This window comes from Fulmarus glacialis, unplaced genomic scaffold (genome assembly GCF_000690835.1).
Source record: "Fulmarus glacialis isolate BGI_N327 unplaced genomic scaffold, ASM69083v1 scaffold2434, whole genome shotgun sequence".
Lineage (NCBI taxonomy): Eukaryota > Metazoa > Chordata > Aves > Procellariiformes > Procellariidae > Fulmarus > Fulmarus glacialis.
In genome coordinates, this window is record NW_009208460.1 from 3,141 (window position 1) to 75,229 (window position 72,089).

General features: G+C 37.1%; 1 protein-coding gene across 1 annotated transcript; it reads right to left on the reverse strand.

Moving 5' to 3' along the window:
• Positions 1–1,458: 1,458 nt before the first annotated feature.
• On the reverse strand, positions 1,459–48,485 carry RAPH1 (Ras association (RalGDS/AF-6) and pleckstrin homology domains 1; the record flags this gene model as incomplete). The annotated part of the gene is made up of 14 exons (XM_009576468.1): positions 48,366–48,485; positions 45,563–45,668; positions 43,927–44,458; positions 35,889–35,964; positions 28,461–28,535; positions 17,802–17,879; positions 16,289–16,448; positions 12,356–12,477; positions 10,586–10,651; positions 8,996–9,139; positions 7,814–7,924; positions 4,002–4,100; positions 3,222–3,342; positions 1,459–1,601 (listed from the first exon to the last, which is right to left on the reverse strand). Coding segments are annotated over exons 1-14 (1,953 nt in total), but the record flags the coding sequence as incomplete, so codon positions are not given.
• Between the last annotated feature and the right edge of the window lie 23,604 nt (positions 48,486–72,089).

Consider the following 72,089-nt stretch of genomic DNA (forward strand, 5'->3'; position numbering starts at 1 on the left):
TAATTAGGTAACATAAAAATTCTTGGGGTTTATTTAAATGAGCAATTGCCAGCAGCACTATGGACCCCATAAGAACAACAGTGACCTCATTGTGGTAAACTTCAAACTTTTCTCTAAAATAGAGTGTAGCAGCAAGATTTTCACATTAAAACCAAAACTTTAGGAAACAATAACATTACAGTTCTCATAGCAGTACTCTTTTCACCTCTGTCGGATACATGCTAGACAGACTCAAGTGCCCTATCTTTTGCATCTACCCTGCTCCTGCAGAAATGATGCACATCTGCTGATGAACATGCACCAGGTGTTGCACTCATGCAGCAGGGAAATTTGGATAACAATTAGCAAGCTACATTCCTGGGCTAAGTACTACATTACTATTAGAATCAGGCAATTTCCAAGCCAGCAGGCACTGCAGAAAAGTTATGAATCCCAAACAATGCAGCCATGTCAGTTTTCACATTGTGCCACACGTGCTTTCTTATTTGAAAATGTGATGTTGTGTCTTATTTTTAGTTATTTATCTAATGCACCAATGTCAGGTGTAGTGACCTGTGGTTTTAGTTTTAAAAATCTTGCTTCTCTAGCTTGAACCTGGGGTCTGGGCAAGTCTAAAAATTGACAGGAGTGAAGATAGCTTCTCACAGCATCCTGACAATGTACTTCCACACGTAACTGCTGCAGTTAATACTGACATCATGGCTGTTCAGGAACCTGGAAATTCCTTTAAGTCTGACAACAAACCAGCTTAAGTGGCAATTCTGCTGTGTTTGGAAGTACTCCCCAGGAACTACACCAGTCAACTACCACAGAAAGGACAGAAAACTAACGAAACCACAACAGACCTGAGCCCTAGGCTTCAATGGGCTAAAATCTTTTGTAACTCTCTACCAGCAACAGAAGATACCAAATCTGCCTCAATCCACAACTGCTGTCAATTTCCGTACTTTTGCTTTGACCATACCTATGGTTACCGTTTCTGTTTCCACTGAATATAATAGAAAACATTTGAGTAAAAACTACTGGACTACTTTTTAAATAGATATACCTGCCTTCAGGTCTCAGTTATTCACATCTTTAAAATGGAAAGATGTAGCTAGTTAACTGGAGAAGGATCTTGGTGAAAGAATTTCATTCAACTTTCATTCAAGGTTAACGGCTGATCTTTTTATTTTGTCTTTATTCAACACTAGTTAATAGGATTCTATGGGAAGGACTGTATCATGCCTTCAAAGAACAGAGGGCTTCTGTGCACACAAATAAAAGCAAGAACAGAAGGTTCCAGGGCTGAATTCCCTGAAAAATTGATTCCTGAAAAAACAATTATATGGCAGTGTATGTTGATAACATAGAGTAAAAAAGAGAAGAAATCCCACTCAAGACAGAGGTAGAAGAGGTATCACTCTGTGTCGTACATTTTGTTGGGCGTTGGTTCTCAAACTAAAGTCTTCTTGTTACCTTGCTGGATTCCTCCAGTTGAGTGCCTCGTTTCCAGGCCTCGGAGAACATGGAACTGACAATACTTTGGGAACGGACATGTCCAGCTGGCTGGGTGTCAGAAACTCCACTGTCAGACTGATTAGAATGATTTGATTGAGATTCTGTTTAGAAGAAAGTTAAGAAACAGTTAGCATATGTTTCTGAATGTAGAAGTAAAGTTGGTGTGCTTATAATGCAACTCTGTGTGACCTTTGTTGGTCACACTTGTTAAACACGTTATCCCACCAAAGGACATTGTTTCCACTAACTACTGCATAAGCTCTAGCTCACATACAGGCTGTTGCTGTCTGGAAGACAAAACAGTGCAACAGATCCCTGGTATTAACCAAATCTTAAGCTCCACAAAGATAACAGCGTGTCAGCGTGACACACTGCAGTTATATAGGTTCTGAAACATCCAACAGCTCCTGCACTTTGGGAAAAGCCTCATTTCATGCAATGCATGCAGCCTGCTCTCTCCAGCACTCCTTCCCAGCACAACCTTAGAAACAGACATCGGACATAGGCTGAGGACAGGCAAACTATGCTAGCCGAGGCAGCAGTATGCTTCTGACTGCTCCATTCCTCAAGGGAAGAGAAGGAATGATGCGCATTCTACAACTAGCAACGCAGATGATGCTCTGGGTCCACAGGGTATCTTGAAAAGACAGCAGCAGCCACTGCCAGACCGATTTATCCAGCCTGGCACCTGCTTTCTGTGTAGTCCCAAGCTGTCTGGGGGAAAAAGAGCATCTAGGCACAGGCTGGACTGCAGCTCTGGCAGAACGTGCATGGCTGGTGGGCTGTGGCTCAGCTCCCCACAACAAGAGAAACTTTATCAGAAAAACACCCAGCTTGGATGGAGAAATTGTCAGTAACCAAGAATTTACCACTACATTTGGCAAGCTGTTCCACACAGTTGAAAAAACATGGTGCCTTCCCAGTTAGGCTGCATTTGCTTAGCTCATTCTCACAGGCTACTTTCTGAACCTTTCAGTAGCATTACTTCCTGACCTGTATCTGCGGTGGACAAAACACTTTCATACAATAAACTGTTTTCAATAATGAAACTTGCCCCTGAGGGTTCAGAATAACCTGGCAGAGTGTCAGTCAGCTCGAACAGTGAAATGAGACTATATAAACCATTCATCAATTTTTAAACTGTTATGTGCTACAAAAAACCAGTCCCAGTCCTTCTGAGAGGTAAACAGGAGCATATTACTGCAGGCACACACAGTTTGACACAGGAACAGAACAGCATTTTCAAAGTTTGTCTCTAAAGAGATTGTTTGGATCTTTGCCTTTGGGCAGGAACTATTTCTCATTTTCCAATCTCAAATATTTCAGTCAACAAAAGCAGTTTAAGAGCTACACACACAAGTCTCTATGCATCATTAAAACATAGATTTGATTTCTTTTTTCAGATAGGTGAAGATAGAGGCATCAGGAATTTGAAAGGAAGTTTCCTCTCCTCAGTATCAGAAAAACACTATTTTGGAGATGAACAAGAAAGTATTATATGTTCCAAATACATACAGCACTGCCAGTAATATAATAAAATAGGTTTTTATATGTTTTTTTATATATATAAATCATAAAGTCTATGTTTTAGACTAAACATAACATAAAAGACTTAAGAGAAACAGTCCATTTCCTGCAATAGTCTCTCCTGAGGTCTTCACAGAGCAGATGATAAAAAAGGTAATTAAATCTTTCTATTATGAGACAAATCATATTATTACCTGGCAAACTAGATGAGCTGGAGCCTGACTTGATACTGGAGCTAGACAAGGAAGTCCAGTCATATGCCGATTCTGTTCTCTTCAATGCTTCCTGATAGTTCAGGTATAGTTGCTTCCCATACTAAGCAAAATGACAAACAAATTTAACAACTGTATAGGCCATGTACCCTTTTCAGACTGTTGAGCTCCATCTCTGGCTTCTCTATTCCACCTTTTTTTCCCGCCTGAGAGAAACAACAGGCTCTTTGTTAAGGAGCTCAGGCAACATTAATTCAGTGCAAATTTAATTTTGTTTTCTTTAACAAAAGTGGCAACTCCCTTCCCCCAACCTTTTGCCTTTTTATTAGTGAACTGCTGAAAGAAAGAAAAAGAGTTTACTTATGCTTGAAGAGACAGTGTCAAGCAAGAAATGGGCCAATGAATAAACTAAGCCAACATGGTGATCTTAGAAAACAATTCTGTTTTCTCAATTCTCTTCTTTTTCCATAAGCCGCCTTTTTAAAATCTGTAAGGGAGCTGGCTAAAATCAGTTAGAACTTCATCATGTGACAAAGAGGTGCAGCAGAAACAAGAAAGGCCCCAATTACTGAATTATCATAACAACAAAGCCTAACAATTTTGCTAGGGAATGAAATATGTAAGAAGATTGTACAGTTCATGTCCAGAATAGTTAAACAGAGGGAAGTTAAATTTAGCATGTATTTTGTTAAGTAACTGTAAATGGATTCAAACAGATGACGACAACAACTCATGACAACCAGACTGCCTAGAGGAAGTTACCTTAGCAATGCGGATGCCATTGATCCATTGGTGTAGAGTTCTTACATCATCACAGCAAAGATACTTTATATACTGGGATTTCTTCTGGATCTGAGGATGCTGCAGAAAAATTGTTAATCCTTATCAATATTTTAATAGCTAGGAATGCAAGGAAAGCCATTTATCTGTTGAGGTCTATACAGACAAACAATGCTGGAAGCTCTTCAATAGCAGTCTGTATTTTGAGCCCACTTAAAAATGTTTGAGAGTATTTCAGGAGGTGGCAGTTGGGATTGCTTAACACACAGATTGGCAGTGTGTCCAGTGTGCACTGATTTCAGGTTTGAAACACTAAAAAAGGGTGAATCTTTCAGTATTTTAGTGCTGTACCTTCTACCTACCAACAGTGTCTTCTGTACCTGTAAAGCTCTTTAGAAATCTTTATACACTCAAGCCAAGTGGTCAGAACAGTCTCAGCTTTTAAAAACCTTCCCGAAACACAAGCAACAGACTGCCAAAGAGTAAAGAGTTGTCTCCTTTCGCTGCTCTATGGACTAACTCACCACCTAAGGGAGACAACTAATATTTCACCTCTCACACCAAAACAAACTGGAGGAAAACAAACACACCGGTCTTCTCTGCTTTTGTATGGCTTGAGTGAGACACTCCACAAATGACACGCTGTTAGGCACAATTCCTTTTTCACCTTGAAGAGCCTTCAAGGTCCCCACTCTACTGATACAGGGCTATCATCTAAAATACTTGCTGCTCCCACATGCATATATAAAAAAGAAGAGGTGCTATATTTATCAATTCAGCAGTCAAGAAAGAAATGTATATTTTTCAAAAATCAGACACTGGAAATCATTCTGGATGGATTATTCAGTTGTTTCCTGTCCACGCTGTAGAAGTTACATGTCTCGCAGCTGTTGGGGCAACTCTGAATACTCAAGTTCCTATTATTTCCTCTACTAGCTTACAGTTCAGTGACACAGAGTTTTGCTAGATGATTGTAGGTATTTAAGTTTTACTGAAGACTATCTGAAACATATATTAAATAACTTTTACTCTCTTTTCAGAATATTTTCTCCTGGTGTCTTCCAAACATAACTATTTCAAAATGAACATGAACATGTTTATCTCCATAAACAGAATATATAACTTCACTTCATTATGATACCAGATAATTCTTTTCATTTTTCATTACCAGCCTCTTTCACATACATGTTGTATAACAAAGAAGAGTCTATAGAAGCACAAAAAAATTACTTCGCTAACAAGCCATCTTTTTCCTGGACTTGTTCAAAAATTTGGCTATATAGAAATAAAAGAACCTCTCAGAAATCTAACATTTAGGACCAAAGAGCTAATATTATATGCTAGCATACAAACGTTATATTTAACAATAGCACAGCACCTGTCTTGCACAGTAAGGTTCAAGATAAACAAAGGAAGCAAACATGTAAAGACAAATCCATTCTGGACTTCAGTGAGAATCGGCCTTTGAATTTGTATTTGCCATTCACCTCTCCAAAAACATGTTCATGTTTTGGAGATATTTCCCAGCTTAGTGAATCTTTGTGGCACAAAACTGAGTTTCTATTAAAAAAAATGTATGGCTTCTATACGTTGGAACTAACATAACACATCGATGTAACATTTTAAGAATTGAGGAAGGCAGAACTCAATCCTGCTTAATATAGTAACTTGGTGATTCATCAGTTCCATACTGAAAACATAGCTTCACTTTGTCTAAGTTACCCAACTAACTCTACCCCATTAATTTACTTAAATAAGCCGTAAGGGACAATTTAGACACATTAAAATTTGCCTTTAACATCTTCATGTCTTCATTTATGCTCAGAATGGCAATACTTTTTTAAAAAATCTACTTAAATAAGACTTAGTCTGGTTTACTCTGTGTGGTCAACAAGTCTGAAAAAATAATGCACTATTAACCTGTCCAAACGATGTGGATAGAAAGTGACATGTAAGGAGAAGAAATCAATTTACTTCAAGGAATTTATAAATACCTACAAACACTGATATTTTTGCTTTTAATTGCATTCAATTAACTGCGCCAATGACCTTTAAGAACATGGAAAATATTTCCAGTTTCAGGTGTATGCTTTCTGCCTTAATATCATGACCCATATTTGATATTCAGTGTTTACCTCTCAGTGGGCCCAAATGCATGTTCCCCTGTCTACTGGAAGATAAAATCCTTTTTTCACACAGCGGACAGGCAGCCACACACTCCAGGCACATAAAACATTCTAATGTACGGACATATGCAACACCACATGAGCTACACATCAGGGAAGGTAAGAGGTCAAAGGAAAACTGTAAGCGCAACTATAACCATCTCTTGTTACTTGCACCATTTTCAAATCCATGAAGACACTTTACTTGCTACGAACATACTGTGAAATCCTGTTTTAAAATAGCTTTGTAGCTAGCTATCTTGCAGGAGCTGACACCATTTTGAACACTGTGTGGGAGTCAAGAGAGACTGTGAGATGAGCTGATGCAATGTAAAATAACTTGAAGTACTCAAGTTGTTAGTCTCACAATTTAAGATCAGGTCACTGCTTTCATAACATTTTTTCCTACTTGTTCTTTCTACCTGTCCTTTATACTCATAAGTTTCTTCCTTCACAGCATCCCCTTTCCCTTAGGCTGGGCAATATGGGTAGACTTGACTATCTAATACCAATTTCTGCACAACTCTGGACCTACACTCTGAGAAGACGGCAACTTCCTGAAGTTAGTATTTCAAGGGGTATTATCTCAGTGAACCTGAATTGTTGTAAGGTATAGAGTTGCCAAAGGGACAAAGAGAGTTTAGTGTTATGTTTTAGAGTATGATGAACAAGACTTGGACTCATTAGTCTAGAAGTAAGACAATTCAGGGCAATATGAAAATGTTCACAAAGTCATGAGGAGCATGGAGAACAGGCAGCAATTGTTCACTAACTGTTCACTTCCTGTACAAGAACTAGAGGAAAATGAAATGGAAAGCAACTGATGGCTCAGAACAAGTAAAAGAGCGTACAAGGTGTACCTAACTGCTGCAGCATTCTAAAAGTTTCTTGGAATGCCAAAAGAGATGGGGCACACTCAAAGAGTAAGAATGCACCTAGGGCTATTGAACAGCCAAGATCCACTCCCTGGCTCCCTAAATTTCTAAAGGCTGAAAAAGTATTCTGGGGAAGTATCTCTGCAAGACTGTCCTGCACTTCTAATTTTTCCCTAAGCAGCTTATAAAGAAAGTCCACTTTTTAGAGAAACCTAGAGTGCTAGATGAATCCAGTAAAGCCATTCTTCTGCTGCTCTCTATGATCTTTTTTTCTCCCCAACCATGCAATCCACACAGATCTTCTGGCAGGAGGAGGAAATTTGTCACCTTGATGGTGAAGAAGGTGATTCATAGCCATTTCTTCCCTCTGCACTAGTCCCTGCATGGCATTTTCTCATTTTTTTACTGTATTTCTGTCAAGGACGGTCATTACAACAACTCCACAGAAAACACAGTTAAACATAGCTTTCTCATTGTCACTGTAACTTACAGCAATTTAGATTTCTCGTGTGCAGAAGGAAAATAATTTAGACATTTGCCCTGAAAACCGACAGGCAGTTTTCCAACTGTTATATTACTATAGGAAGTGTATTCTAAATTATAACCTCTCCCAAAATGAATATTGTGTTAATCAGCTCTTGCTCACAATTAAGAAGTGTAGTTATTATAAGGGACTAAGATTAGTGTGGAAATATTTTAAGCTCTTTAATTGCTCTTTTCAGTATGAGAATTTTTAAAACAATTAACAAGTTACCTTTAGCACTAAACAATAGTCTGTGGGTGCTTTGTATTTGTTCCGATAGTCCTGTCCATAGTAAACATTGACATGATCTAGCTGTAGAAAGCACATGAGATCCCGCGAGACCTATTAAATACAAAAATAATCATTTACAAAATATCTTTATAAGAAAACCACATGCACTGACAAAAATCAGTCTAGTGTTAAGATCCAATACTAATATAAGGTCTAGTTAATGTCTAATATTAGTTTCAATATGATTTGAAAATGGTTACCAATACAAGGAAATACAGCCATGCATAAACTCTTGCATCAGACATTCATTTTTAACCAGGATATCCTTTTCCAAATTCCATCTGTTTTTTTCTGTTTTGTCTGCGTTTTGCCTTTTGACAACATTTTACACCGGACTACTAATGTTTACTCAGAGTTGGTATTGTTGACCAGGAACTTCTTAACAGCTGCTGGTTACATTTAATCTTGGTAATAATCAAGGTGTCCAAATTCCAGTGTGACCATGAGTATAATTGTAATGATGTTTGGCAGTGATTGTAGGGCACAGAATTTCAACAGACTATCTTGCATATAGATTGTTTTAACGAAGCAAAAGGCTGTGGAAAGAACATCTGAGATGTATTCAGCTCTAAAGGGAGCGCATTTGTAGCACCTTTCTATTTACTTTTCATTATTGATACACACAGAACAGCAGTTAAGTGACGCTGGAGAAATGGTACTGTATTTATCAGTTTCAAAAAACGTAGCACAAATTGGTCCGAAAAGAATCCCATTTATATGAACTAACTAAAATCAATAAAATTATGCAGACTGATTGTGGAGTCGGTCTGATATTTTATGATTGGCATTTGCAGTGCAATTTAGTCCTTCATCTGAATTCTGCTTGAGAAAAGACAGCCTCTTAACTCCAATCATTCTTCCTCAAGCGTTTCTGAACACCTAACTCTGAGCTCACTCAAAAAGCAGACTCTTGTCCTCTTGTATTTTTAAATTTGGGGTTACACCCTTCACATCAAGTGCTGCCAGAGTAATTTACATGGTATTTCCATGATAAAGCTGCACTTTTAATTAAGGGATGTGGCACTAGGCAAGGCACAGCTAAGCCAAAATTTAAGGCTGACTCTTATGTGCACGATTTACCAGTAATAAACAATTAAACGAAATTGCTTTAAAATAGCATACCTTTGCCTTCCCTTTAGGGACATAGTAGATTCCAGAAGCTCGAAGAAGAAAGTAACGTTTCTTCCAAGACTTCTTACCATCCTCTTTCAGCCACAAAACTCCTTCAATCTCTGGCACGGTTACAGAACTTCCACAGAAACATTCCTGCCGATAAACGCAGCGGTTTGGGAAGAGCGAAAGAGACAGTACATACAGCATGCAGTGGTTTGTTTTTAATGACTGAAATTCTGAAATTCTTTATCTCAGGAATGCACATGTAACAGGGGCGGCTCTTTTTTTCATGCAGTAATATGAATTAGAGATTAACTGTAGAAGCTATAAGGTAATTCAAACAAACACAATAGGGGATCTTAGCATTTTCTCAGTGCAAGAATGACAACAAAAATATTAGCAGCTATTGTAAAGATTTTCTAACCACTGCTTATCAGTAATAGATCCCCCAATGGCTTTACGGGCTTTAAAGTCACGAGGTCACCTTATAGATGCAGCCTCATAAGTCTAAGCATACACAAAACCTAATTACATATCCATCAGATACAGCTATAATTCATTCCATGAGTACTTTGTTGCTACTAACTGCCAACACTACAACTTCTGTTAAGGTTATATTTATAAAGAGCTAACAGAGGAAAACAAATGTTTTAAATACACTCCAGATTAATACGCAGCACAGAGATTTATGAGTAATCCTAGAAGACAGAACGAATTAGACAGAATTACAACCCTCTCATGGCTTCAAGCATCTTTTTGATCCACAGTATTCACATGACCACTTACTAAAACCCATATTAATAATATACTAAGAGCATGCATATGCTACTTATAAGTTAAATTGTATTAAGTGTAATCCAAAATTAAATACCAAAAATATTTACTTTTGTGTAACTATTGAAATCATAATCATTATTCTAGAAATCAAGTAGAAGCTATGACACTTCAGCATGGGTATGTCTGCAAAAATGTCACAAAACCGTTCAGTTTTCAGCTTATGGAGGCTATGTTAACTGTGTTTTATTTGCTTCACACATTTTTTTTGTTGTCCTTAGTTCTGTAAACTATTTAATATGTTTGATATTAATTGACTTCCTTTTCTGTCACTCATTTTTAAAATTTAGTATTTGATTGTTTATTTTAAAATGTAACTGAAACAATTTTTAACTGCTTTGCTTACTAACAAAATTTGAAATATTAACATAGACCAGTCACTGAACCAATGCTATAGAATTTTGTAGAGAATAACCATTTGGAAAGTACTAGTAAAAAAATCTCTACCACCACAGGTCAAAAAACCAGGTGACAGTTCTGCAAATTTTGACTCTTTTTAGCCACAGTTACAGGCAACCTCATTCTGATTATCACTGTGTATGGAATTTTAGTTATTAAACAAAATAAAGACATGTTTTTACTAACTGATCGTATCTGAAACAGGGTAACATCAAAATAGCCATTTATCTCAAATGTAACACATTCCATTCACATTTGTTCCAGAATTACATTCAGCTCCATCCATCAATTTCAATCACCACCTTTTAGAGTTTAGCTTCAAACTCTGAAATGACCACTACGCCCTTTTTGTTTTGGCAGTCTTACCTCTAGCAGCACCTCTTTATTTCTGTCTGCCATCTCAGAGGTTTCTTTCTTCCCCAGAAGATAGTTCTGTAACAAGATAAAGGTTAATATTTCTATAGGCATTCTGAAATCAAGCCAAATAACATTTCTCATTTACCTTTCTGTAGCAGTAAGAAAAAAACAGCTATTATCTAAGAACAATACCTTAATTGAACAAAACTTTGTAGTTCAATTGAAACTATCTGTCAGACTGCTAAATAATACATGGAACTAAGTTATAACCGCCTTTTCCAGAAATATCAATCAGTCCACTCTTTTATCTTAAGTAACAGCCTCAAACAACCTTGTCCTGGCTTTCCACAAAACAAACAGCTGCCTGGTACAATGCATCCAGAAATAAAAATACCATGAACTTGAAAATCCCACAATAAAAATATTCAAAAAACCAGAGATCTTTAAACTTGTTACATACTGCCATTATTTATGTGTTCAAAGAAGCACACACAGAAGCAATGTACTTCTTTCCACCTTGCTCTGACAGTTTTGCTGAATAAAAATATTTATTTTTCATGAAGAATTACGAAATACTCCTTGTCTTCTTAAAAGGAAACTAACTATGCATAGGTACTGTATCTTATTTAACAAGAAGTTTTGTACTCTTCTTCATCTTAACAAGGACTGGGACAATGAAAATCTTCCTCTTCCTAATCCCTAGCTCTTATACTGGAAAAAAATAATATTCACAAACTTTAGCCAGTTCAGTATTTTAAAGCAAGGAGAAATATTGGTTTTATGCTGGTACCTCATCCTTGTTGACAGTGTCTACCATATGTATAGTAGTAAACATACCAACTACATGCTTTTAAAAAGAATTTAGAGTTTTGCTGCTTCATCGCAAAGCACTTGAATAAGACCTGGTTTTCAATTCTTGCTTAAAAAAAAAATAAAAATCAAGTACACTGATGGTGTCTCAAAGGATGAGCATGCAAAACTGATACTCGGCTTAAATCCAAGAAATTACCACATAGATACCATACAAATATAAAAAGAATTTATGACCCCAAAAGGGAATACATTAGGTAAGAGTTAAGATCAAGTGCTATTATATCCAGTTCTTTTCAATTCAAATTCTTCAAAGAGCCACCTTCTGCTTTTCTGTTTCTTTTCCTCCACTCCCTTAGAATACTGAACTGCTGCTGGATATCAAATCTGTAGCTACCATTTGAGAGGAGAGAGGCCTTTGAGGCCATTTGGGAGAGAAGAGGGGCCTTTGGTTTCCTAGCCAGGGAACAGGAAACACAGGTGAATAGAGGCAGGTCCCAGCTTCCACAGGGAGGGACACGTGCTTTCTTCTCTTCACTTGCCATTTGACCATGGAGTAGCTAGCTATTCTCTTAGATTTTCTCTTCCCCTTATTGCCAGCAACGTAAGAATGCACAGTGGAGAGGCATTGCTATTAGCAATATCTATGAACACCCTTCTCCTTGAACAGCACTAAGTATTGGTGTAAATGCCATGAAACTGCTTGCCTTCATCTCCATTAAAATTACCCACAAACACATCAGCAAATAGATTGCTTCAGCTCATGGTTTTCTGCTAGGGACTTGATTTTGTGCCAACCACAATGTGGATGCACTCAGTGCTGAAATGTAAAGTTGCCTGGCATTTTAATACATACACAAGTACCAAAATAAAAGTATGGAAATGTATGCTACCAAAAAAAGGAAGAAACTGCAATCAGGCATGCATGCGTGCACACACACAGGCATTCAACATGAATCTCAGGCTTACCTGGGGATTCTTGAAAAGTGCATATTTCTCTATACGTTCCACGAACATTAGTTTGTTTTGACTATCTCTTGTCCAGTTCAGAAGATTCTCAACTAAATTTTCATGATCTTCAAAGATCCTTTCTACAGCAATAACAAGAGAGCAAATACATTTGAATCTGTCACATTTTGTGACAGAAACTGCTCTGTAGTCATATTTGGGAGACAAGGCATATACATAGACAAAATAGAGTTCACGGTCTACTAAAATGGGGAAGAAGTTTACACTAAGAAACTAAAAGAACTTAGTCAACTTTCAGATGTGCCTGGTTTAATTTTACACATACACTCACTCAACAGTCTCACTTCCATCTCTTCAGGCTTATAGTTCCATCAATATATGAAGTGGTTTTATTTTTTTTACCTGACAAAGCCTATAATCCCACATGAACACAGCAGACTCAAGTGACGACATTTCAAATATTATGAGCACAAATAAGAAGGCGAATCACATTTATATATACTCCGGTCCACACAATCCCTGGAGGAATTTATTAGGCAGCTTTTTCAGCACAAAATTTGTTTCTAGATCCCCAATCACTATCTCACTCATAAAGTATCAAAAAAAGTAACAGACAATGATCAAAGGGAAAACAAAATGCTTCCAAAACGCAGAATACCCATGGTTAATGGGGGTATTATAGAAGAAGTCTGAAAACTGACACTGTCTATTCCTTACAATCTATCTTGCTGAATAAATGATGTATCAGCAATGGCTTCTGAGAACTCTGAGCTTTGACTCTCTGTTGAAATAGTTATCACTAGTACAAGATACTGAAAATAGGCAAAAGAGGAGAGAGGAAGAAAAAAGACGAAAATTTACTGAAATGGTAGAGAAATATCTGAAAACCCTTATTCTAAAATAAATAAGGAAGAATACATCTTTGGGAAACCACTAGACCAATTTTCTCCTCCTTTCTAAGACACTGAAGTAGAATCTTGCTTTCTGCAATTTGTTCCCTCTTCACACAGGCCACACAACAGTGGCATTTCAGCAAATTATTTATTTCAGAATCCTTTGGGACTTGCTTGACATTTCATTTGCATCTGAAAGCTGAATATGGTTTTTTCCACAAAAATCAATTACACCACATTTTTACAGAGGGTATACGGCACTCATCACCTCCAGACCTAGGAGCTATCACTAATGAAGACTGAGATGACAGATGACATCTCAGCATCTTTGGTAATTAAGAATACTAAGCAGAGTGAATGCAACAAAATGTCATCTGTAGGGAATGAATTAAGGTTTGAGATGACAACACAACATTACTGAGGTCCCAGTGAGATCTTTCTAAAAAGCTTTCGAGTTACAACTCACGACTTCCATCAAGCTCTATCAGCAACACAGCAATACTGTCTTCCAAGAAAGTAAAAAAGGTGTTACCTAACAGAAGAACAAAACAAAAAAAATTCAGAGGGCTGTGATACAAAAGCTTAAATCTCGCTGCAGCCTCATTAGTGAAACTGGATAGCTTTCAAAACATATCAGCTGTTATTACAATAACAATAACTGAATTCAAACACGAAACAACTTAATCACTGAGTGTATACGTACCTATAGTATGTAAAACTGCATATAATGCAATGTTCTTATTATTAAACATACTCTCTAAAATTAAAACATTGTAACTCACAGATACTTCATAGACATACTCTGCTCTAACTAAAAAAATGAAAACAGCCTTTGTTCCAGGAAAAAGAAACCTTCCAGAGTTGTTTGTTACAAACTGGCAGGGTAAAACTGGGCAAAGCATTTCATTCTGCATGCTGGAAATAGTATCACTGAGTTCTTCTGAAAGTACATATAAAGCTCCTGGTTAAATCATTAGATAGTAACAGGTGGCCTTCTACTTCAAGTACATGTACCTAAATCAGACTCCTCAAAAACTAGTTAACCACACACATTTGAAGCAGACCAATAAAATGCAGACAATCAGGAACTCCACAGGCCTCATGTCTTTCTCCTAAGTTTGTTAGCTTCTCTCTAAGTTTGTTAGCTTAAAGCTTTCACTTCATTTTATTGAACCGCGCAATTATTGAGCAATCAACTGACAAGACAACATGGAAAAATACACTGTGAAGGTACATAGGTCTTCTGTCTCTTGCTAAAGGAAAACATTTTAATAAAGGAGTTCCTTCCTCTTACATAGGCATTGACTGAAAAAATGTTTCAAAAGATGAACCACTGGCGAAATAACACAATCCAATACACATTAGTACATAGGGTGAGGGCTTTGTTGTAATCATTTTTTTGTCTGTTTTTCAAGTTCCAGTATAAAATATATGAATCAAATAGGCTGCATTTTGGATTGCCTTTTAAAAAAACACACGTGTGACGTCTATGAAAAACTACCTAACAGTTGCCCCACCAAGGATCAAGGAAAGCCAAACTGAAAAACAAAAGAGGAAACTGAATTCTACCCTCTTGCATCTCTCTTAAGTTTATCATGTTGTAGTCTTAATTTAAAACTCTGTAATTATAATAGATGTTGTTCTTTAGCTTGAAACTCTTTCAATACAGCAGTCAAATTCTGTCATTCCCAGTATGTCACTGAGCCCATACAGTAGGGCATGCATATATTTGTAAAACATCGAACAAGAGAGATTTGTTAACCCAGTTTCATTTCAAAAGAAAATTAATTCAATCACACTGTTAATTTGGATAAATATCAGTTTATCTTTCTGTCTGCAGCCTCGCTCTTTGTTTCTAACAGAAGTTGAGAATATTTTTTCCAGTATTTTTTTCCTTTATTCTTTTCAGGCTGCCCAGTGAATGGAAGTGTCTTATGAGAGCAAATCTAGGATGGGAAAGACCCCTTGTTGAGCCTTGAGTTGAGAATCCTGCTACCTACACATTCAGAGATTTTTCAGTGATAGAAACATAAAACTATTGCAAAACTAATAAAGTTATTTTTTCATACTATTCTCATTGGTAAAATGTTACAGAATTACACCTTTGATTTTTATATACCTAGTTTGGATTTACATAGGACTTGTGCAAATTCTTTTTTAGTTTCAAAATTGGGCAACTTCTAAGATTTCATTTATTAAAATTTTAAGGTTTTGAGCCTAGTAAGATGTTATTTTTCACATGAAAGGTACCAGATTCAATGGATACCCTGTCACCCTACAATGGCCTTTTTTGTCTAACAATAAGCAAAGTTAACATGCTACACTGCCTGAAATAGAAAAGGTTTCACCAAAAGAGAGAGGAAATATTAATTTGCATTTTAATTTGAAATAAAGATATTTGGGTTCAGTTCTGGGCTTTTCTTTAGTGAGTGGGTAAGGTGCTTAACAGCTCTGATGGAATTCTTCTCTGATAATGGGGATTAATAATACTGTTTTTCTATCATTTTTCCCCTTCTCTTCCATTCAGATGCTACATCCTTTGGCTAAAAGAACAACTTACATTGTGGTATGTGTAATGCAGCATAAAGGAGCTTTAACTGCCCTTAGAGCCATATTGCCAATTGCATTAACATATTTAACAGAAAAAAATGTAGACAGCTTTTTGTAGTAAGAGCTATTAGGATCAGTACAAAATACTATTTACAAAGAGGAAGATGCAGAGTAAGATTTTTATCCCTTACTTCTTTCTTCTGTGAGGAACACATCAAAACCAAGAGGCTCAGTAACTAGACATTAGTAAAATTCCTCTATCACACCTTAGAATTTAGACGTGATTTTAATATGAAAGAAGAAAACATTTCCAGATCATTCTGAAACAATGTCATTCATAAGCTTTACTACATGAATGAACATTTACTACATGAATGAACGGGATGATGGACATTATGAAGATAAGAATTTAAATCATTTGGAGGACATAGATACAGACAAGTATTACATCAATAGATAATAATTATAAATGTTTATAATTATTACTTACCCATTTGCAATTCAGAGATGGTTTCCACCAATGACCAGTCTAAACTGTAACCGCAATGCGATTTGTCCATCAGATTGTCTAATACTTGTCTCACTGTCTGCCTCTCATCCACCATCATTGTTTTTGAGCTATCATCAGACATATGGACTCTAATCACCAACTATTATTAAGCAGAAAATTAGGGAAACAAGAAGAAGGATTACTTTCCCACATTTCAAATAAAAACACGTTTTTTTAAGATCTTGCTTCTTTTTCTAAGATTTTGTTAAAATAGCATAAAATACTAAGTTCACTCAAAACACTCCCTCAAAATGTAAAAAGCCATAAATGATGGTTAGATATTTGTATCACAGACATTTAACAAGATACTGTTCTCCTTCAGTATAGGAGAGTAAATATAAAGGTCTTCCCAAAACAATGACAATGCGCTTTAGTTGTGTGTTAAGGAGGAAAAAAATCCCTCCTGCCAGTGTCCTGTTCTGATTAATAAAATGTCTTTGTGATAATTTTTCTCACATATCTAGGTGGAACAAACACAGATATAGAGTTCTGCACAACCTTATATAGAATCAGAATTTTTTAGATTTGTAATTCAAGCTTTCTGCCCGCTTCCTTCATATTTTCTAAAAACGTTGATCATGTAAACAATATACCTATACTAAATCATCTTTTTCTGGGGAGTATGAAGTATTAGTGCAAAAGAAATCTGCTTTTAAAACACAATGGCTTTTCATAGGCACTTTAAAGAGGTCACCATCCAGAAAGAAAAATGCAGCCATTTTTTTAACCAATCAAAAAACTTAAGACAATAGATTCTTCTTGCCAATCATTATGCTTCCTTTTTTACACCTTGTTCAGCTGGAAAAGTTAAAATGTACTAGTTGTAATACACTGGTTGGCTTGTTAATTCCCATCTTCTAGCCAGGACAGTTTTTCAGCTTTTGATATATAAACACTAATTGTAAAAGGCATTTTAAGCTACTGAAAAACTCCAAATGTAAAATAAGAATGCTAAATTTCAAGGGAACACTTTATATTCTTTGATAGTGCATCAAGTAATGTCAGTAGACTTTCTCCACTTGGTAACCCCTGTCTGAAGTCTGGAATGCTTGTATTCCATTTATCACTGGAAAATCCTGCTATGCATAATGGGAAGGGGTCTGTAAAGAAAACAGACGCAATTTTTAAATGTGTGACTACTTAATATACAAAAACAATTTCAGGAGGCTAGACCTTCATTTCAGCTCTGGGTGGAAGCTGGCAAAGTTTTCTCAATGTGCATTAGCTGCAAAATAAGCTATTCCTTAAGAAAAATATAATGTTATTCCATATGCTAGGATTTTCTTGATTAGGTCTAGTCTAGATGAGAAAGTACATTATGACTCAAGATCAGAACATTAGAGTGTTCCTATTTTATTTAAGGCAATATAAGGGTAATAGACACAAATGAGAAGAATTTTGCCTGCATTTTCCTGGTGAATAAGTATCTTATAAACCAGTATAAATAACTTACCTTTTTCACTTGTGCCTCTTTAATCTTCTCTAATGCTACCCTAATCTTCTCAGCTTTGAGTTTAGCAGCCTGTTCCTCCTAAGGGGACACAACACACAGAATACCAGTTAACACAAACTTCAGTCTGGTTTTAGTGGATTTAATTTTGAGGCTACCATGCTTTAAAACATGAACTGAAATGCTGATTTACCCACCTATAAATCCTCAACTATTTCTTAGTGACGATGAAGACTATTAATTTTTACGACAAAAAGTGTTACTATGTATTTATCTAACATTTAGAAATACAACTGCCATTATCTCCAAAAGAATGGAGATATACTGGAGGTATATATTTTGTATAGACACATTTGGCATTTCTCTGTTCTTCCATATTTTAAGTAGCCTTGTGCATTGCTACCAAATATTTTAGCATATCATTTATTTACAGTCATAGATTTGGACAACACATATTCAACAAGAGTGCACAATTGAGTACACTCAACATAAGACATAAATAGCACACTGAAACATCAGAATTTAACAGCACACAGAAAGTACAGAAAACAAATCCTAAAATAGGATTCCACACTATGTGCATTGGTTTGGAAGACTTTAAAGTATTAAATCCATTTGCAATAAGTAAGTAGCTTGAACACTCCCTTTATCTTTACTAAATCCAGGCTATATCTCTCCTTGCTTTAAATATTTTAAGAAACATAAAGCAAACAAGCATTTTTTTCTTTGATGCTCTTCTAAGTAAATTATTTTTGTTACAACTGGAAATGCATTAAAAATTCAGATAATTAAATCTATTCTATCTGCTAAAGAATGCTAAAGATGCTAAAGAAATCTGTATATTGTAAGACTAGCAATACTGGTTTTTAATTTCTGGAGATTATTGATATTTCTGTTGAAAGTGGATTTGGAATACCCAGCTAAATGAGCAACCACTCTTTCTAAGATGCCATATGCAGGTTTCAGATTTTAGAAATCTTAAATTGTGGATGTTCATTGTGGCTAATACCTAAAAGAATCATAATTATTTAAGAATCTCTAGAACAATAAAAAAACATATTAAGTAAATGAACAAACAAATCCCCCCCCAAATATTCAATTTCCTTAGAAAAGAAAAATTAAGATTTTTCTCAGATGAAAAGTAGCACAGCCCATCGCAACAACACTCAGCATGCCATAGGCATTTAGTTCTGCATTGCTTTTTGGTATGAATGTAATTGATGGTTTCTTTACCATGTGTTTAGATGGTTCCTTTTCTTGTAAAAGTCAAGATTCAGCTATCCTGAAATCCATAGAGTTTAAGTTTTCCACTTCTCAGTGAATTACTAATATTCCTATCAGCTGCTAAAGGGTATTCCCTATGCTACTTATTGTACTCAATTACTTAACAGCTTTTGCTCCCTCACACCTGTGACCATACTATGCACCGCAAAAAACATCAGCTAGACAGGACAATAGGCTGCCTTGTGAGAAACATAATTCTTTTCAATAAAACGAACCAGTAAGTTGACACGAGCACAAATAATGTGAGCTTGAAACATTATCTGGGAACTCAATTACCTAGGAACATAGGTTTTTATTAGTCTACAGGGAACTATGGCTTTTTATTCACCGTAATGATGGTTGTCATATAGCTTAGAAAGGTTAAATCAGATTAGCATTCTATTAAAAACAAACAGTGCCATGATACCTAGAATCACTTAAATGTAAAACACACCAAGAATTCTAAAATATTCTTCCTCTTTCTTAGCATTAACCATTTTCATCTGTAGAAATAAATTATTACTAAAACCCAAGGCTTTAAATACTTGTAAGTTTCTAGAAGTGATGCTATGCACCTCTGCATTATGAAATCGGCAAGAGCAAAAGACTTTTTTTATCTTATCATACATTTGGAGAAACTCTTATTTATGGTTTAAAAAAGCTGCTCATTAACACAACCATAAACCTTTATTGCTGTACAAAGGTTGACAGCACATTTCGTTTTGCTCTTCACTAAAGTCAAGCAGCACAATTTTCCACCCCATTTCACTGTACACCTGGGCAACGCAACTATCTATAGCAAACCCCAGCAGAAGCACTTTACAGCCACAGCACACAGGCAGCAACAAGAGAGCAAGCAACAGGGAATCAGCTGAGGGCCTCTCATATACCTGCGCCAACACAGCTAAAACATCTTTGTCGATCTCAAAGTTTGTAATCCATCATTCCCTAAAATGCTTTTAAAAATAAATAAATATGTAGACCAAAAAAGATTTCGAGGATTTACTATTTTAATGCCTAACAATTACTTTTCATTTCCCAGTCAATTTTAATGTGGGTCCAAAGACCACGATTTCTTACACTTTTACTAGAGTTTAAAAAAGTCAGTTTAAATTTAAACAAAAACCCAGAATGATGATTATAAAAATAAGAACCGGTTTCAACCAGCAACAAATTATAAAAAGGTCTGAATCTACTTACTGGAAATGCACAGAGGAAAAGGAAGCAAGAATCAGAAATTTCTGAAAGCACATAGTAGTCAAGGATTTTAAGTTATTCAAGTTTTGCTTTATAGTTAGTGCTCAGGCCACTGTTGCATTATTGCTGATGTGACAAACGATGTTTCACTGGAGCAGAAGCAGAAACTATCTATTTTGTTTACTTAAAGACGTGATTTAATGACTACAGAATTCTTCAAAACTCACAACTATTTATTCTATTTCTCCCCTAACAGCCCAAGAAACCAGCCACCCACATCCTCTCCCAAAAACTGCACTCAGACACAAACACAGGCTCTCTCCTCCCCTGTACATGGAACCAAGACAACTCCTCAATGGGAGGAAGCATGTGCAATCCATCCGCTTGTAGTAAGCTAACAATATTTTTCATTGCACGTGGAGAAAGGTGACAGGTGGCAAAAATCCCTGACTGCAACTGTAAACTATTCAACACCACAAACTAACAAGGCCAGGACATACAGTCCAATCACATTTAACTCAGGTATTTATTTCTCCTTTGCTAGTAAATCCTTCTGGTAACAGTGATGCAAGTTAGGTTGCCAAAGGGTCATAAACATGCACATAAATGGCAGGTCTGCTGCCTAGGTCATGTTTCACAAGTGGCGTATACCAATGTAAATCCCTGAAATGGCTGATACGCCTGCCTCCCTTGCACAGCATTACTTCTCACTTATAGCAGTCATAGTGCTGCCATGGCCACACAGACAATTCAGTCAGAGAGCTGATCTGGTCGAAAATTAACGCAGCAGAAAGATTCAGCAGAATCCACTCCTTGATAAGACTGCCTTTATGGGCACATACATGCTATGGAAAAGCATAAAGGAGAAACATACGTATACCCACTGTGTAAAAACACAAAACACAAAGGAGTGTCATTTCCACCTCTGACAGGAAAAGGAGATTCTCTTTTAGTAGCAGTACACGTCACTGCTTTAAGGGAACGACTTCAGGAGTGTTGTTATACTTGCATTTTAAAGCTTTGAGCTGAGATTACTTTTGGTTATGGGAAACATCACACCTGATTTAAAGAACGCTTGGCAACATACTTATGTTAACTTGTTCATCCAAAATATCCTAACATATTGTGAACTAAAATTGAACGAATACAGCTCTGCAATGCAATGGTCTTAAATTAATGACTTTTTATTTGTGTTTTTTTATCAGAATTCAGTTTTCAGTAATTTTAGCCTATACTAAATACTGGAAAGAATAGCCCCAAAAATCTAAAGTTAAGATTTCCTTAATATAATGACAATCACAGTCTCCTATCCCAGTTTCCAGTTAAATGTGCAGTTAAAGATATCCCAGCTGTGTTTTAACATTAAATATGCAAGATGTGTGCTATGACAGAGCTGACCTTGCTCAAATGACTTTATGCCTCACATTTCTAGGTTGGGGTTTTATTTTTTGTTTCATTGTACATTTTTAAAGTGTCATTAACTGATCCCTTTTAGAGAGATCACAGGCAGAATGGAAAAAAAGGGAGGAAAAAAATCACTTAAGAAAGGTTACAATATTTAGGAAAGCTAGTAATTAAACGATAAGAGGTAAGTAACAAAGTCCACATTTCACGTAAGTTAGCAGGATAGATACACAGATCACAAGATGTATAAAAGAAGAGATTTCTTTTATGTTTAATATTTGAAATTTTTCTCTTAAGTCTTTCTTTGAATGCAGATAAGAAGATAACTAAATACACAAGTAGCGTTGACTTCTGAAGGACTAGAAGCAGGTATCCACTGTTTATTTTCCCAGCTACAGTCTAGCCTCAGGTAGAAAGACAATCACCAGTTTGCAAGGACTCTCCTTCCTGCAGAGTTTTTATTGAAACAGAGGTTCCTGTTGCCTGAGAACACCATATTAACATCTCAATTTGTACCCAATTCCCCAGAACTTCAAGACATCTTTATTAAACACATTTATTGTTTAATGTGTATCAATCAGAACATTAATCACATTAATGAAGTGTTTTCTGTTGGTTGTTTTCATTTATTATATTAAAAAAAAAAAAAAAAGGAACACTAGAACAAGTGTGTATGTGATCAGCACTGGAAGGGGAAAGCCAAATGAGTGAATATTAAGAGCAGTTTTTCTGTATTTCTCGACAAGCTCATTAGGATCGGCAGAACACCCCTACCCTAAAAAACAATGTGTGGCAATGGTGGCACAGCCCATTTATAAACAGTGAACTTGTGTTTACAGTAGTAGTTCGTGACCATTCTCAAAACATATGTTTTATTGCATTTCTTCTCAAAATAACCCAGAATAACCTATATCTGAGTAAAGCAGAAAGGGAAACAAGACATTACGCTCTTTCAAAGCTCACTAAATGTGAGTGTACAGCAGCCATTTTCCTGGTGAGGGGTCCATCCTCCCTAAGGTAGACTCATCCCACATTTCTTCCTTCTTCCTTCCCAACTTAATATAGAGTTTCTATACCTCTGGCACATTCCTGACTTATTGTCACCATATTGTATTATGTTAATAAATATGGAAATGCATGTAAAGCAGTAGTGTTTTAGGGGTTCTGTCTGAGAATTATTCACCTGAAAAGTTTTTAAATATTACAATGACACTTACACTGTAGTAGTGCCAAACTTTTCCTTTGTTCTACTTCTGGGCACCATTCACAAACTTTTTGCTATTAGAAGCCAACAAAGAAGATGAATGGAATTTGGAAAGCAGCAGTTATATTTTAAATGCATCTCAAAGTCACACTGGCTCCACAGTCTATTAGGGCAAAGAAAGAAGGCCAACAGATAGATGGCAGTTGCTCATGAACTTAAATGCATAATGGCATCTATGAATCTCTCCAGAACCTCCCTTGTGCTTGATCAAAATGACCCAGTACTTAAGCTTTTCACACTCTCCCCAATGATCTTGGACCATACTACAACAACATACGCTATTTGGCAAAGTATTAATGTTAGAAGTGTGATGCAAAGAAATTTTCACAGACAAACCTGGCAGTGCTACTTTTTATTAGAGGACCACTGCACAACTTTAACAAGATCAGAATTTTATTTGCTTGTAATACCATTAAACCATCTGGTTGGGAAGAAAACTGCCATGCTAGTGTCTATCTCAAACTGAAGTTGAGGAAGAGAGGATGCAAAACCATTACCTCAGCTACCTCAAAGGATGAGAAAAAGCAAAAGTTTGTCAATATCAAAAAATGTGGATGTCCCTATCTCTAGGAAACCTGTTTTTCCCCAATTTTCACAGAATGACTGAGGTCATCTTGCCCAACTCCCCTGCCCAAGCAGAGCCACCTAGAGCCAGGTGCCCAGGACCGTGTCCAGATGGCTTCAGAGTATCTCCAAGAATGGAGACGCCACAACCTCTCTGGGCAACCTATGGCAGAGCTCAATCACCCTCACTGTAAAAAAATGTTTCTTGATGTTCAGACAGAGCCTCCTGTGTTTCAGTTTGTGCCCATCACTTCTGTCACTGGGCACCACTGAAAAGAGCCTGGCTCCGCCCCATCTTCTTTACACCCTCCCTTCATTGATGAGATCCCCCCGAGCCTTCTCTTTGCCAGGCTGAACAGTCCCTGCTCTCTCAGCCTCTCCTCACAGGAGAGATGCTCCAGTCCCTTCATCATCTTCGTGGCCCTTTGCTGGACTCTTTTCAGTAGCTCTGTATCTCGCTTGTACTGGGGACCCCAGAACTGGACGCACTACTCCAGGTGTGGCCTCACCAGTGCTGAGTAGAGAGGAAGGATCACCTCCACCCACCTGCTGGCAACACTCCTTCCAGTGCAGCCCGAGATATCATTAGCCGCCTCTGCCGCAAGGGCACGTTGCTGGCTCATGGTCAACTTGGTGTCCATCAGGACCTGCAGGTCCTTTTCTGCCGAGCTGCTTTCCAGCTGAGTGGTCCCCAGCATGGACTGGTGCACAGGGTTGTTCCTCCCCAGGTGCAGAACTTCACAATTCCCTCTGTTGAACTTTGCGAGCTTACTGTCAGCCCATTTCTCCAGCCTGTTCAAGGTCCCCCTGGATGGCAGCACGACCCTCTGGCATCACAGTCATTCCTCTCAGTTTGGTGTCATCAGCAAACTTGCTGAGGGCGTACTCTGCCCCACCATCCAGATCAATAATGAAGATGTTCAAGAGGACTGGACCCAGTATTGACCCCTGGGTACACTGCTAGTTACTGCCCTTCAACTAGACTTGCTGCCACTGATCACCACCCTCTGGGCCCAGCCATTTAGCCAGTTTTCAGTCCACCTCACCGTCTGCTTATCCTGCACATACATCAACAGCTTGTCTATGAGGGTTAGCTTGTCTACAGGGTTAAGGCTGAGCGAAAGAGAGCACCTAGAGGGGACACTGGAGTGGTGCTGGAATTGGGCAGCCAAAGGCAAGCTGGAGCAAAGAGATCAGGGCTGAGGAGTAGTTTTTGATGTGGGCCAGAGGTGGGGGACTTAGTCTGAGCCAGAAATTAGGGTTAGTGTTTGGCCCACTATCCAGATCATTAATGAAGATGTTAAAAAGTATTGGACCCAGTATTGATCTCTGGGGTGCACCACTGGTTAATGGCCTCCAACCAGACTTGATGCCATTTCGAAGGTATGCTTCAAGGTATGGCAGAACAGAATCTTATTCAGGAGGGACATACATTCTGCTGTGCCCCTGAAAGAATACTCAAACCAGATTTGACAAAGCTAGTAGTGATGAATAAAAAAAACAAAATGCATTTGCAAGGAATTTCACTGGCTCTTTATCCCTTGAAGCATCCATCTGCACTAGATTATCTTCCTGCTTGCCTCTGAACAGGACCTGTCTTGTAACAGCTTCTCACTGGGGCTACCTAAGACAAAAAATTATAGAAGAAAAGGTACTAGATCTGGGACCAGGAAAAAGCAAGAAAGCGAAGAGGGGGGCGGGGGGGGACGGAGACCAAAACCAGGAGGGAGAATAGGCCTTAGAAACCACAGTAAGGAAGTTTGAGTGTGGAAAGAAGACTTCAACATAAGACTACAACATAACAGATGAGGCACTAGGATTGACTGGTAAGGAGTTTTAGCTGTACAAAAAGCTCGACTGATATACTGAACAGAGCAGAAACACAAATTTAAGAACATAGGCTGTTTGTCTAGCAATGTACCCACAACAGCTTATTATAACTCATTCCAAGACAAAGGTGACATTAAAACTACACAGGAACATCACAATAATCACAGTGGATTAGTACAAAGCAGCTTGTTGAATAAGAAATTTATATCATAATTTTCAGCGTTGCACAACACACTGCTACTAACCACCTACATCCCTCTTGTGGTTTCCAGGTGTGGCCATCACAACTTCATCAAAAACTGGCTGTAGGAGGCTGAAGTTTTCAGATCACACTTACATCCTTTGCAGATTAGAAATCAATTGCTGTATTTTTAAACTGAATTAAAAAAAATCTCAGGCAGATGCTTCATTCAAGAATGAGGACATCTGAATCAGATTGACCCAAGATGCATGAAGCCTACTTCACAACTGATTTATTCAAAGGTCTGAAGGGATTACAGTGTGCAGTAACCAAAATCTACAAACCAGGGAAATCAACATTCATAAGAAGAGTATTTGCCTTTCATGTCAATAAGAAAAGAAGAATCAAGTACTAGATATTTGGGAAGAGAAGGTACAACATGATTCCTTTTCTCCAGATGCTGACATACATATCTGAAGCATTACATCATTAAATCACCATCATCTGGCTTTCTGAATGTAGTTTCAGCTTCACATGCATCAGAATGGTAGAAGAAATGGTAACTTCAAAATCCAGCATATTACATTTCTATTTCCTATTTTCATGTCCTAAACTGGGATATATTTGAGCCCTGAATACTCTCTCAAATTTATTTCTACATGCTCTATATTTCACAGCCATAAGCTTAGTTTTCAGTATTCATTTGATGGCTTAATTCCAATCCTATAGGGAAACACGCTTGCAGATTTGACGTTAAAGATACATTGCTTTATTTTCAATATTCAATAACCTACTTCTCTGACATGCTTTCACTTCTTTTTGTTTTCAAAAAAAAAAGGGTTTAAACACTGTGTGAACAATAACACACGGAGTTACATTTAAAAATGAAGAGACCACCACAATGAATAGATCATCTTCTGTGCTGAGATCTGCCCTATGCTGCGACAGGAACTGTATTTGTGCATGGTTGTAATGCAAAAGGAATCTAGTCCATGACTAGAATTTTTAAAATTAGTTATACTACCAGAGGACAAAAATGGTATTATCATTCCCCAAAAGGGTCTCCAGTCTCAATATAAGAGGTAGACAAATCAAAGAAAGGGAAGAATACAAGAAACAATAAGACAATACGAAATAGTTGACGAGAGACACCAGCATAGAGCTGCAACATGATCCTACAGTTAACTGATCTAACACCTTGCTACAATTGCAAGGAAAAGCCCCGTTTCTTGGGACTGCTTGTCTCATACTGGGGCTTATCTAATGTTACAGCAAGCCGAAGAGACCTAAGCAGCAAGTGGACTTCCATTTCATCATTTTACTAAAGATATTTCTATCTGCAGGAGGTCAGAAGAGAACCAGTAAGTATCCACACCAGGACTGTGTGCTCAGTGGTCAGAAGTAGAAGGCACAGCTGTACTGACACAGTCCTAAGCTGAGCTAACAACAAACATTATCCTCAGAACATCGGCAAGCTCACCATAAGCACCTGACTCAAAGGGCTACAAAGTCTAATAAGCCAAGACAAAGATTTATAAATCCAAACATTTAACTTCAAGAGTCTATTAGGATCACTGATATGAGGTAGTTCATGGTCATATGACACAATGGACTTAATATTTTATACATTTTTTTTAACTGAAGTTGCATATGCTAACCAACACTCATCCTGTACATAAATAACCAGAAGGGAGGATATGAAAACACATGGAGATGAAAGAGAGAAAATTATGGTTTCTGATTGTGCCACAGCCATTGTTAATCTATTTGCAATCAAGCAACATTTGCTGGTTTGGTGGCTGTTTACTTTGTTGGGGGTGCAGGGGCAAGGAGCTAACAGGGAGAAAGGAAAGAGGTATGGACTTAAATTTTAAGCAAAAAAATCACAAGAGCAGAAAATTACTTGATTTTGGCTGTTTATATTCCTCTAGAAGGAATTTGAAAATTTGTTGTCAGGATGCATGCTGAGCATTTTGATAAGAATGTTAAGGTATTTAAGAAAAAGTAGTAAACTAGTTCTAAACTTTTATTGGAAAATACAGACTACTTATGCCCAGCAAACATTATCCTTCTTGTTTTGAAGTCACCAAGGTACATTTTTTCACTTCAGGCTTGCCTGAGGTTTCTCCTTTAGAGTGTCTATTTTAGAAAAATAACCCAAGGAATGGTTTGCAGTAGGTAGTAGCGTCAGACATATCTGAAACTTCAGCTACTGAACATTTAAAGTTTTCTCAACAACATGAAGCTATATGTTCTTCATCCCAGCTTGTTTTTTCATCAAAGGGATTTATAGCTTGCTCCATCCCTCCTACTCTAGTTTCAAAAGGAAATACGTATTGAAAATGTAATTCTTAACAAACTGAATCAGAGAAAGTGAAAGGCAATTTGTGCCCTCTTAGTACATTATTGACCTCTTTCCTATAAAGAAAATTAATTTATAATCAGGATTTGTACATACTTGGCTCATCAGACCACTGTCTTACTAGGATATTCTCCCCACATTATATCAAGACAGCATTCAAAATGTTAAAAAAAGGATCCCATTACTTACTACAGTTTATCTTCAATACAGTAAGTGAATTTTAAGGATACTACTGCCTTTTAACAATACTGAATACTCCCACATATTTTCCACAGCTGTGATCTTTTTTGGTTTTTTAAACTAGTGAATGGGAATAGGAACATAAGAACTTCTAGCTCAGTACATTTTCTTTTCAGCTAAGGCATTTTATCTGCTGCACGGCTATTAAGTATTTGCCAAGAACTTGAACACTTTGATAAATCTGCAGAGACATACAATAAAATTCAGCCTTTAAAAGCACCTTGGACAATCAGGAAAATCATGTAAGTAAACACACAAGTTCCTGGAAAGGGCAGGGGTGGGAAAAGCATAGCATACACCAAAAGCATTTTTTCTACACAGAAATAGTCACATACAGGTGGAAAGAAGAAGCGTCACCTTGGTCAGCAAATGAGAAGGCTTTCCTGCAATGTTTCTCAGAAGGAGGGAGGTTTCCCTGTCCAAATAGGAGTGCTTGTGCAGAAAGAAAGAGAAAGAACATAAGTCAAAAGAAGTCAGTATAGTAATTTTATAAGTGTCTTGATTACAGAAGATAAAGTAGAGTTCAAGGAAAAAACCTCTACATCACCACTTTACTTCCCTCCCATAAGAATGTGAACATTCTCAAATACTACAAGCCTAACACACTGATATAAAAGCAGTTGTGCAAATAGAGGACACACTTTTAATCTTCCCCTGTACAAAATGTCACACAATAGAATTACGAAAAGTTTTGCTTACCTGCTACTGGTTTCTTTTCTGCAAGAGACAACTTATTTTTAAATACATTTAGAACTATAAAAGTAAGAAAACATGCACTTACAATGCTTTTCAAAATCCTGTCCAGTCTTCTAAAACTGAACATTCTACTTCTATTACACAAATGTAAAGCCACAAAAAACTGGTCATCCTGGAGACAAGAAACTGGTTTCGCGCTTTCTACACTGGCTGCTGCTTCCATAGTTAAAGAAAAAAGATGTTACCGTAATAATAATCCAAACCTGACTTACAATTAATTTTCCTTTTTTTTTTTTTTTTTAAAAAAAAAGGACGTAAGTCTCTCTTCTCTTGTACAGTCCAATTTCTGTAATCCAAGAAGTTGGAAACAAATCTCCATATTTCTCTTGGATGAGTAATTAGCAGAAAATGTATTTTACTCTGTCTAAAAAGCGGACACAAAATCAGTAGCACCCAGTAGAGAAGGACTTCTCAAAAGGCAAAAATCAGTTAATGACAGTTAACAGAGTGATTATCTTCTCCAGCATCTGCTACAGAGGAACAACAAAACCATCAGCCCACAGGAATTTGCAGAACCACGTAGTCACAAGTCTGCTAAGGAAATTAGGCTAATACTGTGGCACTTAACAAGAGTATTAAGTATATCTCCTGTGCACCACCACTGTACTGCAAATTTTGTCCCATGTGGCTGCATCTGTCTCAGCTTTATTTGTGTTGATTGGTCCAATGCTATGTAGAACAAGGCGTGACAACTGAGCAGCCTACTATACTCTTGTTTAATAATTAGCTGCACAGAATCCCCGTCTCTTCTTCACAGCCACAATAAGGTATAGTCTCCTGAAAAAAATGAAGAGACCATGTCTACAACTTCATGCAAGGCAATATCAAATAGTTTGGTGATACAATTCCTGCAGGGGGAGTTTACTTGATGTGACTGCCACATGCTGGGATGAGTAATTAAGGATCTGTAGCAGGCTTTAAAAGTTACAGCTCAGAAAAGACTCTACACAGCATCTGAGGTAAAACCTAGGCTTCAGCCCAAGCTCCACCTGGTACTTAGCCACTAATATAGACACAGGTTATGCTACAGACTGAATGAAGATTTTTCTGCCTGCAGATTAATTACTGTCTGCGCCTACATCATAAGTTTTAGAAGCACAGCAGTGCTGCCTATTGGCAGATTTTTCACACCTCAAGCACACACTGGTGAGAGCTTTGTGATGCAGGACCTGGTATAATTAAAAGGTCTCGTGCACTGTTTACAGTCATACAGAATTCACAGATTAGACTTCCTGACACACACCATTGTATCATTTGGGACCGATGAACTAACACATTCTGCTTTTTCTACATACACAAGATTTCCAGCAACTTCAATGATACTTAAGAAAGGCTATCATTTAAAGAACAGTTAATTTACTCAGCCTGAGCAAGCCTGAGGTGATGCTAACGTTGCTGGTGAATAATACAGCTTTGCTTAACTTGAAGGCAGACTGATCCTCTTTTTATGATTTCTCTAGGTGCATTTTTACTCTGAATTGTATCCTTTCCTACACAGAAGCTCTAACTTCACACAAAGTCAGTTTAAAATGGTCTCATTATAACATATTACTACAGAACTTCTGGAATAAATTGATTGGCTCAATCCAAAGCCCAGAAATATACATAAAAACCGAAAGATAAGTTCAAGGAAATTCTTTTAAAGAGAATATTTCTCCTACAGAGAAACTCAAGGCAGATTGTTTAACCTTCTTCCTATCGTTGGTCATTTTGGCTGTTGCCATCTTGCATTTAAGTACATTAAGTAAGTTCCTCCACTAAGGAACTTCTACTCTATCCAGAAATGGGAATGCCATGTATTTCTTACAAAATAATAACCACTGGGGACTTTGCTAATACGCTTTCCAGATCTGCGGCAAAATATGAAAACCACAGATAACCACAGGAAAGTTATTCTGGAAATCAAGAATGATGGTATTTCATGGGAACTGGTGTTGGCCAGTAAAATGTGAAGTAACAGTGTGATGACAACTACCTATGTGAATCTGAGCTGGAGAGACATGTCTAGAAACAGGAAGGCAACAGTTCTTTGCAAGACACCTTTTGTGCTTGGCTCCTTCCTACTGCCTAACACATCCTGCGGTACTGCAGATACCCAAAAGTTAGAACGGGCAGAAGTAGCAAAGCAACAGGAAAGCCCAAGTTCCAGGAATTATAGTGTGGCTAAACAACAACTATGTGCACACTACATTTTTAAAATATTTGACCTGCACAAACTATTAGAGAAAGAAAAAAAAAGTTTCATTTTAGAACAACAATGTGTTACTCTCACACAATCCAGAGTTTCAAAGCATTTAATCTATTTCAAAGGAAAGACTTCAGCTCAAACATCAAGCTTTGAGGTGAACAAATACAGGCTCCCAGGAATATTCGATTGTTCTGGGGAAGATAAATATTTTGTTATTTGTTCTTAAGATACTACAATCACATTAGACCGCACAGAGGATCTAAATAGCCCACTCTTCCTCTCTACTTCTGGAATTCAAATATACATCAAAGCTCTGACAATATAAATGCCTGACCTTTCCAAATAAATTAACCTACTTTTCTGGCCCAATTACTTCTCTAGATTAAAAATAACACCAATGAAATCTAGGAAAACAAAAACAAAACATTAATTACTCCTAGGTAGATATTTCTAGTCTTCTACCATGAAAAGCATCTGTTCTCCTTCCACCTGCTTCCATCACAACAATGAGAACTCATGCCCTGGCAACAAACTCGTCTCTCCCCCAGTGCATCGACTTAGGTTCATTTAGGATATAAAAATAATTCCAATTACACAAAGTAGTATGTCCCATCCCCCTCGCCCCCGCAATGCCATGCATTTTTCTATCCTGTTGCAGTAAGCTGACTGCTTCCACAGTACAAGGCCATCATTTCTCATAACGGGTATCTTCATTTTAAATTTTTTTAAAATTGTCACGCAACCAGAATACTAAAATATCCTTGGAAGGTAAAAGTAGTTTGAAACATCATGAAAGCATGAAAATTTGACAAAAGCTTCAGAGAAGGCGAAAACGTGCAGTTCTTTATACTAAGCATGAAGTTATATAAGAACTAGGTTGTAACAGTGTTGGAAGAGTATTTAATTGCTGCATTCACTAAAATACTCAGTGAGGCTTATTCAACATGAGTAACACTCAGTCAAAGACTTATATAACATGTGCACAGTCCAACGCTAGCTATAATTCTGTACTTCTATTAGAGCGTTTTTTAGAGGCGTATTTTTTAGGTATAGGATAGCTTTCTCAATAAAATCCAGCCATCAGTTATAGCCATACCTTTTCATAAGTTTTTGTATAAAATGACTAATGCAAATGCAGTACAAATGAAAAAGCTTCCCAAAGTTATTTCCACTATACATAGAAAAAATTCACTTAATAGGCATTAGCAGACAATAAAATTTTCTACTAAAAGGGGATCTATAAAACCACTCTGTCAATAGAAGAATTTTAAAACCAACACTTATACTTTGATATTTTAACTGATGAACACAGAGCCAGACTGCACTTCGGATTCCCAGTTAATCTAACAGCACCACTGCTCAGGCAAAACTCAAAATACCATAGCCTGGTGAGCATCCACGAAGGGAAATGTCATAGGGCCTTAAGAGGATTCTTAAGAGGCAATAAGAAACTTTTCTCCTTGTCACGTCATCAAATCATGTAATTGGCACTTCCACAGAAACTGTTTAAGTGAAGAGTCTGTCGATATAAACTGTGCTACAAGACTTTACAACAGTAACACTGGACAGGCCATAACACTAGCCATGCTGGAGACTGAACCTCAGTCAAAAAAGTTTGTTTCTTTATAATCTTCAGAAGATACTCTTCCTTCCCGAAAAAAAAGCAAATATGAAGCCTACCATATTTGGTAGGTATTGAATATGCTTGCAACTTCTTTTTGTACCAAAATCACTTCTTTTGGAGACAATTTTTACACAATACATAAAAAGCTATTCAATTATGTTTTAGTGCTTCCTCATAATATGGAACAGACTTTGAACTAAGTTTCAGAAACTCAATTTACTTCAAAAGACCTGCATAGAGAAAAAAATAATGAAAACTATTAAAAAATGGGAAAATTATGTTTTTAACTCATTTTATACAAGAAGTATAAGCAGACATTGCAATGATGACTGTTTTGGACTGTTTTCTACAATAACTCCCAGCAGCAATTATTCTGAGTCACACCAAAAACTACAGATGTTAAAAAAAAAAAAAAAAAAGAAAATCCTCAAAATACTAGAAAAGATATGCTGATCAGAACATTAACATTCTATAAAATAAAATGTATACCTTTCTCAAGGGATGACAAAACAGCTGTGCACAAGAGTATAAAGTAGAGAAACATTTTCAAGTTAAAAAATGGGGTATATGATCAAAATATCAGAACTAACAAAAAAGCATATAAATAAGCCTACTAATGTTTCCATAATGAACTGTGGCTGGTATTGGTAATCACAACATAGAACACTAGATTTGAATAAAATTAACATTTAAAAGTTCAGGATGCTGTTAGGACAAAAAAATTTAAATCGTTTTCATGTGTAGTTCATTCAGCAAAGACAACTAGCCTTGATGTTTATAAAAACGGGGAATACAGTCTTGTTCCAAATTACGTTTTGGACTTCCAAGATTTCCTATATCTGTTCTTTGAAGACAGCAATGTGACATCCATTTTCTTCAGGCCTAAATACCAGAACTTCATGGACCAGCTGTTGAATATTGCATTTCACAGTGTTTTCAGAGAACTCAACACAATACTCCTCTTAAATACAAAGTAGCTGCTTATGCCAGAAAGTTTTTTCGATGTTGAAACATTTTTATACCCATCACCAATCCTACATCTATGAAACATGTTTGCTAAACATGATAGAACAGATGGACTACCAGGAAAATGAAAATACCTTTCAGATTTTCAGAATATAAGTGGTTGCATTATACAATTAAATGACAAGTAAACCTATACATGGCCAAAAGCTCAAGATTTTCTCCCCTATTACCCTTGTCAGTTCCTTTATGAAAAGTTCAGTGGGTTGTTTCAATTCTTGAAGTTCTGAGGTCTTAGGATGAAAGCCAGTTTCAAAAAAAAAAAAAAAACAAAAAAAAAAACCAACCACCAACTGAAATGATTTCTAAACTAACACTGAATTACTGAGCATGTTAGAATTATTTAATTATTTTTTGCAGACAGTAACTGATGGGTGCTTTTTAAGAAGTAAAGATCCTTTCAGAAGAGGTGACACACTGAGCTGTCTAGCTAGGTTCTGAAGGATGCAGGCTGTGTAGCCCATCTTGCAACTGTAGCAGACCATCAGTTCACAGGTAACATGCTATACACGTTGTCTCATTTCTACTTGCGCATTTTTGCAAAACCTTGACAATCACATTCATATCGAACACTGATCCATTTTCTTGTTACACACCTGATTATCACTTAGTACAGAAATGGGACAAATTTAGAAAGATTCTCATCACTAAGAGACAGCCTTGTATCTAATTCCTCTAATTTTAAGGTAAGGGCTCAGAATACATGCATTCAAGGTGCCAAATATGTTCTTTACACTGCCAATTTACAAATAATGAACAAAGAACAAAAACTGTGTAAGAAGGAAGTATAAGAAAAACATGACCTGGCAATCTTCTACAGTATTCTATCTTACTGTTCTAATGCCTTAAATATGTTAAATAGAAAAACTCCTTTCTGGTTAAATATAATCTGTAGGTTCAAAGACATCATTCACTCAAGGTATGTAAAACAGAATAACTTACCTCAGCACATCAAAAAAAAAAAAAGACAATGACAAGACACTAAGGACTTGTGTACATAAATATCTTGCCATATTTCTTGCAAAACTCTTTAACAACTTAACATTAACACATACATCTAATGAAACCAGCTGGTGGCACTCTTGTGCCACTATTTTGGATTTAGTATGACAGTTGAGAAATACTACAAAAATCTTTTTTAAAAGCTTCCTTCTGTTCCTAAGAAACAAACGAAAACGAGGGAAATGTGAGTAAGCAGTGTCCAATAGAGAGCTATATGCTTGCAAAACTTTGTTGAGAAGATAACTACTATAGCTTGCATTTCAACTACATCAGTATGTTGAATTCTTTAGACTCCAGCTTAAAGAATTAGAATCCACTATTTTCAAAAGAGAACTCAAGGATTAAAAACAGTTTAAATATAATTTTTGTAATTTTGTCCCAAAGGGGGACAAAGATTGGAAAAGAGAATCAAATTTTTCTTTGCAAACTCTTTGAGATTATGTATTCATATGGAATGTATAAGAGCACACAATATAAAGTGGTGAACATCTAATTAAACAAATCCACTTTCTGCTTTCCTTTGCAATGGGGGTTGTTTAGTCTGGAGAAAAGGAGGCTGAGGGGAGACCTTATCACTCTCTACAACTACCTGAAAGGAGGTTGTAGCGAGGTGGGTGTTGGTCTCTTCTCCCAAGTAACAAGTGATAGGACAAGAGGAAATGGCCTCAAGTTGTGCCAAGGGAGGTTTAGATTGGACATTAGGAAAAATTTCTTCACCGAAAAGGTTGTCAAGCATTGGAACAGGCTGCCCAGGGAAGCGGTTAAGTTACCATCCCTGGAGGTATTTAAAAGACGTGTAGATGTGGCGCTTAGGGACATGGTTTCGTGGTGGACTTGGCAGTGTTAGGTTCACAGTTGGACTCGATGATCTGAAAGGACTTTTACAACCTAAATTGGAAAACCTATGATTCTATTCTATGATTGTATGACTGCCAAGAGCAATCATGCTTCAGAAAAAAAAAGTTAAGTATATTTTAAGTAGCTTTGCCCAATTAATAACTAGAAAATAGGCAATGATCAACTTAAAGACAACTAAAAAGCTTGACTATAATGATATACATGGTTACCTTACTGCACTGTTGAGACACTAATGAATTAAACTCAAGTCACTAATGTGATTTTTCTGTTGCAGGCAAATTGACACAACTATTGACATAAACTGAAGCCATATAAACATGTCATAATAACTTACAGGAGTCAATTCAGCTTCCTCTTCTAGAAAGTTAATGGGATGCTTGGACTGAGTGATGGAATGTCCCATAGAAACAGTAAAAATGTAGGAAAATGGGGAGGGTAGAATGCAAAAGGGGAAGAGGGGAAAGGGAGGGAGGAGAAAGAAAGTCTTTATTATCACTCAGAAGAGGGAAGAAAGAAGCAGTGATGACAATTAACTTAAGCAAAGGAAACAAAACTAGATTAAGAAGTTTCAGTATCCCTCATCCAAATTTCTCATGGACAAATGATCAATGACTTGAAGACAAGAGGAGATTCAGGCTCTCTCCCATGGGAAGGGAGAAGGAGATAGGATACAATTATGTTTCCGACCACAGTAAGAGGGGAAACAGTCAATAACCTCAGATAAAAGCACTGCAGTAAAACATCTGCAGGCACACACAACACACTTTTTCTACCTTTTTTGAAACAAATTGGAAAATAAACCCAGGTAACACTCTCTTTGCACAACCACTTGCTCACTAAGCCAACAACTGAGAGTTAGATTCTCTAAACACTACAAACAGAAAAAAACATACTGTCACTTTACAGAAGCTTATCTGCTTCCCATACCAGTAAAAAACATAATACACTCTGGTGACAATTACTAAGTATATATAAGAACAACTTCCACTTAGTAGAGATTTATCTTATTTCCAGTTGGTCATACTATTTTAGATGTCTGAGTGCCCTCATACTGTAATTAATTTAAAAAGAAATGAAGAGGAAGTATTTCTGTATTTCCATAATCTTCAGTAAGGGAAGGGGGGAGGGGAAGACAAGACATTTGTGACTCAGGACAAAATGTTCATGATAGTGACAAGTTTCTTAGTATGAAATTGTTAAGGGATCAAACATTGAATAGTGTGCTACTAAAAAGTGGAGTGCCTAAGATTTCCAGTGTGTCATCCAACACTTGCTCCTTTTCCTTCAAAGGTACAGAAGTATTTGTTTCAGGCATGTTAATTTTGGTAACTGAGTTACACAGTTAAGGTTTGACAGATGCAAAAGGGGTTACAGTTTATTCTTATCAAAACCTCAGAAAAGGAAAATAGACAGAAACTGAAGCGGCAGCATTAGATAATGGAGGTGTCTGATACTTCCACATATAAGATGTGTTTTCAATTGCTTATAAAAATTTTGACAAGATATAACCACTAAGACAGAAATTTTTCATGATAGGTTACTGTTATATGATGATTACTAGTCGTTTACATTAGACGAAGCATTTCCAAGAGAGGAAAGGAAGGTGCATCTCATTTAAAATATAGATGTTTTTAGAGACCTCTGCATGTCTGACCATGAAATAGATTATTGGCAGGGGCATCCTCAAAGACTTGCTTTGAGCTGTCCCATCGGAAGTTACCCAAATTTGTCTGACCATAAGCCTTTAGAATTAAAATGGTAGTCCATAAAGTCTCAGTGAAGTCTGGAGCATCACAATTAAAAAAACTCAAGGCTGCATACTCTCACAGAGCACTGCCCAGCCCTTCAACTGGACTGCACACTACAAACCTTGAGCAAAAGATTGGCTAAGTTTGAGAATGCTTGGCTCCGTGGTGGGAGAGTACAGCAGCCTTCTCGAAATTGCAATGCCTGGCTGCTGCAGAGCGTATTGGAGCCAGACACGGGAAGTGAGAATCTGGAGCTATTATTCTGTGCTCCCAAGCGGCCAACCCTCCTCCTGGAACTCGTGCAACTCCATTTCACTGGAGGCAACTGGAATTTCCTAACTCTAAGTGTTCAACTTCGCAACTTTAAAAAAAAAAAAAAAAAAAAAAAAAAAAAAAAAAAAAAAAAAAAAAAAAACAAAGAAAGAAAAAAAAAACAATCAGGACTAAAAAAAAAAAAAATATAAATTCACAGCAAGTATTTCTTAACTACCAGGGACGTTTATAACTTCATGCCAGTTCTGGCAGTTACAGTCTAAACCTATTGAAATTCGCTGCAATTTAAGAAACATGTCTGTGGACATTTCCAATTAAGAAACTGCTGCACTGTGTGCATGAGGTGCAGTATTCGCTAGTCCATGAGCCTCCCAGGTCAGGTTGTGATGCCTCCCTGTCGAACACAAGTTCCTTGGGACACAGCAGGACAGAAGGGATTGCAAAAGCTAGTAAACATTTCAGTTCAAGCTTAGTTTCACTACTGGTTTTCAGAAATTTAAGACTAAACTGCCACAAGAAAGAGGCAGTCCTAACCTTCCCCCAACCATGTGCTCTCACATCTCTTTTGTGGACAGCAGTGATTCTGACCATGTGGTCCAGTGGATCAATGAACAACTAATTCAGAAGGATTATTTTTCAGGGAGACCACAAGCTGATCCAAATCACTAGGCAGCTGCACAAACACTAATGGCAATACAAGATGGGGCAAGACTCCCCAATTCAGCAGTAGCATGGACCTTAATTAGCACAAACCAGACATGAAATCTCAAATAAAGTTTGTCTGCAGGGAGGAGGTTTCAAGCAGTGGAATTTTCCCAAAAGAAAAAAAAACCGTAACAAGCAAAAATAACTAAGATGGAGTATAATTTAATGGAAAATGGTTGTCTGATCTGTCCCAAAAGAGATGCATTAAGTGGAAAACTCAAGGAAGGAAAAAAAAACACCAACCCCAAACTTTAGTAAGACTAATTCACGTGTAATTGCATCAGTTAGAGAAAGAATATCACATACTTCATCCTGTGAAGGGCTCTACCTGCAGCACAGAAAACAAGACATCAAAGCAGCTAAGAAACCTAAGGAATAAAAGTACACGTAGCTTTAATTGGTTTTGTTTGAATCTGTTGCTTTTTACACTAAGTAGTAACTGTGTAAAGTAACATTTACTTATATGTCTGTTGACTTCTAAACTATGAATCAGTCCTAAAAAAAAAAAAATTACTGTAGACATCAAATCATCCAAAGATCCATCACTAGAAGAGAATAGGTATACACAGCTGGGGAGTTAAAAGTCACAAATCTATGGTTAAAAGCAGATAAGCCATATGAAAAAAATTAAATGTGCATTCATAAAGCAAAACACTGATGTGGCTGGTCTAAAATCTTGAACAACTTTTACAAAGATGAGACTAGTAAATGTCCAAACAGGAAACTGTAGCCAAGACTGTAAATTCGGTTAACTAAAAATGAAGACTTTTCTTTGTATTTGCAGACTTTTATTATACTATAACAGACTAAACAGCATGCACAAACTGACATAGCTAAAAGGCCAGTTCTCAGTTGCTTCTTCAGAACATGAAGCCTCATTTTTTTGGGTTCAGGCTCCTTTACAAACCTGACAAACCCTAATTTTCATCCTGTAAGCTAGAAGTATATGCAACTGAAGAAAATGGCATAAATTCTTTTCTCCTCTTAAGCATTTAATGTTCCACAATCAGCTGCTGTGTTCTTAATTTTTGTCATCTGTTCCAAATTTGATTTTTGGCAACCTGAAGTAAGGACAAACAAGTAATCTGTTGCTAATTTCCTACAGATGTAGTATTTCTCTTCCCTAATCTAATTAGATGCTGCAGAAAAAGTAAAGGAATTTGTCTTGGTTTTAAGTGGACTGGTGTACTTACAAAGAAATTGGCTGTTTTAAAAGCTCCATTAATTAATCATACCTTGTAGAGCAATATCTTCACTGGAAACTGCAACCGAAGTATAAAAGTCCCTGCAGTGCTTTTGACAAAATTTGGTAAACACCGTAAGGCAAGAATTCTCATTTCTCAACTCACGTCTAGTGGCTTGGTCCAAGGCTGCTTCTTCCGAGAGGTATGTTGCCTAGATTTACTTGGTCATTGATCTATTGTTATTTTGTCTCTTGCAGATGAATCTAGTAAGAGTTCCAACCTCTGAGCAACCATTTTCTTTGTTTGTCTGTATCAATGATACAATTTTTTCTCAATAAATCCTACCATAAACACACGTATTTTTCTAAAGTGCTGTGGAACCAGCATGAAAGCAGAGAGATTTATTTTAAAATGTGGTTATTTACACAGCATCCAATTCAAACTGTCTTCTACAACTGATGAAATCTGCGATAGCGACTTCTCTAATCAATGCTTGTAAAGAGGCAGAAGGGGAAGCTAAAAGGATAAAAAAGGTCACTGGACTGCACACAACTTCCATCAGCAACAGCAGCTGTTCTACTGATAGCATTACTAATCAAAACAGCACATGTACATACACACACAGAAGCCTAACCACTTTAAGAGGGTACCAGCTCAGCTGACTACCACTGCCACTAGCTCACATTCTTTTCTTGTAATAGGCAAGAGTCTACTGCAACTGGAAAGTGAAGGCTGATGAACCTTGAACTGTGTGCCTTCATCTTAAAGAGTCAGAACAGCTGGAGAATAGAAACCATCAAGTGTTTGGTATCTCCAGAAGAAAACAATGGAAGAAAGGCCAAGCACACTGTAGGCAAATTCTAAGTGATATAGTATAACTTCGCTGGCAACAGTCATCTCACTACTGCCACATGCAAGGGGCTAGCAGGAAAGTTTCTGAAGAAGCAGTTTTAACTGCAGATAAATGTATTCGGGATAGCAGAGTTTGAGTAATTCAGTTGCTTGTCCACAAAAGACTCCAACATCACAGAACAACCAGAAAGAACAGCATTTAGGCATAGACAACGCCTTTAGTGTTCATACTTAAGATAACAAAATATACCATAACTGTAACTTTTGAGGTGATACCAGCTTTGCCAGCCAGCTGTGTCAAAGAAGTATCATACAGTCCATTTTCCTGTTCCTTCCAGGGAGGGAACTTTTAAGCTTGTTCATCAGTGTGAGGCAAAGTTGACAGGCAATCTCAGAAGATAAATATATTCTTACATGTTTTATGGTTCCTGCTACACTTTAATTAGTGACCTCTCCTATGAGGAAAAAAGTTACAGGGTAAATTTTAAATTCATGGCTATGAAGTAAGTTGGAGACACTGATCAGAGAACCAAGATTTATTATAAGGAGAACGTTTAGGTTCTCATTTTTCTTTCACATATTTTAAATCTATACACCCCAATTTTTAAAACCTACCATTCCATGCATGTGCAGTAATTTAAACTTTTAGAACGTCTCCCTTGGATTCCAATTCAAAATTCTTACCAAAAAAAAAAAAATCCTTTCCCATCATTTGCTTTGCAGATTCCGTAAGTATAATGTGGAAAAAAAGTTTAGGTGCTAGTTTTGCAGGCATTGGGAAGAGTGTATTACTAATCTTTGGATTCTAGTGCATCATATGACGAAAACTGTTTTACTGTCATACATAAGCCTCATGATGAATAGCCAAGCACATTTGATTACCAAAATACGTAAGTATTGTTTATATTTCTTAAACTAATATGTTTACCACAGAGGATGTTTTGAAAGCCTCCAAAAATCTGGCAAGTGAAGAGTCATTTTACATGTATTTCAAGAACATTTGAAAACTGGACAGCTCACACTTCTTATGCCAAGAAAATTGAAAGCCAAAGTAATGCTTCAAGATGATAGACATGCACAATTTTCCTTTACTGTTGACTTATTAAAAAACACTTTGTGACTAATAATCAGAAAAAAAGGAAGAGGAAGAGATGGTCTAATTGTGTTTCAAATTAAGTCTTTCCATTGACTATTTTCAGCTTAGGAAAAGGATAACTGGAAACATTCCAGAATACACTTAGTGTACAAAACTAAGGACATAATAGAACTTGCAGAAAATGAAATTAATTTGATTTTTTTAGGAGTCTTTAGAATAAACACAAAACAAATGTTTATTGCGTATCTGTGACTACTCTTACAAATCGGAGACTAACATCCCTCACATCTGCTAACCACACAAACATGAAACATAAGGAAAACTACTCAAACCTTAAGCTCCCAAAATACAAGAGCCAATAATGCTCTATTCCTCCAAGAGCTAAAATAGACCACAACTGTTCTTTAAATCACCTACAAATAATATGTGAGGTTCAGCAATCCAACTCTATTTTAAGACACTGTTGCCTACCAAAGACCATATATATTATGGGTTGATTTCTCTGCAGACAGAAATAGTTAACTGCATTTTCATACAATGTAACATTTAGTAATCGCACATAAAATACGACCTACAATAACAACTTTAATGGGTAGAAAAGCTTCTGTGTTATACCACGGTGTAGCAAGTGACGACATTATTATTTTAGTGACGACATATCCATATAAGAACGAAGGCAAAATAGCTATGGAACACAAAGTTTGTCTTTCCTTACACCCACTTCAAGTTTTCCACTTTAACCCACAGGAGTTACTAGCCAATACAGATTTGTCTATGTGTGCTGAGCTTACATTACAACTATTACTAACTGTCATGCCCCCAAATGCTCCCTTGTTTTCCCCAAAAGAAACGTTCATGTATACTGTCACCTCCTCTGCCACGTGAAGCAAAGAACCTGTAGTTTTAATGCACTGGCAGTCCCCTATCATGATTTCTGGGAGACAAGAAGGGCAATCTTACTGATGCCTCAAGCATATCACTCCTGAAGTAAGAGACACTGAGATCTAGAGGGAGACCTACAAAATCAGCTGTAGAAAACATCCTGCCTTTTTAAAAATAAAGAAATGCAAAATTCAAGTTTTTCTTGTGCTATGCAAGTCACAAAGGTGATTAATTCAAGAAAATCATCTTTTTAGCCTGAGACAAAAATGCAATATTGCCTACTTTCTACATTAAAAAAAAAAAAAAAAAAAGAGATATCAACATGAGTAACAGTCAGGGATCCAAAAAACCCAAAAATAAGCCTTGTCATGCCACAGAAAAGAAAATGATTGACAAACAAACAACAATATAATCAATGATTGTCACAGGCTGGCTCCAACACTTAGGCCTACAGCAATAATGCAAAGGTTTGCATTTTAACTTTCCAAAGAGAAAAGGACACATTTCCATCTACCTCTGTTTTGCTTCACTCAATACGAATCTCCAACAAAAATATACTGAACACCAACTTTTTATACAAAAAGAAAGTTTACCTAAACTGTCACTTATTCATTTCTCACCATTTCAAATAAAGATTTAAATCTAAGCGTGACCTTGATAAGTTGATCATTAGACAGACAAGCCTGCATCATTCACTCTTTACATCAGATGAACTTTTGCTGCAGATGGGTAGAGGCATGCTTTCAGCACAGCTCATTCAAATTAGTGTTAATTATTGATTAGAATAAACTCAGCTTGTTCCAGCTTTCTCCCATAAAAAAGAACATGCATATTAGTACAACTGACTTTTGAACAGGCCAGATTTCTGTTTCAGAGAATATTTCTACAAGACAGCTTCTAGTTTAAGTTCTTTAAATTCACCAGAACATTTTCCCCATTTCCTCACACAAGTCACCAGCACTTTCAATGTTCCCCAAACTGCCTGTTTTTACAGATAAGTTTCCTTTGTGATTCAGCAACGCCAAGGTTCCAAAATCCCAAATGAACATCTGCTATTGCTGTATCCCAGCCTAGTTGCTTTTCTGTGTTGTGCATTGCTTCAAAGAGTTCTCCCTGTCATATATTAAACCAGAATATTTAGTAGCAGCAAATTACTGGTCTAGTATAGCTCCAGATAGGCACTCAAATTGCTGCATGTGTTTCAGGTATTAAGTGTACTGTAACAGGAATGTAGTCTTGTCAGTTGTACTTTCTTTTTTCCACAGCTGTGTGCTCCTCAGATTTAGACTAAAAGCAATATATGAGATTTACTTAGAATAAAAACACTAACTATAAAACATTAAAATCCATGACTGGCTTCGGAGGAGGAAGAGATGGGGAAAGCCCTTAAAAAAAAAATAGTAGTACACATTCTTTAAAAAGATTCCTTGCAGAGAGAAACAAAAACAGAGAAAGAAGTAGCCACAGCATGTGCAGTCCATGCAAAAGCAATCTTAATCTTTAATGAACCCCACTGCACTAAAGATGTTTAGCTAGGAGTGTCAGCATGGGGGGTGGGAAAGGAGGGGGAAAAAAAAAAAAAAAAAAAGTTTGGGGAAAAAAAAAAAAACAAACCAAACCAAAATCTTGAATTAGTGACACTCTACCTCAGTGATTGGTTGCCCTTGTGATGTCAAGTCCAGTTCCTGAGGTCTCGTCACCTTATCAATATCCAAGGAGTCCATGCTGGAAGCTGCAGAGGTTATGCTGGAACGGGAGGAGTTACTGATTGAGCGCACTTCAGCATCACTCACTGTGCCAGCAGACGCTGTCCTCCTGTGCTGAGCAGTAACTACTGGTTTGGTGTCTTCTGCAACAGACTGTTGGGCTGCCTCATCCATGCTCAAAGAGGCCTTCTCTAACTGTGCAGTGATGTCATCCAAAGATACATTGGCATGTGATGGTTTAGTCACCTTACCAGATGAGGAAGATAATCCTTTCATGCTGCTGTGCTTAGTAGAAGGTCGGCTAGCAGGTGGCTTCTGAGCTTTGGATTCTGTGGCAAGGCGTTTCACTGCAGCATTATTTGCTGAATGAGACCCAATGCTGCTGAGCTCCTGCTCTATGGAACAGAGATCAGCCATGAGGGCATCTAGATCCACAGTCTCCCCCTGATTCAGGGCTTCTGCAACAAACAAGAGTTTTCAGTGCATGCAGAGTTACTTCATTTGTCTGTGAACTCTTCACTTTGTGTTATCAAATTTAACAGTTAGGGTAAGGGAGCAAAGGAAGCTGTATTTTCTTTTCCCATCTGTATTGCAAAATCTCTGCTCACTGCTAAGCAGGAATTTATTTGCACTACTACTCCTGACCAGTCTAAAAGCAATTAAAAAAAAAAACCCACCAAAAACTATTTAGGTTACATACATTTGCCAACAGAAGGAATCTATGAATGTTCAGATTACATTTGAAAAGTTTAAACGGCTGTCCTATGAACAGAATCTAAAAATACATTTGTATAATATCACACCTCAACTTTTCAAAAAAGCATAGGTGTTTTGCTAAGCATTTTCTGCCAAAGCAATGCCAGGTATGTGACACTGCTTTAAAGGCTTCCCATATTACAACCAGGGGAAGCTATTTTAAGACAAGGAAAAACATTATTTTTGTTTAATGTGAAAGCATTCTGTAGCTATATTAGAATCATAGAATCATTAAGGTTGGAAAAGACCCCTAAGATCATCGAGTCCAACAGTCAACCCAACACCACCATGCCCACTAAACCATGTCCCTAAGCGCCTCATCTACACGTCTTTTAAATACTTCCAGGGATGGTGACTCTACCACTTCCCAGGGCAGCCTGTTCCAAGGCCTGACCACTCTTGCAGTAATGAAATTTTTCCTGATGTCCAGTCTAAACCTCCCCTGGCGCAACTTGAGGCCATTTCCTCTCGTCCTGCATCCTATCCCATGAAGCATGATGATCTTTCTTCCCGTTTAACAGATACACATCAATTCATTCTCTCATGAGACCAGATCCCAGAATGTGTATTTCTGTACAAACACTAGACTGAGTATCTGACTGTGTCAGATACTAGGTGCTATAAAAGATACTGCTTTAGGACACTCAAAATTCTTTGCCATCAGAAAGCAATGCCTTCAGCAAACATTTTCTCACTTCAGCTAGAAGTGTATTTAAACGCTTTTATATTTTACAATGTTCGTATTTGTAGCTGGAACAGGTTTTTTTCCTAAACTAATATTTGAGAGGGTAAATAATTCAACAAACCATTCAAATTGTACATGGAGAAGCGATATGAGAAGTTGGCAAGATTGGTTTCCTGACGGAGGGGTGATCTCTTCACTGGTGCCACAGGCTTGTCTGTATCCAAACTCTGAAAAAGACAAGAAAAAGGGCAGAATAAAGTTTGACAAGGAACTGGACAAGCAAATCTTCAAGATGAATGAAAATTAATTTTCTCTAAGAGAAATTTTTCAAAAACTCCTGCCATATAAAAAAAAAATATCCCTTTTTCAGGCTTTAGACTGAAAACATACATCACCATACCACAGAGATTTAACTTCAGCTATTCAACTGAGAAAGATGTTAAACATATTCTGTTTTTTTGTTAGAATCAAAAGGTCGGAAGCATATTCCAAAAGCGTTTTTAAGTGGTGTTACATACTAGCTCATTTTGAAACACGGATAGCTGGCTTACCTCTAACAAATTCTCTGCAGCGAATTGCACAAGTATCTAACTAAACACATTCGAACTGTGGCACCCTCTCTAAAAAATGCATCATTAGCTTATGAGCATAATCATGGCTAAGCACACAAATGCCTTCAACGAAGAATTCCGTTTTATTAAAAGGGATTTTAAATTGGCTAAATTCAGACATTTTTCTCAATAAGCCTTTCCTGTGAAAAATGTTAAATTGTGAAAGCAAGCCCCAGCCAGTTTACGTAGGATAATTTTTTTCAGAAAAACTAATATAGGTTAAAAAAAAAAAAAGAGACAAGACATTTTTCTACCCAAAACATTGAACTGTTATGTTATGAAAGCTAATATGGGCATGATATTATAATAAATAATAGCATTTTTGTAAGGAGCAAGCAGTAGGGCACTATGATCCAGCTGGTGACCCAAGAGGTGCATGACAGGGTATGGAGTTGCTGCCCTTGGAGTGACAAGTGTTACACGGGGAATCAAGCTCTTGCTGTCGCTGAGGCTTGACAGGCCTGCAGAGGGTTTGAATTTAAGCAATGCTTGTACTGATAGAGCTTTCCTGAAGATATGCTTGTCTGAAAGAAAAGCATCTTCTAGCTCTAGCAGAACAAAGTTTCTCACCTAAGCTTTTTATTTCCATTTTCTACATCTTTACTGAAGCCTTTGTTAAAAATCAAATGCACTATATTTTTCCCCTAATATTTATTTTTGCTGAACTCCCTTCTCTCCTCAAAGGAGAGGCTCGAGTTTGGCTCGAATTTAAAAAAAAAAAAAAAATCACTTTATTAGGAAGTCATTCACCACTTAATGAGAAGCCAGTGATGCAGCCTTGTGAAAAACCTCACCTCTGATGGAGCTTACATATTGTCCCACACAAAATAGCTGGGGGGGACGGGGGAGCTGGAATCTACCTATAACCATAATAATAGTAATCTATCTAGAGGCAGCAGTGAAACCGGAGACAGAAGAGGCAAGTTAGGGCTTATTCCTTCAGACTGAACCCATAGACTGCCACAAAAGATTTCCTGTAAAGCAAATATACTCTGGTTAAAAGCATCTAAAATGTGTTTTACTGAATTTAATAATAATTAAATTATTTCACATCCTTGGAAACACATGTGATACGCTTTCACTATTATCAGAGCACATTCTCCATAACACATTATGATGCTCAACTAGCAGTTTGGAGAACAGTTTGGTGCAACAGCACCAAAAGCTTAGTTCTGAATGATCATGAGAAGCAAGGTAAGGTTTCCTTCATTTAACCTGCACCACAGAGGAGGATAACTAGAGCAGGATAACTCTGCATGAGTGCCAAACACTGCTCACACGTGCTGCAAATTTTATGACTACATTTTATAATGCTTTTATTAGCCCAAGAGTTAAAGAGGGCAAAGTGAATTCAAATGATCTCATCGGCATCTTAACAATTACAAATCTTCTAAAAAGCACTTCCATCCGGAAAGGAATCTGAGTCTTACTTTCAATCCCCCCAAAATAAACACTTAGGAAATCTAAAAAGGCAGTTAAAGTTCAAGGAACTTGGGGACAAAAAAATCCTTTCCTCCTACTGCTCTTGGAGTCCAGCTGATAAATAGCAACAAATGCTGAGACTACAGGAGAATGCACTTTGGAGCTCATTAGCTCTAATCACCCCCCTTTATTGGGACTTTATTGGAACAGCTGCATCAAGACACAATCACTTACCAAACAAATGAACAGAGACACAACTAACTGCATTAACTTGTTTATACAAAACCATATGAGGTCATTCAAGGTTTTGGGGGAAATGTCATTTCTCAGTAGTCACAAAAGACAGAAGTGCCACTGTCAGGTTATGTTGCAGACTGTGTTGTACAGCAATATGAAAGTGAGAAACAAGTGCCAAAAGAAGATGTCCTATAAGCTGCCTTTCTGATGCCGAAGAGTACTCTGGAATAATGGTGAGTCCTCTAGGGTGTATCAGGGCACCTTACGATGTCGTCAGTGGCAACATTCACAATTTCTTGTTCCTTACTGCTGTTCAAGTGCAACAAATAAAGGCTGTCATAGCTGAACAATGTCCAGTCATATGTTTGAAGATATAGCCTACCTCTAGCCAGCTGAAGTCAGTGTTTCTCTATATACATGAGGACAAAATACCAAATCCATAGTTGTCAGAAGGAATTGTACGTGAAAAGTGAGTTTAACAACTTTGAGATGGGGAAAACAAGGCAATTTGGAAACCTTTAAAGAATAATGAGCTGGTCACATGCCACAGTCTACCTTGCTGCAACTGGCAGTGCTAAGTAGTTAGCATCCGATTGAAAAGAAACATGTAATACTTCTAAAGAATTACTCTGACATAATTGAATCCTCCCTAACCTGTGTGAGTTTGTCCAGTTCCCCCAGCCAGGCCCCAAACATCTTGTCCAGATCCTGATCTTCCTTATCACTATCTTCTTCTGCACCATGGTCAAGCTCTTCATCTGATAATTGCTCCATCTGAAAAAAATAAAAGTTTGATACTCAAATTGTATCAGAGTCTAAGAAAACTGATGTCAGCTACTAAGTTTCTGAAAAAGTGTTCTGAAGTCAAAGCACATGTCTGTCCACAAGCTTTATAAAAATTGCATACATTCACAGTTTATTATCCTGCTCACAAGTAAAGAATTAGTGTGAAATCTGCAATGGATGATTACAAAGCCATTCTTGCAGCTCACTTTTGTCAGAACCATGCAGAAAAAGATGAAGAACAGAGTCCACAATATTTAATACACCATCAGAAATTATTTCATGCTAGCCTTGCACGTGCATTCATTGCCAGCTATTGTTGGCAAAGTCTATTGACTTTACATTACAAAAATTCAACTCTTGTCCAAGGAATTCAGCTGACCACAGTTAAGCGACACCATTCAACCCACAGGAAGTGCAGTCTCACTGCACTGCAAATAGCTGACTACACATCCGTAAACAGAAATGCTTAAACAGGCCACAGAGAACACCAGCAATACATCCCTTGAGACAGTTTAAATCTTGGACGCTGTCCAGATCACTTCAGTGATACTGCACAATTTTTACCCAACAAAGAAACTCCTCCCTGGAAGCAGAGAGTCATCACTACAGCTATCAGACCCGCCTTCATTCAACAAATTTGAGTGACCAAGATAAAGACTTAACATCCTCCAAAGGTTATCTGTTATTACCTCAAAGGAAATTAATCTTTTGTTAAACAAGCCTCTATTCTCTTCCCCAAACATGTCCTCCAAGCCCCTTATATGGAGTTAAGACACACATGCCTTCCTGGGTACATCCACACTGTTAAACCCAAGATTTGGTTCAGAATGAAAATTTACATACTTGGGAGGAAAACGACACAGGCAACAATTTGGGAGTGATGAGGCACTACAGAAGAGTAAATCCTAGAGATGTGCTATGGAATGTCCAGAGAGACATGAGAACAGATCGCCACCAAGAGCTACACAAAAAATTCATGGTGTGCTGTACAGCTTGATTTGGTCAAGTCATGGGCTACATAGTAATTTACTACATAGCTTTCAGAAAGCACCAGTTTACATTTCGTAGATTTAAAAGCAAAACTTTCTAAATGCTAGTTTTCAGGAAAAGACAAATCTTGGTCTGAAAGACATCACAATGTTGCAGAGTTAAACTGATGAGAGAGGTTACGAAAGATGATAAAGGTGATCTCAGAGAAAAACTGTTCAATCCGGTTTTGACTTTATATGACAATAGTTCATGCAAAAAACCTCCATGATTTAAAAATAGCCTTTCCTTCTGTTTATATATTGCTTATATTTCACTTTACCTTGATAAAATAATCATGGAACAGAAGACTTCAGAGGTGATCTACAATTCTGAGGTTAGCAGAAGCCAATGCCTCCCACAGACGCAAGATACTGCCATCCAGTTGCTCTAGGCAAAGCCGCTTCAGTCTCCTACTGAGATTTTACTTTTGTGGGAGAGCACAATGCAGCTGCTTACCTTAAAAGAGGCAATAATATTAAAGCTAACCTGGCATGGCATACTGCACCGAGCAAACACTGAGCAGATTAAATTCACCATCTGAACCTCATTTCTTCCAACACTTGTTTTGAGTCCTGTAAAGTATTTCTAGCACTCCACGGAAGGGAAGGAAAGCTCTTCCTAAAATCTAAGAGTGATGCTGAAATCCAAAAAATGCCAATATGCTTTTGTAATAGAGCTGCATCCTTCCATGAAGACTGCACCGGTTTTTATGTTCTGTAAGTCAGGCGTACCTCCCCCTGCAAAGTTCCTCTCCATGATGTTACCTGAAAGCCCTCCTACATACAGAAATGGAGACAGCAGGGTAGCAGCAACTCATACTCTGCCTGAACTTCTGTAAAACAAACAGAAGCTGGATTCCACTTTCACACCCCTTCAAAGCTTTGCTTTACTACTCCTTAGGCTTTTACATATTGTAAATTCAAGACAAAACACATTATACTTAAGACGACATGGTCAAACTGCTGTAACACTGTTTGCATTCGACAACATACCATTTCCCAATGTCTAGATACACTTGAAATAAAGAATTTTCATTTGAAGGCTAAGGGAAGCTATTAAAAGCATGCCTTAGGAAATATGCCTATGAACTGGCAAATCAAATAAATGGAAATTGTGATATAAAACAGACCAAGCTCAGTATTTACAGATACTTTACACTGCTAGCCTTTCCCTCTTTGAGGTGTTTTTGCCACTTACTCTACAGTTAGATGGGACTTGTTTTGCAGAGCACTCGTTCTATGGCACTGTTCATAACTCATCCTTTCATTAAGAGAGGAGCTTGTTCTTTTTACTGATATTTCTGAGGATCTAAGCTGTGGAAAGAAACCAGCATTCTCAATTTCTCATAAACTGTTGCTTTAGCTATTTTAACTTGGCGTCAGAGACACTGCTTCAGTTCCAGTTACTCTGAAGACAGAATTAGCAGCCTAAAGAAAACTTGTACAAGTAAAGTACTGTTGTGTCAGCAAGTCTGGCACTAAACCCTGTAGTATTTGCCAGCTCCTTGCAGTCCCCACCCAAGCTTCCTAATGTCAGCTGCATTTCCTATAAGCCTGTCAACGTTTGCTTGCAAAAGGCACACAGAGGATAGTGTCTAGCTTAAGAAACAGCTAATATTAACTTGCTAGTTCTGTAAAAGGGATCTCTCTTAGCACAAGCTCCACTACTGGAAGAAGATATCCCACAGGACATTAATTAAAGGATTAATTCAATAAATTAAGGCAGAGACAAAATGCTCAGAAAACATTATCTGAACTTTTTGACATAAGAAAAAACAGTAACAACTCAGAGTGCACATTCCAATTTTGAAATTTTCCTTTTTACAACCATTTTTTTGTTGTTGATCACAGCAAACATGCACCATACTTTAGCTAATCATGACCTAACTGGGAGTTATCACACCTTTCTATGAATATGACATTTTTATTTATAACAAGAAAGAAAAATGGCATAAGTTTAAGGGTTGGGGGAGTGGGGTTTTTCTGTGGTTTTTTTTTGTTTGGATTTTGTTTTTTGTTTTTGTTTTTGTGTTTGTTTTTTTTTTAAAGGAGTCATTTAGAACTCAATTAGATCTAAGAAATAGAAAAGGAATAATTGTTCTAGTGTGACACCATAAAGTAAGCCACTTACATTCCCAAAGCATTTGCAGGGTAGCAGAGTTTAAGTAGCTGTTGCTTCTGCTTAGCTCATACCAGGTGATGTGCCAAAGTAATTTTAGGATTCAAGTTATTTTTCAACCCTTCACCTTCTACTCTGTTCAAGTGTATGTCAGAATAGAACTTAATGAAAATGAGCAGCATCATTCTGGGATACCTAGATAAAATAAGGTACCAATATGGTATAGTCTTCCATATGCAAGTAAGGCTTCCTGCACTAAAGTGTGGCTATGTACTATTTAATTACCCACTATGGACTGCATCAGTCAATTTTATCTGTTTGAAATGCTATTTAAACAGGCAGACCCATAATTGCTGTAAGTCAACTGTCTAGTTTCCCAAACAGTTCATTAGGTTTGTTCACCTTCAAATGCACGAAGCACAGTATTCTAACATTATTTTATTAAAAATTACTGAGGCTTCCATTAGACGTCACCAGTTGCAACATTTAATCATAACCTACTACTTTAATTACACTTTAAGGAAAAAAACTTACCAACAATTTAGGAAAAAGAAACATTTACTCTTTCAAGCTGATTCTTATGCAAGCCATTGTAGCTTTCAGTATGCCAGGACAAGCATGAAATGATGTGATATCAAAACATGTGAGGGAAGATGAAAAGCCCCAAAACAAGGCTTCAAATATACCATTTTGACATTTTCAAGAAAAGACACCATGGCAGAATTCTGAAACTAACAAATTGCTGTCATTAGAAAGCAACATCTTTGGGACAGATCTTTGGGACAGAAGTAAGTTATATTCCCTGAGACCCCATTCTACAGACTTGCACTTTGAGATGGTAGTTCCTACCTTAAATCAACCCAGTTCAATACAAGAGGAAATTTTATTATATTAACGATATTTCCTTATAATGAAAACACTCTGCACTGAAAAAAAGTAGTTGTAAAAGACTTCAGGATTTGTCTACACCACACTTGATTAATGATGGAAAGATTATCAGAGAAACAAAAATAAGAATTCTGAGTCCAACTGGAAACAGCAATGTGTTTAAAGGGTGAGCAACAAGAATGTGTTTATTCACTATAACTTCAGAAGCACTGTAATAAGCATTTTGAATTAGAGATGCTTAAGTATGTTCAAAGGCAACTGACAGCATAAAACCCCACAATGAAAACAAACCATCTTTCTTTCAGGCAACTGATGTTTTCACCCCCAACCTTTCTTATTATTTAAACATAAGCTTGTACAAGCTCATGCTTGTTACTGAACTAAGGATTTTCTTCCTAAAAACAACTATGGAATTTATTACGAATCTATTATAGGGATGCAGTAGACAATACACAAACGTTCAAAACACCATCTGAACAAGTAACTGGATTTCTGCATTTTAAAATCTAGCCTCAGGAACCAAAAGGAACTATATAGCGTACTCTGGTTTGGAAAACATACTCTGTTTGGTGCTGGTTTGGAAGTCAGAGTTGTTCTTCCATTTGTGATCATCCATGTGTCATCATGCCAGTATCCACTTCTGTTTAAGAAATTGTGTATGACAGAACACTACAGTAGCATACCGTACGAGCACATAAGCATAGTGTACACACATAAATACAAGAGTAAGATTCTAGCAGGTTTTCACCTCTAATACTCGTTCACCTGACTGCTTAAAGAAATGAGGTTACTTAGAAAAAAACTGAAATGCTTTCACAAAACTGACAGCCAAAGCTCACATCCACATTTCTACGCATTTTCTCGAAGTTCTGGTAAATAATGAAAGGTAGTTGAAGCACATAAATTATTTGTTTCATATTAATACTCTGTCTGCATGACAGGGACCAATCAAATCCAGCATGTTTTTCAGTAAAAAATACGAAAGTCTTATGCTATAACTGACACTAACATTTCTCCTTTGAATTTAATACCGCAGCACACTAGGCCAACGATACAGTGCAGATCATTTGCTTTAGTATTTCCATGTTTCTTCTTAACAAGCATAAAATATTCTGAAATTAACTACTCCTGAAAAAGATATTTGGAGGGGGATTAGAAAGTTATGGGAAATTCTTTGTGCATTATCCAATATCCTATAACCCAGTTTACGTTAAGAGTAATCTAGATGAAAACCTGAAGAAAAGAGCATTTGTTTTCTTTTAGCTTCACATAGTACAGGTACTAGCTGAATACATCCTACAGCACACAGACATTTCAACGCCTCTCAAATTCAAAAACTGAGGTACAAATCTGTCAGCCAAAAAATTCAAATTCAAAACATCCCAAATAAAAATCTTATGTCAAGTGAAAGCCTCCTTCAATATAATATTTTGAGCCAACTTTGACTTTTGTTTTTCTTTTTTTAAACCATGCTTCAGACAATAGTTTTCCAGGCTGGTAGTCACACAACATGGTGAAAACACATTGAATGTCTGATAAAAGATAAAGCTTCGGCCACTTCAGTAAAAGCAAAGAGACACCTTTTATAACCCATAACCTCATATGTTTCTGAAATTACTCAGGCAGTAATTTTAATAGTTAAAATTCTGCATTTATGTATTATACAAAGATAGCATGGGTTGCCAGATTTTAAAAACCAAATAATGTCTGTGCACTCTTTTATACCAGTGAGAGAGGTAAAACTCTTTATGCAATACAGCTTTAAAATGGAAGAATATTGAATCTATGCCTTGGACACATGAAGAGACTCATATACTCAGAAGTGCTGTGGGTGACCTCTTGAGGTCCTGGACAGCAATATCTATCTGCCTCAGAGTAAGACCCAAGAAAGAAATAGTTGCACCTAATCACACATCAATAGACTGAAGATATAATTAAGATGTATAAAGCATTCATAGTTACTAATATATTTCAATACTGGGTCTCTGGATTATCAAGGAATGTGACAACCTTTGATCCAAGTCTACTACCTATTTCCTGCCCTTCTTTCTCCCCCTCCCCAACTCATTAAGGATGTTTTCTTTACATCAACACATTATCTGCCACAATTCAATTGATCTGTCCTGTCAAACTCAACTGCATTCCAACTATCAAGGAAGCAAGAGACTCAGCATTACTTTGAAAAATTTACTTTATTTAATTCCTTACTTATTTCTGAAAATAAACTAATTAGTAGCAATTTGGAAATAGGGTTGGCAAAAAGGAATGAACAAATGTTTACGCACATGGGTTCTTCAAGCTGTTCTTCAAAATTAAAACAGGGCATTAGACTTTAGCAATAAATCCTATTCTTCAAACATAGGAAGTCAGGAGCAGAACATGAAATGTACAAGACTTATTCAAAGGAATTGGGAGAAGGAAGAAAAATAATTACAGAATACATTAAAAAAAATTTTAAAAAGCAATATGTAGTTTGAGCATATTTCATTTTCAAGCCTGTTACTTTATATCAGGCAGCTGGTCTGGACTGCAGAAATCCAGCAAGTATGAAAACCAGGCATCCTCACTATAAGGCCTTATTCTCAGGTTTAACTGGGAGGTGCAAAACTGGACAGCCCACAATATTCCCTCCCTTACCCACCAATCTGTGTGACATGAAAGAATGTATCTTTGAAACCACAGCAAAGAAATCTTTGTGTCTGAAAATGCATGTTTTGAATTGCAGACAGGCTAGACTTTCAATATAAGATCAATTAAAAGCTGCTGAAAGTAACAGTTATTCAGTCAAACATACACAGCATGATTTCTAACGCTACTCCTAAAATTAAGCACATGCCTGTACAAGAACTTGCCTTTGCCTTTAGCTGTTTGTATTTTAAGCCCAGTCAAACAACAACCTTTTCACTAAGCTCTTAAAAATATTTTTCTTTACATTATCTGTAAGTTTGTAGTATAAATATTTATAGCAACATGAGTGAACACATAACTTACATAAATATTAGCAACTGCTAATGAAACAATTGTTTGGAAAAACAACTGGAAGAAGAAAAAAGTCTTAATCAGATATCAGATGGTAACATCAAAGCAAACTGCCTCACTGTTCCTGGAATCCCCCAAAATACATCAGTGCTGTATACAGTAAATACAGGTTTTCTAAAGCTCAGTGCTGTTCATGAAAGCACTGTTATGCCTTTCAGATTATAACAGGCTGTTCAACAACTACCCCCAGAGATTCTAACCAGGAAAGTCAAACATGCCACAGTTGCTCCCTGGTCTTCCACAGATTCAGCACAAAATCTTTAGAATGAAGCAGTGTGTTAAGCAGGGATATGACAACACAGTACTCCTCACAGACAATACAAATACGAAAGAATAAAGCTCTTTTTGGCTAGCAGCATGAAGAAATAGAAAAACATGATTCTCCATATTCACATCCATTGCAGCTACTGACTCCCTTTGTATTTAATCAAAACTTGTACATCCCCCCTCTAACTCTAGTTGACACAAGCACCCACAATCTCCTGAAATAAACAAACTGAAAATACTAGAATGTTTACTTCATTATCTTGATTTCTAACAAACAATGGGAAATACTTCTGATGTGCCACAGCAAAACCACCCCAAAATACCCACCTGCCCACCCCTTCTTTGTTTGAAAGCTTGAAGAGACAAGTAAAATGCAAAGTGGATCAAGCAGAAGTCTACCCTATACTCCACGGGGTTGGTTTCTCATTATCACTTAAGCTGTCTTTGTATAATTATTACTATTTATATTGACTCTAGCTTTCCACAATTGCAGCCTGAAATTTTAAATTAGTCTCCACAGGGTGACCCCTTGTACAACGACACACATTTAAAAGATCTTTCTTCCTGTAAGAGAGGGGACACACCAAAATTACTGAAATGTCTACTGAAGAATCTATCCAATTACATCTGAAATTTGCGCTGCTGAGAAGGCACACAGTAAAACCTTTATTCCCTCCAATACATTTCAGTGCCTGTCTCACATCTAGCCAAACAGATGTTGCCTTGAAAAGAAGGGGCTTTATCAATCATTGTGTCCCATTTCCTGAACCAAGATTCCAGCCAGAGTACCCAAGCGGACAGTAAATTAATTCCCATAAAAAGAGCATCCTAGATTACATCATGTCTCACAGCAGATTTTTTATGAGGACAACCTGAAGACAGCTCTAAAAAACTGCTTAGCCAGAAAGCATAAAAACAAAAGTTGCCTTAGCTAAAATATTTTTCAAGCAGAGGATAAAATACAGGTGTTCTCTAAAACAATGACACTCATTAGTTGCAGGAGCCAACAACTTAGTCTTACCAGCTAAGACTAGAGAATTTTCAGTGTGAAAACAGAGTGAGATTATGAAAGCTAGGAAAATGTATAGCTTTAAATCTGTGTTAAAATATAGTCTGCCTTCAGTAGGCAGAGATGTATTTAAAAACATACATTAGCTCCAATTTTCCAGAATCTTCACTATGCAGTTATCATAACACAAACACTATTGTAACATCTCTTCCCATTCAGTTTTAGCTTTGGAATGATGTCCAAAAAAAGAATAACAAACATTAACAAGTTGATGCAGAAAGAGAGGCAGAACTAAGTTTAATGCAGTAACTTCAAGAAGTGTATGTCTGTAAATAATTTTTTTTTACATAACTAATCTTTTTAAAATACTAGTAGGAAGTAAGACAGAGGATGCATTTTGTATTGTAAATGAAACAAAGATATCTTAGAGCAGTTACAACCTTGACAAAAGACAGCTAGAGATCCAAAAAAGGTTTCATAGTCAATTTAAGCTTTATTACACAATTTGAGAATGTACAAATTCAAAGCTTTAAGGGTGTTATTTATGCTTGACTCCAGACAACATATACTTTGAACATGCTCATCACAGTATTTGAAGGAGACATAAATACACATACACGTCAATCTGTCTTACAGGTTTTTAGATAAATGGCAAATTTTGCTCGAGTAAATGATCATTAAAAAGCATCTCTTTCTTACCCACTGAAGAACCACAAGTGACTCGCAACAAGTTCTGCTATTTCAGCCTAGAGTTTTTCTTTCAGAAGAATCCTTCCTACAAATCCTCAAGATTACACTTCCTATATTTTGCAGGCCATTAAACTTCCCCCAGGTTGAAGGAGCTTCTACAATGAGCGAAAAATTACTAAGCACAATAAATTTCAGATGCCTCTAAAGGTGATTCTTGGTCCATACAGATTAGGAAAAAGAAAAGCCCTTGGACATTTCTTGCCAATTTGATCTGAGGGATAGAGGCGGAACAGATTTCAGCCAATTCTAGCCAGTAGTTTGAGTACACAGCAACACAGACTATGTAAGCACCTCAGAATGAGGATTCCCTACCTCAGACCACTGGGCTCCTTGCTCTGCTTTCCCAATTCTAACTATGGCCACACACTTCAGGAAAACACAACACCCCTAACTATTTCATTAATTGTGAAGGGGATGGGGAGGGACGAGATGTGCAGCAGCATAGGAAGACGACAAACATTCTTGATCACAGCAGGCAACTCACTTAAGTCCTGAAGCATAATATTTAATTCAGTTACAGTTATTATCCTAATATATAGCTGCAAATTATATGAGAATACTAAGGGCAATGTAGGCAATCCTTTTGTCCCCAGAGTGCACAAAGGAAGTGGATGAGAGATCCAGAAGTGCACATCTCCTAATGACATGGTAGACTCACACATACCAATCAGCCAGCCTGAAGCTCCACTAAAGCTTATATAAAACCTTTAGAAAAGGAAATGAAGAACTTGGATGTCTGAACTTTTACTGAAACTTCCCAAGGGCTTAAAGGCTTGCATTTTTACTTGAATCATCTCTGTATGCATTCATCATCAAAACTACACCAGACAAGTTGGAAGAATGAAGAAAGGAAGATTTCCATTTTCCATTTTACAGACAAGGGCCAAGGCAAGGAATACAAAGCAAACTGCTCATTGTTTGGGAAGACACAACAAGGAGAACTGCCTACATCCATAACTGTACCTTCAGCAACATTCTGCATGTAACAACAGAACATAAAATCTGACTAAAAAAGCACAGAAACATGCATGGTATTTTACATAACCAGTTAAAGGCTTCTATTTTGCAATGAGGACATCATTTTCAGACACACTACTAGCAACAGTCCAAATGATGATCCAAAAGGTGTAACACATTTTTCAAATAAAATGGCACCTAATTCTGCTAGGTCTCATTTGGCCCTCTCGTTCCTCTATAGCTGCTAATTATAATTAGAATTATAATTATTAGACTGAATTATAATAGAAGAAAAAAATAAAATGAAACCCAAGCAATAACACACAACATAATCAAGTCTGTCTTATTCTGTAGGAGAGCCACACGACAGACTTCATAAGAAAGATTCAACTTGAGACATGAGCAAAACATCTTTTTGTGATGCAGATCTACTTTCTTCCCTCTCCCTCTCAGTCAGTATACAGTTCCATCCCTGTCCTTGCTGTTCAAAATGCAGGTTGCATTGACTATTCTATTTGCAGGCAATGCAAGAAGAGGTACTTCTATGTCAGTGCAACTGGTAAGGAAATCTAGCAAATGGGGAAATGTCTTAATTCAGAATCAGCAGGTGACTGAACCAAGATGCATGAAACTGCATGAAGGGATGTGCTGTCTGTAGGAGGGGATGTCTCAAACAATACATGAGAAGAGACACAGCACAAAAGAACGGCTTTGTATACATCCATAGTTAAGCTTAATGGGCACTGAAAAACACTTGTCAGCTGCATTTAGAGGAAACCACTTTACTGCCAACACTAAACTCAGCACTAATTTAAAAATGCAACAGAAGCAAGTGAGACTAGCCTGTGCACAGGTGCTGTACATTCATGCCATTCTGGCCACGCCCTGAGTGATAGCTCCACAGGTACCCAGTCTACCACACTGCCCTGGGGATCTTCTCTTCAATCCAGAAAAGCACTAGAAGGCACAATGTGAATTAATTTTTATGAGCTTACTTGCCTCTTGCAACTTCATCCATTCCAGAAAAGATTATGTAGTCTCTCTTCTCCATCAGCAGACTAAGAATAGCAATGAATTTTGTTGTAATATTTGACCTTGCGCATAGATCCCAGGAAATACCCAAATATTCTTGTAGCTGTGGCCCAGTAATAACAATCACCAGGCTAACAGCAGCACTTTTAGGCTCACCCTGCACTTGCGAAAGGAAGAAGCACCTGCCAACCAATCCCTATAAAATTCATATCCCTTTACAGACCGGTCTATTGTGCCTGTACAGGGTCTTTTTCCACCAGGAGTAAATACTCAAAGAAATTCATTTTTTACACATATACTAAGCCGTCTTTCAACTATAAGAAAGCAAAATAAAGCAAGTAACTGCCAACTATCTGTAAAAGCTGGACATCTTAACAGTGCTTACAGAAGATGGTATATATGAAGGACCAAACCAACCAGGAAGAGGGAGGTATAAGAAAATAATTTAGGTCATAGGTCAAATTACAATGCAGGTGAGAGTATCTCCCCATAAGACTCTGAGCTACTCTATGCTTTAGTACAGTTAAAAACTAATTTTTGCTCAAGCGACCCTCTCAAAGGTTAAAAATAATCATTATGCCAATACTCACTTAAGATACCACACCAGACACTGGCAAGCTGTATGATGTGGGTACTATCTAGACTCAGAAGAAGCTGCCAGACCCCTTTCAACAAGGGCCTAGTGACAGCCTATGAACCACGGTTCAAAAAAAATGGAGAAGTAGTGCTTTAGCTATGATAAATAAACAACATTCTTCACAGGTTGCTTTATATAAACTTTCGTATCAGGGTATATATTCTTTACACTAACCTCAGCTGCAACAGGCTGGAAGTTGATTTAGGATTTCTGGTGAGAATTAAGATTACATTGTGAGGAGTTGCACTTCACTATAGCTGTAACTACCATCTCCAGAAAAAAAAGAAAAAAATAAATCAAAAACCACAACTGTATATTTTTCAGAAAACCCACAAATGAATGTTTGATACACCTAAAGTACATAGGTGTTTCATTCTTAGCATTTATGAGTCAACACATTTTGTTGTTTATAGTTAGCCATTACAAAACAGCAGAACCTTAAGAAACACCACTTTAAAAAAAAGTATTTAGAGGATGAGCAGGGAAATAATCTTTTGGCTGAAACATTATCAAAGAAGGAAAAAGTACATTCAATTTAGAAGACACATGATTTACTTTAAACGCACTCCTAACAAGCTGAGCGAAAGAACAACAACAACACTGGCTTAAACCAAAAATAAACATATCTAAACAACAGGCTACCCTGGCTCAATTGATTTTATATTTTAAGCCACTGATCTTAGCAAGATCAGATTTAAGTATTTAAATTGGCAGTCAATTTTCAACTTCCAACTTCATTGCAAACTGCAAGCAGGGACATAAAACCCCTCTCTATCCCCATCACTCTTTTTCATCACCAACCTCTACACAGAAGGATGTGTATCTATTGAGGTATAGAGCAGATGAGGATAGCCACTCTGATGGAGGAAGAAAAAAAATGGATGTACGGTACTGCACCATGACGTTACCAGAAAAGAAAGAAATACTACGTAAGGAGAAGTTTTTCCATGGAAAAGCTGTGCCTTGTGGGAGCCTTGGAAGGACTGCACAGAGGAGAGGCTTGTGAGTCTAGGAGAAAGACTGATGTGGGGCACTGGACAGAGATGAGTCCTAGCAGTCAAGACTGGAAAGAAAGCCTGGAAGTTAGCAGGAATTCTATGACAGAAAAGGGGAGGGGATCATTTGGCAGTAAACCAACACCGCTCACTAGGTAGTGATATGAGGCATATGGGCTGAAGGGGCCCTTGCCACACAATGAAATTTGGGAGCAACTATGTGGCATGAAAAGGAGAAAGTACAGACAAGTTCTGCACGATATGGATGTAGGTGGAAAAACATGTTTATGAATCTCAGAACTGCAGGAGAACCACTGCTTTAAGAGAGTCCTTTATCAGCATCTTCCCTTGGGTCTTGCAGGTGATTAGGCACAATTTCAGATCCCCATAAACCTCACATGCAGTAACAAGACAGAAAGCCCACTTCCTGCTGCATAAACTGCAACTCAGCATTTTCCTTGTTGATACTGAAAGAATTCAAGTTGTATTTTGACAACCCTACCAGGCAAGAAAAAAAAAAAATTCCCTTGAAGGAAGTCCTACACACAACTCTTCTTCTCAGCATTTCCTCTTTTTCTCCTCAAAAGTAAGAGAGAAGCTGTTCCAGAAGTGATCTCAATCCACAAAACAACTTCTGTGAGACATCTGGTTGAGCAGGGTGCCAAAGCCTGCCAACAATTCCACCACCACTATTCTCTAGTAAAGCCTGCACAAATTGCTGAAAAGGAGAAAGTCTGTGAGCAGATATAGAAAGGCATGTTCATCACGGAGAAAGGCTGAAAATACAACTTAATTCTTATTTGACATTTTAGCAGAATGTCACTGAAAAACTCTCTCCACAGTTTCTAAAAAAACCCGGAGAAAACTGACAATATTTCTCCCTGCATTTTTTCTTTTTAATACTTTCTTCACTTTGTATTTTGCTTCTACCGTCAATTCAACATCTTGTCTCTGGAAGGATGGTTTAATTACCTTAAATCAAGAAGTCCACATAATAACTCAAACCAGTATCAGCAATTTGAGATATAAAGCTATGAAATTTGTCACCATCTGCTAAGAGGAATCTAAGCATTGCCTACTGAGCACTGACCTTAATCTCTAGTTTATAAACCTCATGAAACTCATTAAAAATTTTCTTAAAATTAATTTTGTATACTTACGATGTGCTCTAAAGACATATGTTCATACTGAAAAGCTGCATTACTTCAGTTTCTAAATAAATCTTGGCAGTGGAGAGGGAGGGAGGGAAGGGGGGAAAAACCCCAGTTCTGGACACTACTCCCTGGAAAAAAGCACTTAAAGCAAGAAAGCAGCCTCAACATAAAAAAGTTTTGCTATGTCAAAGATTAGAGCAGTCTAAAAGCCAGTTAGGCACCAACTGATGCATACCAAAAGGACTTTATCTAGAATTTAATTGTAGAGATTAAGACCAAATGTAAATATTTAACAGAATCAATGTTTTAAAGCACACATTCCTGAAAAAGAAAGAAAATCAGCTTCCATAGCGAAAAGGAAAAAAGAAAATGTAAGTCATGCCACTGAGGAAGCGGACACGAAGTTTCTATACAGTAGAACAACCATGGAAGATGGGGCTGACAGCTGGGTCTTGTTAAAGAAGGACTTTAAACAGGAGGATTTAAATTCATGGGATTGGGCCAGCATTCCTAAGAAACACTGTTCAGATCCTAAGCTGCAGAGGCCTTGTCTAAACAGCTCAGCACCTGAGTCACATAAACAACTACTGTAAAGTCTGCTGCCACCACACTTCATAGCTTTGTGAATGGAACTTTTCTTGCATATGAAAACTAAAGACAGTAGACTGCTTTGCTACTGCAACTGTGGGGAAAAAAATAAAATAAATGAAGTGAGTCAACAGACTCCATACTGTCACTCATGAACATAGGTTTTAAAGTTTCTTCCAAAATGTTTCTCGATTAAAACTAATCCTCCCCAAAACTTTTAAACTAATGAGTTTTTTTATTCAGTGAAGGATAATCCTAAGCAGGTGGCTGAGTGCAGCTATTATACACAAAGACATATATACACTGTGCATTATGTTTCACATTACATTTTTTTATAAACACGCTTGGAAGTTTATCACTCAGTATTCACTTATTCTTGTCTCTCATCTAAGTTTGATGCTGTGGTAGATCGATAAACCAAGGTAAGACAGATGTAGATGATGAGAAAAAACAACACCAAAGGCTGACTAAAATAATTTTAAAGTTTACAAAAAAGTTTTTTGAAAGTCACAATTTTTAGATCAGACCGATATAATTTATGGCTAGTTTTAAAGCCACCTGAAAGTCACATGGGTACTTGTTTTCCACGCAACTTTTTCTTAAAATACAAAAAGTGAGTGAGCGTTTTTAACATCAAGGCTTCTTAGCAAGGGTCATGCTGAATGAAAAATACTGTACAGTAGTCTCATTTCTACAGAAGTTCATAGGGACAGGAATGAGATACTCCATAGAATTCACCAACCTGGGGGACAGATACCCTCCTATCACAACTGAATGGTGAACATCAAGAGTCTCTGTAGCTTTCAAGAAGTTAAGAAGAATGGTAGTCTACAGGATGGCTCATGGGCCTCACCACACAAGAGGTGTCTCTCTACCACAGAGATTCCCACAGAATCCTCAGCAGCAAAATGCAGGATTATTTCTTCTGATAGCAATTACCCTTTGTCTGCCATCCTTCCTGGCAGCACAGAGCCTCTCCTCCATCATGCTGGATTTATTTGGAACATGCTACTTAGTAAAAAGTCATAGGGGAATTCAGCTTGTCTATTTCTCAAAACAGATAGGGGGACAACTTTTGAAATAATTCACACAGACCACATTCAAGTTGCCCTGGAAAAGCAAAGCTGGGAGCAGGTTGTGTGATATGCTGAAGGTAGCAGATCATTTGTGCTTGCCCCGTCAGAAAGAAATGCACCTACAAGCACACACTGGGCTGTGCATACCCAACAGTTCCAGTCACATAGGAAAGGAGGGGCTGCAGCACACACTTCCTCCTTCTTCCTTCCTATCCTCTCCTGGGATAAACATACTGCCTGTTCAGATGAAGAGCACCAAAATGTTAAGATACTTCCAATAGCAAATCTTTCAATTTGACCTACTGCTAGGAACATGCTATTGTGAAAGGGGCAGCCTACCTCCTAGCTGCATTACTCTGCATGATCAACTCATTCATCAAACATACCTACAACTCTATCAGCTGGGTAAATCTACAAACACTTATTTTTAGCAAAGCATTTGAGAAATTCAGGCAATTTATTATTGTTATTGGCATTTAAGAGCTGCAGGTTATAAAAAAAACCCCAACAAACCAACACATTTTGTATGGATGTTTTCTTTGCATTTAGAAAACACTGGCTCAGAAGCAACAAAACTGTAAAGTTATCTTTCTCTCTATTCCAGAGTCAACTTTCTACAGTCCTTTCCAAAGGAGTTTTTGGAAAAATGTTTCTACATGCTTTCCTGATGTCTTTTTTTTTTTTTTTTAAGCTCCTGTTCCTACAGTCTAAAACAACAACTTACACATTAAAGCTTGAGCCAACCTAATACCCCATTACTGTCAAGGAAAGAAAGGACTCTCCTTCCCCTCCATCCACTAGCACTTTCCTCCAGAACATCACGGAGCCTGCTCAACCTTCTAAACCTCCAGAAAACTCACTCAACACTCCAAACACCAAAATAATCTTTCTGCTGAGTTAGCAAGCAGAAATAGATTACCCTTTGACTGGACAAATACTAGAGCCAACACATTCTTTTGGGTTCATACCAGACAGCTGGGAGAAGGGACAGAGAAAGAAACAAGTGAGACTTCCCCTTTTGGTAGCAGCAAGTTCACCTGTAACAGGCTCACCTGTAATTTGCAACTCCACTTCTAGCTCACAGTGTGTACTATAAAAAATTCAAACACTTGGCTTACATTCTTAAGTTCATAATAAATAGAAAAGGCTACCTTTCCAGTTAGTACAGAGAAAATTTCAAATGCTACCTACTGTAGGGCATATGCAAACACATACAAATGACACTGAAAAACAGTTATAATTTTACTGTATTTGCACTTATTTATATTAAAATTAGATCAGTTTTACCAAATCAGTAAAATAGTCTTAATAAATTACTTTAGCTAAAAAGAAACATATTTAAAGCTCGTACTTTTCATTACAAGCATTTAATGCTTTAGTGCTTTTCAGATATCAAGTTAACCCTTAGAGAAGACTACATTTAAACAGAAGTTGGAACAATATGGAAACAAAAAAAAATGTAGAGCATTACCATCCATAAATACATTAATAATTCTAAATTCAGAAAAATTCCAGCATTAACTCTGTAGCACTGAGGCACAAGGTATGAAAACACAGCATGCCCATGCCATTACAGAGAGCTTTCAAATTAGAGGCTAAATACAGAAATAGCGTTCTCCCTATTGCACTTTTTCATTTAACGCTTACAAGCATTGGTCAGACATTTCTGGAAACTAAAAACTTACTTCACAAGCACAGGACTTCGCATATATCTGTGGAATTGGTGGTTTCAGAACCAGCCCAAAGGCAACACATGTAAGCACATCTGTACTTGTAAATGTGGGGGTGTGTGTGTGTGCATATATATTTAAAAAATTTTAAAATTCATTATTTATGAAATAATAAAAGAAAACTCTCTTGCCAATGTAAGTTACCTATTCACTAGAGTAGTTTGTAGGTATTTATAACATTGAAACGTTTGTGCATGAGCAAAGGCACAGCTCTGTTAAAATGCATCAGAGAACTGATGATATAAAGGTACAAATGAATACTTGTTGCAACACAAATTCCACTAAAAAGTAAAATTTGAAAGGAAGGGCTTACACTTTAAGAGGCCTGTATTTGTAGCACAGTTTTTGCAAATTATCACGAACAAACAAGACATTCTTTCCTTAGATGTAAACGCTCCTTTGCTACATGAAAACGTACGAAGAAATGGCATGAAGCTGCGTCAAGGGAAGTTCAGGTTGGACATTAGAAAAAGATTCTTCACTGAGAGGGTGATCGGTCACTGGAACAGGCTCCCCAGGGAAGTGGTCATGGCACCAAGCCTGTCAAGGAGCATCTGGATGATGCTCTTAAGTTATATGATTTAGTTTTAGGTAGTCTTCCCCAGCAGGGAAGTGGACTTGATGATCCTTATGGGTCCCTTCCAACTTGAGGTATTCTATGATTCTATGAATATCTCATTTGGGTACAGCTATAATTGTGCAGTTTACTACTAATTCCATGAAGTTAAAGTCACTTCAATTTTTCATTATCTGAAGCATACATTAATTAGTTGATATAGGTTGCCTCTCCTGCCACTGTAAGAAACATTCTGCAGTCTTCATACAAAAATTAAGCCATGATACACAAGTTCACATTTGTTTCAAAGTTTGTATATGGCCTCATTCAGATGAGTATGCACAATCTGCTGGAACCACCAGCACGCAGCTGACTGCCTCTGACTCTGCTATGAGCAATGAGAAAGAGAAATGGGGTGCCCAGCTTCAGGCACACAACAGAGCACCCTTCCTCCTACATTCCTTCACAGCCTTCCAGACTACAGTACGTGCTTTATAAAACATTACATGCTAATAACTACATCTGTGTTTTGGGGTTTTGTTGAGTTTTTTTTCAAAAACCAAAAAGATATGAGAAAAAAAATTCATATCATAATATTTTCAGAAACACCTAAATTCAAATTCTTTCGTAAGAATACTTGGACATATTTTAATACTTTAAAAAAAAACCCAGAACAAAACAAAAAAACCCACAAAAACCAAACCACTCAATTTCAAGCAAGGAATACTAAGGGCTCACAAAATTCTCTGTAATGACCAGATATTAACAGCGCCAAGCTAAGTCTGGAATAACTCAGGCAAAGTAAGAATTTTCTAATCTTTTCTCCATATTGCCAGAGTCAAGACTGCAAAATTCCTTTGGAATGACACTTTTAAAATATCTTCTGCTAGACCTTTACTTAGTGTAAAGAGTACTTACAAGAATACTCTGCTGTAGATCCCCGAATACCTTAACTCTAAGTTTTTAAATAGAACCCTAATTGCAACTAAAGACAATTTTTATTTTTCAGTGTTTGAAATTATCTTCCTCTTACAGAAAGATGAAGAGGGACCCTGTATTCTGTTTCCTGGAGAAGGAAGAAGGACCACTTCCCATTGTCCTTGTCCAGCACAGACACATCTCACTAGCATACTCTCAAGGCTTCCCTAACTCAAATGACATCTTGAAAATTTTTGGTTTTAACAGGTGTACAGAGCTCAGTACTCAAACAAGGGTACCAGCCAACTACGGTCTCAGCTGTGGCTATGGTTGCTTACGATAGTCTGTGCAAACAGCTTGTTGCCATTGAAAGCAGGGTCTTTGTCTTCCCAGTATCTGGCTCTAAACGCAATCACAAAACATATATACTGTATTCACTATTATTTTGTTAAATAACTGAGAATCAAACCCAAACACTTTAGAACACTTCAAGTAACCAACAGTTTGTCAAGAAACAAACATTCCTGCCTCTTTTTGCCATCACATCTTAGTATCAGAAGCATCAAGGCTCATTCTTTCCTGAATTCAATGGAAAAATGGAAAACTTTGCAAGAAGACTAACTTATAGAATTCCTTCATCCTTCCCTGCTACAATGTATTGATACTACCAAAATATTGTTTAGACAAAGAAAAAACAAAACAACAAAAAACACCTTTTACAGACTTTCTGATACTACAGTATTGTTAAAAAAACCCAAACCTTTTATAGATGTATGATTTTATTATTAACACACACTACCTAAGTTTTTTCCTACAGATCATAAAAATCCATGTCCTCATATGAAAACAATTACATCTAATTTCTAAGCATTAAAAATTAGTTAGAAAAACAGGGCTAAAAACAAGCTTACACTGTAACGCATACTGAATTTGCACCATGCTCAAAGAGCGATGCCCTTCCTAAGGCAAAATACTACCTCAGTTCATAGTATTGCTGCACTCAGTCTCAGTTCCTTTCCAAAACACTTAAGCCTGTGTCCACAAGGCTGATCGCCAGTGCTGTCATTTCCTTCAGTATAATTTGGAAAGCAGCAGGAAACATGGCTCACAACAAATGCAGGAATACCTGACATACACAAACAAAACAGAACCTACTGTCCACTCTGAGCCCATTTTTGAAGTCTGAAGTATGCTCTATTGCAACTTAACTATAGTGAGCTCCTCCCAGGATTATGGGTATTCTGATCATGAATTCTCACAAATGAGTATTTTTTTGCTATATAAAACCAGGACAAACTCTTATTCTAGACATACATTCTTTTGGCAGGACTAGGGGAGGAGGTTATATCTAGTTCACAGAAAATTAGGTCACCCATTTCATAAGCAAATATAAACTGCATGTTGAAGTTTGTAAGTGTTCCATAGGTACTCTCCCTCAACAGAAATTTGGAAAAGATTTATCACAAATTCTCCATACAGCTAGATTAACTATAAATGCAGGAGGAAGGAAGTTCGCATTTACAACCTTAGTCAAACAAAAAAACCATTATATCATCTTAACAGCTGTGTAACAATTTGGCAAGCCTCAGAGTGAAGGTTTTTTCTGAACATCCCAAAAGAACAATTATTTTTGTTTCCTCAAAAATATCTTCTTTGGTATAAAGACCTCTCTAAGGATTGAGCCAGATGAATAAACTACAGAATACAACACTAAAAGTGGAATGTGTACCACAGTGACTATTTTTACTGCTAAAGCAGCTGTACTGAGTTGACCACACTGTATAAGGAATGTCATTTGTGACATTAGAAATGGTAATTACTTGGACCACATTCAGATCTTGTTAAGGACAAGGGTTGGCAAGAAAGAACTGATCTGCATTAATTTGCTGTAGCCAAAATGAGCCACAAAGCAGCAAAAGTAGCTGTTTAAAATGTAGGTGACAGCGACCAGTTTAAAAGCCACATTACAATAAGTCTGTTAGTTCATTAGCACCTCAATATTTAAAAGCAAAATAATTTCCAAGTTGTGTTTGTCTACTGCACTATGAATAAGTTTATGCAGATGAAGAAGTTTGTGGAACATTCCACTAGCCTACAGTTTCATTTCCTCGGATTGCTAACAGTGAGGTGTGAATTGGCTGGGAGATTTTTTTAGTTTCATTTTTTGTAGAAAAGATTATTACGCTTGAATCTTAGCTCTCTATCTCAAGCTGAATTAAATCAAAAAAGTAGCACCGTGAAAGGATTTACAATGAAGCTTAAAAAAAAAAAATTATTTCATTGCTTTTATTGGTTTTCTACCTTCGTTCAGACCTCTAAACACCCATTCAGGTCTAAGTCTTGCTGGCAACTTCTTCCTATTATCTTTCCAAAGGATTTATGAAGTTTTGCTGATAGGAGCTACAGTCTAGCATACCTTAAAGGGCCAGTTTGTGACAAATCAGAACAGGTTTACAAGCCAAAAAAGGAAATAATTTTTGCGCAGTTATAAATTTAATTCCACTGGGAACTTTCTGCACATTCTCCTTGCATCCCAACACATCTCTGCAGTAAAGGTAGCTTATAATTACTAAACTATATAATTAAATCCCTTATGTATATTTATTTATGAATAACTCCTGCCAGGGACCATGTCCAGACTGTAAAGGAATGTTGCATTTGATAGTGCCACACACCTGTTTCCATCAGCAGGAGGGGAACACTGGAATGAAATGGAGCTGCTTCTTTGGAGGTCCTAAAATCTATACAGGTGATGGATTTCATCCATCTTCACCCTTCAGAATTAGAGATGTCATTCCACCTCAAAGATGAGAGATTACAGCTATTACTATTAAATCACCACCTCTGCTTCCCACCCCACCCCCCTTCTTTTTCCTTTTTCTTTCTTTCTCCTTTTCATTCACAAAAAGCATGTTAAAGTGCATTCATACAGGTCAGGGCATCTCATCTTGTTCACTTACATCACAGCAGGTAGTAAATTTGACTAATTCTAAAGCATGCAGAGGGATAGGTAGAGAACACAGTCCTGTAGCTAGAAATGCAGCTCTTCTGTCACGATATCCCCTGACGTTTATCTCCCCTCTCCTACTCAACAGTAAAAGTAAACCTAAAGCTGTAAAGAAACTGTTTGGTTCCTGACCATGAAAACAAACAAGGAACTTCTTACAAGCTGGAAAATTAGGGCAAGGTAGAACTCCAGCTTTTCAAGTAGTATGACACGTCAGTAAAACCAACGAACATAATGAAACCTAATTTTAAAAAGGGTAGTCTAACCTCAGTAAAACATTTTCAGAACTTATCAGTGCTTTTTGATTTTAAGCCTAGCATCCAAGGACACTTTCATCAATGCTTTTCAGGAAGACTTCTAGTGATACAACAAGGCTTGTGCCATGCGAGACTTCAGATGAAAATGTTTCATGAGGAAAACGGGTTCTCACACTGCAGCCTGATAAAAGACAAGCTGGTTGGTTCTAAGCATAAATGACAGAAGTTAACTTTGGGTCTTTAAGATAAAGTAATAGAGGAAGTAACAGAGTCCACCCTAAAATAGACAAGGCATCTGAATTTTCATAGCACATAGATGTATTAGGAGAGGAATAGGAGATTGAATTATGTTACTTGTGACTCAATGGCTGAAAGGATTTGACATAATTCAAAGCAACAGTTTTTTAAAACAGGTCAAATGATAACAAACCATTTCATTAAAAAAAAAAAAAATCCACCAATGTCTGAGCTATGTATCTAGGTTTAACAATCCCTGAGCATTTCTGGTGCATTTAATCGTTATATACTTTTGTATAAATTGGAACATCGAGAAGTTGATTGCCAAATTGATTTTGCAGGTTAGGGTGGGACAAAAATCAGACTAAGTCAGGTCAAGGACAACCCAAACATTTAATAAAGTACAAAAGAAAAGCTTAGAAAAATCCCCTATGCTTGTTGACACCACTATGTAAAATATTTCAGATGCCGCATCCAAAATAACCTCAGGATATAAATTAAAAAAAAAAAAAAAAAAAAAAAAAGATCTAGTTAACAATGTCATGTCTAAACACAGAAATCATCCACAAGTTCAGTTCATAGGTCATGATGTGTAAGAATTAGATGAAAGATACTAACAAAGCAGTTTAAAAATTCTACTAATTTTTATTAAGAATAAAATTAATTTTCATAAATTAGGCTTTTCCAACTGTCAAATCCTGCAAAAGCCTTTAGAACTGCTGAAGTGATTGATTCCAATCACTTCATTATGGCACTGGAGATTTCTTGATGCAAAGCTCCCACATAAGTATAAATACATCATCACCCCCCCATAATCAAGTACTTAAAGGAGCCAGAAGACCTCTCCTTCCCATCATAAGAAAAAGGTTAAGACTAAACTATCTGCAGAGTGCAGCAGACAATCCAAGCAATCTCTATATGTAAAGTCAGAAAATCCAAGCTTCTCTATATAAATCTTCCAATTCATCTAAACCAAATTAGGTCTTCTTTTTCCAAGAAGAAGTGATAGCAGAAAAAAGAAACACAGTGTTAAAAATACAATAGCGTATTTGGGATTGGACAACGTTACACACATGCAAAAGACAGTATGCCATTTAAAATTTAATTTTACAAGTCAAAAACTGGAAGGAAAATCTCAAAAAGCTGCTTCTTAAAAAATAAAACCCAACCAAACAAAAAACAAACAAAACCCCACAAACAACAACAAAAAACCAACCATGAGACTCCCCACCCCTTTTCAGTAGAGAAAAACAAATGTGAAAAGCCCACCTTCCGTAGGAAAAAGAAAAACAAGCCCAAAAGTCAGTGGAAGAAAGTTGGGAAAGATTTCCACACATTACTGTTGTTG